This window comes from Myodes glareolus, chromosome X, assembly GCF_982192425.1.
Source record: "Myodes glareolus chromosome X, mMyoGla1.1, whole genome shotgun sequence".
NCBI lineage: Eukaryota > Metazoa > Chordata > Mammalia > Rodentia > Cricetidae > Myodes > Myodes glareolus.
In genome coordinates, this window is record NC_142053.1 from 85,071,109 (window position 1) to 85,130,207 (window position 59,099).

At 48.6% G+C, this 59,099-nt stretch overlaps 1 protein-coding gene and 1 long non-coding RNA gene across 2 annotated transcripts; one reads left to right on the top strand and one right to left on the bottom strand.

The window, feature by feature from the left end:
• Positions 1–207: 207 nt before the first annotated feature.
• Efnb1 (ephrin B1) lies at positions 208–12,983 on the bottom strand. The gene is made up of 5 exons (XM_048417902.3): positions 12,049–12,983; positions 3,600–3,877; positions 2,579–2,671; positions 2,290–2,415; positions 208–2,061 (listed from the first exon to the last, which is right to left on the bottom strand). The coding sequence occupies exons 1-5, from the start codon at positions 12,174–12,176 to the stop codon at positions 1,649–1,651; spliced, it is 1,038 nt and encodes a 345-aa protein (XP_048273859.3). The 5' UTR covers positions 12,177–12,983; the 3' UTR covers positions 208–1,648.
• A 20,445-nt stretch (positions 12,984–33,428) lies between these two features.
• On the top strand, positions 33,429–34,437 carry LOC125389191 (uncharacterized). The gene is made up of 2 exons (XR_007228420.3): positions 33,429–33,671; positions 34,164–34,437. It is a non-coding gene; the product is annotated as an uncharacterized LOC125389191 (long non-coding RNA).
• The last annotated feature ends 24,662 nt before the right edge of the window (positions 34,438–59,099 follow it).

Consider the following 59,099-nt stretch of genomic DNA (forward strand, 5'->3'; position numbering starts at 1 on the left):
GCTTGAAGCAGCTGGCTTCTCAGGACAGCCAGCTGCCCTGCCTGCAGTTCGGCAAAGGCGATCTCTCGCACACAAGTGCAAGCAAATGTACAAACACACCATCACACCTCATTCCCTGACAGTATGACACTAGTTCACACTCATTTCTCCATGTGGTTAATTTTTTTTTTAGTTCTCATTTTTTTTCTAAGAAAAAAGCAACAAGAAAATAATTCAGAGTTTATACAAAACATCTTTACATTATTTCTTCCAAAAAGACTAGTATTTACACAAATGGCAACAGAAACAAAAACAAAAATCCCTTCCGACTGCCACCTGGAAGGGGCTGGCTGTTTTGCTCCCTCTCCCACCTGGCACTGGGGTGGGCAGCTGGCCAGGAGGCAGTGTGGAGGTGGGTGGTGTAAGGCCCAGCTCCTTCCATGGCAGCCCTGGGAGTGCCTGCAAGGTGCGCTTGAGTGGCAGTCTGTTAGCAGCCGGGCTGGCAAGGAGCTGGGGTCAAAGTGCACTGCAGGCTGACCCAGTCCCAAGCAGCCTCTTCCTCTTTCCAGGCCCCAGCTCAAAATTAAGGGGGTCGGTGGGAGCTAAACTGAGTGACTGGGGTGTGTGTGTGCTTACTCGTACTACAGCCCAGAGAAGAAGCAGGCCGCCCGGCCTTACACCCGCCTAGATCTCCTCCACCTTGGACCTCTGCTTCCCCACAGAACCAAAGATGCCAAAGGTGAGGAGAGAACAGGGTGGTGGGGGGAAACTCCCAGCTCTGCAGGGCAAATAGCCACCTGGGCACCTCACCTCCCTCCACCCCCCATGAGGTCATCTGCCTGCAGCAGCTCTCCTGTTCCCCAGGCAACAGCCAATTAAGACATTAATTACCGTGAGAGTGAAGGAGGCAGGAGATGCCCAAGAATCCCACAAGGAAGGGATTTTTTTTTTTTTTTTGGTAGAAGGGTGGTAGTCACTACCCCACTGCTAGGAACAGCATTGTATTATGAGGGTCAGAAAAGGAGGGTGGGACACCTAGCCCAGCGGCTCTCCCCTCTTCCCTCGCAGGCAGAACTAGCTCTGGTGTGCCCTCCCCCACTCCCCTGAAATACTGAGGAGTCTATAAAAGAATTGCCACCCTATGACTCCTGGCTGGCCACATCCTGCCCCAGGCCCTCTTCTGCTGGGTCAGGCCAGGCTCGGAGAACCTGGGCAGGGACTCCTTGCACATTTTTCCATTTTTTTTTTCCCAAAAAACAGATGAAAATGAGTTGACAGCTAAAAAAATGAACACAAAAGCATTAAAAACAGTGATGATAGTGGACGAGCGGTCCTGGGGATGGGTAAAGGGGATGAGGAGGGGGCAGGGCCAGGGGGCTGCCTCCCTGCCTGCAGTCCATCAGTGTCCAACCCTGCCCTCCAAGAAAGGGCGCCCCCACAGAGCCCAGAGGCCTGGCCAGAGGGGGAAGGCACAAGAGCATGGGGATTGGGGGCACAAGCACCCCCCTCCGAAGCCCAGGGGGCAGGAAAACGGGGGGATTATAAAAGCCAAGAAACTACAAAACTAAATACAAAGGTGGGCACAGCTGGCAAGGGGAGGGGCGTGGGGGAGAAAAGAGAGGCCAGTCCAGGCCATGTGTCCTGTGGAGCCTGAGGCCACGCCGGGCCTTCAGACCTTGTAGTAGATGTTCGCCGGGCTCTGAGGGGGCATCTCCTGGACGATGTAGACAGGATGCCCGTAGTCCCCACTCACCTTCTCATAGTGGGGGCAGTAGTTGTTCTCTGTAGTCCGTAAGGGGATGATGATGTCGCTGGGCTCAGTGCCTGCTGTGCCACTACCCCCCTTGGGGCTGGCTAGGGTACTGAGCGAGAGGGCAGCCGCCCGCTGCTGGGTATGCTTGCGATGGCGCTTGCGGAGCTTGAGGAGTAGGACTGTCAGGAAGATGATGATGAGCAGGAAGATGACACAGCCGGCGCCCACAGCTGCGAACAGCGCTACCTTGGAGTTGAAGAAGCTGTCGGAGTCCCCGCTGCCACCGCCACTTGCACCTGGGCCACTCTTCTCTTCCTGGTTCACAGTCTCTGAGGAAAGGGAAGGGAATAAGTCGTCACCCAGCAGAAGATGATGCAGTCAACAGAATGGCTGAAAACAATGCCGGAGCTGAAGAAACTCTCTGCGTCCCTGGGCCCGCATTGATCAGAGATAGACAGCAAGTCTCAGGGAGGGGGCGGGCAGCAGGAACTTCTACAGACAGGAGACCAAGAGGGTGCGCGAGCAATGCCCTCTGCGGAGTACCTGTATATGCTTACCATGCTTGCCGTCAGAGTCACCCTGGGATCCCCGACCAGGGGCCTGCGTGGCTGTCTTGACAGTGTTGTCTGACTCCTTGCTTGGCCGACTGGTAGTCACCTGCTCCGGTGTCACGGCATTTGGATCTGCGGGAGGAGAAGGTATATGAGGACTGCCAGCATGGATGCCCTCAGGTACCTTGGGGGGTTAAGACCCACCTGAATATTAGACCTCTGCTCCTCTAGCCCAACTACTTCCCCAACATGCCCCAACCAGCTGCCAATACCAAAGGCCTAACTGGGCACTCACCTTGCCCAACCTTCATAACGATCTTCATGGTGCGTGTACGGCACACACCTCCCTCCCGGTTCTCCAGCCCTTCCAGGCTCCCATTGGACGTTGCTGCAGGAAAAGGCCAGAGGTATCAGACACTGGAGTTTTCAGTGTATCTTGTTCCCCCCCCCCTTTTTTGACAGGATCATCAAGAGAGAGCCAGAGAGCCAAAAACAGCCACTGGGAGTGGATCACGGCAAACAGTTCTTACCTACCCACCCACCCAAACCCTTCTACTTCCTTCCCAAGAGGAAGTAACTCAGTCTTGCTAGGTCCATGAGCCCCTCTGCTAAGGGCATCACTCCTTGTGGCCAGGCCTATGTTCCGTTCTGGGGGCAACACTAAGATGTGCCTTCTCATTGAGAGATGATGCCCAGACCAAAATAAATGGAATTGGTACCACTAGAGGGATTTTTCCTAACTAGCAAGGAATCCTACCTAGGTAAGTGTGAGGAGAGCCAGGCCAGAGTCTCCATCTTATCCCATCATTTCCCTGTACAATATGAGGCAAGGTGTCAATGCACCTCTTTGTGGGGTCGGAGGAGGAGGGCACTGGCTAAAGACTGAGTAACATGCTAGTCATGTGACATGCTAGTCACGTATTACCACTGAGCTACATCCTCAACCCTATTCACCTCTTGGGACCCTAGCGCCACCCCCCAAAGGCAGAACAGCTGGCTGATCACAAAGGATTCTGCCAACTCGGCCATTCCCAAGAAAGAGAGAGCAACACGGATAGAAGTCTTTCCCATCCTTGCCCTGGAGCTGAGGCAAGCTGCCGTGTGCTGAATGTTGAGGCTAGAATTCCAAGGCCAGGCTTCCAGGAGGGCATGCTAGTGTCTTCAAAGGGGATCAGATCGGGCAGCGCTGTAAATGTATGCATGTGGCATCCCTGTCCCACTCAGAAGCTGCCACTGCTACCCCATAGGCAAGAAGGCTGCAGGAAGGCAGAGCTAAGCCTAGTGAAAGACAGAGCGACAGGTGGGTAGGGACTCACACGTAATGTAGTAATCTTTATACTTTTTGAACTCCAGGCCCATGTAGTTGGGGCTGAACTCCTGGAACTTAATGGTAAAGCGAATTTCCTGCTGCGGCTTGTTGCAAGTGACCAGTACATTGGGATCAAGCACAGTGCTGCAAGTAGCTGCCTGCTCTGGCCGCACCAGGTACAGCTTGTAGTACTCGTAGGGCCGCCCTGCTTCTGCTCGGGGGCAGATGATGTCCAGCTTGTCTCCAATCTTCGGGTAGATCACCAAGCCCTTCCCACTTAGGAACCTGCCCAGAAGAAAGAAAATGGTCAACCTCAAGGTTAGGATCTCTGGCTACCCCAAAACCAGGGGTTATGACAATGAAGGCCAGACCAGTCCTACTGGGTGGAGATATCAAATCAGCCTTCTGCCCTTCCTCTATCCTTAGGCTGGGGGGTGGGGAGAGAGAACCACACTGCCAGCAGGGTGTGGAAGGGGTGGCCCATAGGCAAGGCTGCCAGGCTTTCAAAGCTTTGCAGGGTGGGGCAATGCCTGGCTAGGGGAGCCCTTTGTCCTAATGGGGCATTTCCGCAGGGGGGCTGACGTGGCCAAATGGGACAGGTACCAATGTGTCAGGCCCAGGCTCCCTGGAGGTGGTGCCCTGTTCCCCATACTTCCCAACACACTCACATTCCTTCAAAGGCCACTACTACTATTTACACACACACACACACACACACATACACACACACACGGCAGGGGGGAGGCAGGGGGAGAGAGAGAGCACAAGCCCACACATGTCTTAGCCACCACCCCCGCAGCTCCCAGCCAAAGGCTAGAGGAGCACAACCTGCCTGGAACCTTCCCCCCCATCTTCCTAATCTTGGGCATGATGGGGAGATAGGAACAAGCAATGAAGCCAGGATCTGATGGCCACCATCTCTGGTTAGGAGCAGCTCTATAATATCATTCTGATGATGCACCCCCATCCCAAGAGCCTAAATCCCCAAACTTGACCAGTCTCTCACTCTTAAGATGACTAAGGGAAGTAAAAAAAAAAAAAAGAAGGGTACTTCTACCAAGGACAGCAGGTATAAGACAGGATCGCCTACATACCTGTCATCTAACCTCTTCCTTCCATGCTGCAGCTACTACAGATCCCAAGAGGAGATGACTAAATGCCTTGGACCAGGCTTCACTGTCTAATCTGGAAAGCACAGTAAAGAAATGAAGCTCTGTTGGCCATTTCTCAGCTTGTTCAGGCAGAAGCCGGAAACAAAGAGAAAGAACACATGTTGGAACCAAATTCCAAAGCTAGGCCCTTAGTAGCTCCATAGTCTTGGACGAGCTGCACAGTCTCTTTGAACTTGCTTCACTTATAAACTAGGGCCCCTCACTCCTAGGATTAGAGGCGGCTGAGAATCTAGAATGCAGCAGATACTCAATAACATTGGGTCCATCTTTGAAATAGTCCGCCAAGAAGAAGGAGATCAGATACCAACATTAAGTTCTGTGGTTTCTCAGGCAAGATCTAGGAAGAGAAGCTACACCTTGACTCTCATGGACTTGATTATCTGGTTTGGTTCCAAAAAGTAAACAGCCCACACTCTAGCCATAGACAGCTTTAGGCTATCTGCAGGTTACATGTGAAGATGGTGCTTCACATACCCAGGGTGGGAGGCATCAAGAGGAAGAAGACATCCCAGCTGACCATACCACTGCAATGCTGAGATAGTTTCATACAAAGATCAGGAGGAAGGTGGGCTCTAGGTAAAAGATAAGATGTCAGTACACAGCAACAGTGGACAGCAATGGCTGAGACAAAACCCAGGCCTGCTGATGACGCACACAGCCTGCACAGGGAAGGGTGGGGAGCATCAAAAGAGGTGGAAAAGTTATCTAGGGCTGGATGAAGTTCCTCAAGGGCCATGGCAAGCAGTGTGGGTTTCATCGGTGACAGACACTCTAGCAGAAAGGACAATGGAGGCCTAAAGGGAATGTATACAAAGAAGAGTGTCATTGGGGTGTTGGTGCAGAACCCCAGTTCATAGGTTACTACAATGTGGTTCCAATTGCTGAGAGCCACAACACAGCGGAGACAAGTGTACTGAGCTCTGGGCAGATTCTTCACATTGTCAAACATGTGCCCTTGTCCTGACACCTCACTAGGCAGGGAGGGGAACTGACTAAGTGGATGAAGTAGATGGAAAAAATAAACCAAACCCAGCCCACCATGTCCTGTGATGTTCTACAAAGCTAAGAGGAGCCATCTTGATGTACAGGAGGGTCAGTGCCAGAATGGGACACTTCATCCTTTGGTCTCTACCTCTCCAGTTCTTCGGCGGACAGAGAGTAAGCAAACAGGACATGGAGGCCCAAGAAAACATTTGAGATAGTACACCCCATCCATGTGCTGTACAAAGCCCACAAGTTTCACCAAAGCCTCTACTTCTCAAGGCATTTTTCGCTTTCCTCTGGTTCTCCCCGGGTGGCAAGAACAGACCATTTTTAACATTTCAGAGCTCAAAGGAACCCTAGAGACCCTGCCTAGACTCTTAATATGAAAAAATAAACGATCAGAGAGATGTTCCCATTCAGGAAAGTTGCTGAAATCCCTAGGGTTCTAACAGGACTCAACAGTGTCTGATCCTTATACAGCTGCACCGCAGCACGACATTTAAGTGTAGCTACGCAGATGACACGGAGGCCAGCTCACTTCCTAACCACTGGGCCCCAGCTTTCTCGCCAGAGAAATGTGTCTTCTCTGGTATACTCTTTCCCGGCTACCCACCCAGACTCCAGAGCCCCAGGACTCGGCAGGGCTTTTTAGCTACTTGGGGTTCTACTTTGAACCCAGACACACCGAGGAAACAGATGTCTGCCTGGTGGGGGGAGGGGGAGAAGAAAGGACTATTGCCCCCAACACCCCTCAGAGTGTCTCCAACCTCGGTGAACAGACTTCATAAATATTCATCAGCTCATTTACATAGCAGCCGGCAGAAGAAAACTCACCTTCTCCTAGTGTGGAAGGGAAAGGAGTCTAATGAGGCCTGCATCCCTGACCCCATCCCACACTTTCTTAGCATCTTCCTCTAACTGGACAAATTTCACTTAGGCCCATGAGGAGTCCAAGACTTGAATCATGGAATCACAACGAGGGTTGGGTGAATAGCCGATGAAAGTGAAGCCCAGAGCCAGGCAGTGTTTGTGATACTTTATAGGGACACCCTGCCTATCTTCCCCCTTTCTCACCAAGTTAGGAGTGGGAGAAGAGGAAAAGGGAAAGACCCCTAACGTAAACTCTTTAGGTACCACCTTTCAGAAAGGACTGTCCCCCCATCATCAAGCCAAGCTTTCCTGCCTGGGGCCACCCCCAGACAAAGAAAGCCCTTTTTCTAGAAAATAAGGGGATTGACATGGCCCTGCAGGAAACCTAAAGCAGGTCGCCATGGCAACCTGAGGCCTTCCGTGCCTAGCCTCTGATAGCCCTGGGACCCCAGGGAGCCACCCCAGGGAGTAAAAGGACTTTAGGAAGGCAGTAGGAACTATTTCAGCCCCAGTCCTGCCCTCTCCCTAGCCCAAGTCTCTCCCTCATCCGTTCTGATTGGAAATCTCACTGAAAACTACGCAAATCCCAAGCTATGAAAATCCCACGGGCTCTGGGGACAGTAGCCTCTGAGACCCTGAAATGATGAGACACTAATAGCCCTCGCAGCTGTACCTTTAGCTCAGATGCACTCCTCTCTTCCTTTCTGTATGTCACCTATACTACAGCTCGCAGCTGGGACACTTCCACCTAGAAAGCTATTCTTGCCCCACCAGGCCTGTCTTTCTTCCCTCAACCTCTTCCTCGGGGTCTCCCAGAGAGGTTTCAGCGGGAGCCCAGTTCTCAGTCCTGCAAGTCTAAATGTGGTAGAAGACTCCCGCCACAATTTTAGTTTGGTGACCCCGCCACTACTAGGCCTGCTCTCACCCCCAGGATAGTAATACTGATGAGGGACAGACCCCAAGCCAGAACTCAAGTCTGCTCTCATCCCAGCTAGGGTGGGGAGCCCCCAAATTAAAGGCTCCTCTTTCACTCCCCCTGCTCCACCCAGCCCCTGAGGCAGCAGGAGCAGGCCTGGCGTGTCCCAGCAGTGCCCGCCCAGGCGTGGGTGGGCAGGAACAGCAGCTGGGCCCTGGCACACACACAACTCTGTCGGAGGCAGGCAAGCCAGAGTCCTGGAGGAAGTCACTCTCCCCACCTACATGAACTATGCCAGCCTCTTTGTCCCACCTGATCAAAGCTGGCCCACTGGGGTTTAGTCCACCCCCTGCCATGTTTTCCGCTCCCCCCTCACCTCCCAGAGTTCCTAAGAGGAAGAGATTCCTGGCCCAGAGAGAAACCAAAGGAACTACTCAGAGCTGGGAGGGGCAGCGTGCCGGTTGGTGAGTTGGGCTAGGTCACCTGTGCAGGGTGCCCTCAGAGCTAAGCCTAGGGAAGGTAAATGAAGAGGCTGGAACACTTACTTACCCTATAGAGGCAGGGCCTGAGTCATACACAGAGCAGATGAAGGCCCACCTGGGAGGTGAGAAGGGAGAACCCAGGGGCAGCAGAGGTCTCTTTCCAACCCTGCTTTGAATTCCTATTCCCTGCAGCAGGCCATCCTGGAAAGAATGGCACACAGCACAGCTCTCCCCGATTCAACAAGTCAGTTCCCCTTTCTGGGCATATGCCTCCTTCTCTGGAAAATGGGGCCAAGGCCGACTTCTCGGGCTGTTGGGAGCACCCGATGAGGTCATATGTGAGAGTACATTGTAAGAAGCAAGGTACTACCTGCCTATTACTAAGCATGCCAACCACAGTAGCGTTAAGATGAAAACGCTCACACCTCTGGCTTGCTGGCACCCTGACCCCAAACCACTACCACAGAAACATCCCAGGGAGAAGGGTCTTTCACAGTCTCGAAATGCTACTGGCGAGCAGCCTCCACTTCAGATCCCCTTTTGGGCACAGAGTGAGCTAGCCCTCAAACCTGGTATTCCCATGGCAACCAGCAGCCTTCTGGTTGGCCCGCCGACCCCATACATAGCCCTAACCCCAGAAAAGTGTTGCACTGAGCCAGCAGTGCCCAGGGCCCAGCCATCCCCATGCACCCGAGTTGGTAAGGCAACGGAGGGCCCCAAAAGCCCAAGAGAAGAAAGGGAACCCCCAACTCAGGCCTCACCCCAGCTTCCTCATAGGCCCTTGCCTAGCTTCCCTGGGTGGGGTCAGGGGACAGGAAGCCTTGGGAACTGTTGGGTTCCCAGGACTCTCACCTGTGGCCAATCAGACATAAAAGAGAATACCTGACTATTCCGAGCCACTGTGGAAAGGAGTCCCCTGGACTGGCCTCCCCAGGACTATGAGCTGGAACAGCTGTGAGGGGGCTGGGGCCAACACTTTAGCTTGGAGAAAGCAAGCAGGAGTTGGGGTCTGCAGCTGCCCCACCCATGCTGGATGGAGTCAAGGGTCCTGGATGCCAAACTGAGCCCCCTACCCCACCCCCATTGTGGGAAGGTTTGTAATGTGATCTCAAACACATTCCCAGTCCTTGGATGTGGGGGGACCTGAGTGGGGGGCAGTACAGGGTCAGAATGGGACCAAAAGACTGAACTGCAGCAGCTGGACTTGGCGGAGGACTCAAGTGTGAGGCTTACCGGCTGCCCCAAGTTCCCGAGGGGAAGCAGCTGGGGGAGGTGGCTTCCTTGAGACCTTTTAGGCCATGCCCCCAGGTCGTGAACATACTTGCTCCGGCTTCCACCAACCCCCAGTGGAATCAAACCCATCTTCTCACCCTGTACTCTTGGGGCAAATCTGCCAGGAGGGGCCCTGGTGGCAGAAGCTCCCATCACCTAGGGACTACCACCCTGACAAGTCCCTAGCAGCAGTTCAAGAGACAGATAGGCTGGGAGCCTTCAACGGGCTCTTGCAGCTCCCCGGGGGCCGGGGCTGCGTGTGCCCTGGAACCTAGAAGCAGACCCCATCACGTCTTTATTTTGATTTTTTTTCCTCAAGGAGGAAGCAATTAAGCAGGGTTTATAGGCACTGCGAGATATTTAGAGGGAGGGGTGCCAGCTCCTGACAGGGCTGAGGAGAGGGACCAAAAAGCTAGGAGAGGAAGAGGGGAGGGATGAGAGAAAATGAGCCTGCGAGGGAAAGCACGGGCATGTGCGAGAAACAAAAGGACTTGAGAAAAAGAGGCAGAGAGTGACTAAGAGTGAGAGGGAGTGTGAAAAAGAGGGAGAGCAGGCGAGCCTAGCTGGAGAGGGAGGTGAGCTCCACTCTCACGGGGTGGAGTGGGCAACAAAGCCGGCCTGAGAGGGAGAACTCAGGCAGGACCCAAGAAAGCAGAACGACAGACGGCGTTTATTAGAAAAGCTGTGGCGGCCCAAGGGTTGGGTGCGGTGGCACAGGCAGGCCCCAGAGCCGAGGGCAGTGCCTGGGTCCTGTCCTCCTGCCCTGCACCTGGTGCCAACAAACGCGGATACAGACTGCATTCCAGACCCCTGAGCATAGATGAAACGGGGGTGGGGGGCCACCAGGATCAGTCCAAAACTGTTTCCAGAATCTGCTCACTACAGGACGCAATCCAGGCAGGTTCTACTGAGTCCAAAGTCAATCCCATCCCCACCCCAGGAAGCCCGGCCTCAGCTTGAGCTGGACAGGATGAGAGCAGAGGGGACACAACCTTCTCTAGCTGGCTAACTGCTCTGGAGCTCTAAAGGCAGAGAAGACATAAAGAGGGACGCTCTGTAGATCTTGTTTCTCCCAGCAGCCCCAACTCTGCAGGAGGGCTCCTCTCCAGCTGTGGAGTTGCATGGTATCTCAACCCAAGAGAGCAATTAGGTCACTCCCATGAGCCCCTAGGATGGGCTACCCTAGGGGGATTGCAATTCTCCTCGCTAAAGAGCATTTCCAGCCTCCACCCTTACAGAGAAGAACTGGGCACTTCACAAGCTCTCCCCATGGGCTTAATAGCCTAGAGGGGTCCCCAGAACCATTTGAGCCCCAGCAGTTAAGGCACAGTCACCAAACTGGCTTCTAAGTAAGGTAGAAATCCTTGCCAGTCCCTTTCCTTGTAAGGAGGCAGAATCCTTCACCCTGACCCCCTCTAGCCACCAACGGGTAATGGGACTCTATCTTAACCTAAGGAGAAAACAAGAAACCCTCTTCTCTCACTTTTGAGGTGAGAGATCCGCCATCCCTGGGACTCCAGAGGCCAAGGCAGGCGAGAACCTAGGAAGTTAGCAGGGAGCCCACAAGAGTGGACAGGAGGAAATTCCAGAAACAGAAATATGGGAACATGGAAGGAACAGTCACCCCCCCTCCCCCCAGTTTTCCACTAACTGTGTCGTCCACACACTCCCCGGACTTCCAGAAAACGGGCAGAGCAATTATGACCCTGAGTTCCAATCTGAATCCTAGATGCCAAAAGAGAAAAGGGTCCAGAGGTCACAACAGCCCAGAAACCACTGAGCCACCGCCCTGAAAGGTGTGTGTTGTTTAGAGATGGGAGGGGGCAGAGTTAGGAAGGGGAAGGAGAAGAAAGAAAAGGCCCTTCTTTATATCACTGCCCCCCGACCACCACTGGAGAAATCTAAGCAAGGCTCTCCAATCTTGGGGGGGGGGCGACTAGGACCTGCCTGGACAGGAATCACGCGTTCTCCACCCACCTCCCTCGCTGGCTCCACTACCATTCTCAGCCCTGGCTGGCTCTCGAAGAAGCTCTGCTGCCTGGTTCAATTGGACCCCCGACGGGCGCTGGAAGAAGCCCCCTCCTCAAACAAACCCTCTTCCACTCCGCCCTTCTCCACCCGCCGCCTTTGTGAGCGGGGAAGCAGCGCCCGCCTTTCTACCTCCCCGGCAGAGAGAAATGGAGGGGGGTGCTGCAAGAAGAGACGGCAAAGAGAAAGACAGGGAGGCAAACAGACAGGGAAGAAAGACAAATGAAAATGGGAGAAGCCGGAGAAGCGATACAGATGCTACCACTCGCTCCTGGCGCTAGGTCCCGAGCCGCCCTGACATCTAAGCAAAAGAGGAACCTGTGTTCTGGCCAGATCCTTCGTTCAGGTCAATCTCACCCCTGGAGCGGCTGTGAGTGAAAACCACCACGTTCCCAGGGGCCCCGGAGTGGGCTGCTTACTCGCCCCCACCCAGCTCTCTAGTGCGCTCTCGAGCGCCCAGACATCCTAATCTGCCTGGTGTGACCATCGCGACTCGATCTGGGACTTGAGGAAGCTAGAGCCAAACCAAAGGGTCACAACACAGTCAAGTGCCCCCACCCCACCCTTCTGCACCCTGCCCCGACTGCCCGCAAGAAAACATTAGGAAAGGCCAGACATAAAACAGGGCGCCGGGCCGCCTATGGACCCCCCCCCCACGCACTTGGGGGTGCACGACCTCACCCTGAAGGAGTGCCTCCCACCCTCAGGGACCAGAGCCGATAAGTTACTCACTTAGGGTTAAGAGAGTTCCAGGACACGGGCTCCAGGTTCTTGGCCAGCGGCGTGGTCAGCCGGCACAGCGTTAGCACGACCATCGCCACAAGCCACTTGCTGAGCCAACGCTGCCCAGGCCGGGCCATTTTCCCGGGGGCAGGATGCACTTCAGGATCCCCTGGCGCCTCCTCAGTAAAGCTCGCCTCGCTTGCCCGTGCCGCGTAGCGCTCGGAGCCACTCAGGCGCCCATCCTCCGCAGCCGCCGGCCTTGAAGTACTCCCCTCCCGCCGGCCTCGGGGTCGCTCTCCTGCGCCCGGCTGGCCAGGAGGACTCACTGGGCAGGCGTCCCCAACACGGGCATGGGCTGCGGCCTCCGAGGTCTCTCTCCCCTGGCCTCTCCGCCGCACGAGGCGCGACGGGGGCTCGCCGCCCCCGTGTGATCCCGCCGGATTCCGCTCGGCTCCCCCAGACTGTTTGAGACCGCGAGTCCTTTCCCCGACGGGATCTCCCCGCAGAGCGCTCACTGGTTGCCCCGATGCCTCGACGGTCCTGGGATTGTCGCCTCTGGGAAGAAGAGGTGGGGTATCTCCCAACAACGCAAGCTCGGTCCCCAGGCTCCCGACGGAGTGAGTACCCCTAGCACGGACTCCGTTCCTCCGGGCCACAGTGGGACTCCGCGCCGCGCGTCCCACGACAGCTTCTACTTTAGCACCGGCCCCTCTCAGTGTACTTAAAAGACTAGCACGACCCTGCTGAGCAAACCAGTCCCACCAATTTGCGCCTCTGAAGCCTCGGCCGGGTAGCCCGGCAGCCCGGTCGCCAAGTCCTTAATCCCCGGCGATTGAGCCCGAGCGTCTGCAGTCAGTGCGAATCTCACACACCCCCCACTGCTGTCCAGCGCGCATAGACTCCCTCCGCTGCCGCTGAGCTTTCTACTCCCCTGCTCAGGCGAGCACAAGGCCAACCCTGCTCCTTCGAACCAATAGAAAGCTCCGTGACGGGGTCCTTGCCCCATACCACGCCCACCGAGCAGGAAGGGGCGGGGCTTCGGGGAGCTCTTAAGGACGCTGCGCTCTCGATGGCATTAATCTGAATGTGCGGCTCTTGCGGTTATGCTAGTGCCCCGCTTAGTCTGGTTCCCAGGGCGTTCTTGGGAAGCTGGCGCTTTTCAAAAGCTGCTGGCCTGCTCTCTTTTACGCACACCTGGTCGCCATCCGGCCCACTGACCTAGACCAGACAAGCCCTGTCCCAAATATCTCCAGAAAGCATAGTTCTTTGCATTCTTTTTTCACGCTCGCGTATACCCCCTCCCCATATATGCATACACATACTCGCGTACCAGCCGCAGAATCCCACTCTGTGCCCACTTCTGTAGCCAAATCAGTCTGCCTGTTCCTAGTCCAGTACCCACACTCTGCTGAGACTTCTTTCCGCCCTCGAAATGCACTCCTTCTTTTCAGACCACAACAAAAGTGTCAGCTCTGGGTGCTTGAGACTCGGAAAAAGTACTGTGTCCAAAGGGCAACGAGAGTTTATTTGCATCTAGAGACCAAGCCTTTAAGAATCTCATCTTTGACAGTGAGCCCTGTGAGGCCAGCCCCCACCCCCACCCCACCCCGGGTACACAGATTTAGTCAGTCTTGTCTGAAGGCACACGAAAGGGCCTGGGGTACGCGAATAGGGACAAAAGGTCAGGGCTATACAGAAAGCTCGAGGGTAGAGAGGAAAAGGAGCCGAGCAGAAGCCCTTTTGAAAGAGCAGAAGCGGGCATCTGGGCCCTGAGATTCCGGACTCCAGCCTTTCCCGGCCTCGGCCTCACCATCTGGGGCTTTGTCTCCCAGCCCTGGCCCATTCTCTCCGCCCCTCCTTGTCTCTTTGCTTATAATTTGGCTCAATCCCCCAGCTCAGACCCTCCCGGTCTGACCTGCTCGCCTTCCTCAGGTCCCAGCGGATGTACCCACGTGCCAATGTCTCCTCCTGCTGGCCTTCTGTAGACTTGCAGGCTCCCGGGACAAGTCGAGGCCTCCTACCCAGAGCTTGTCATACAAGCCTGGCACTTGAATTTGAGCACACACACAGGGACAGGCGTGGCTTTAGCAAGAGGCGCCACTCGGTGTAAGAAAGATTGGAAAGATCTAGGGGAAAGATCTGGATTTGGGACTTGGTTTGGGGGTTGCCAAGGATAAAATGACTTCCTATTCATTCTCCTCTATCCCCTCCTTACCTGCCTCTTCCCCTCCACTTTTCTTTCTCTTTTTAATGAATCCGGGCTCCAACTTAGGGCCTCAGACTTGCTAGGCAAGGGCTCTATCAGGAATTGAATTCTAGTTTCTTCTTGCTGCTTTTTTATGGGGATAATTGATTGAGCGCCTTTCTTTAAAAGTGCTCTGCCGTTTATATGAGTTCCATCCATGTCCACCATTTCCCTTGATGGGAGCTGGAGCTACCCAGTCTCCCAGCACCATCTCTGTAGTTGCAGTGGGGCCATCTATGTCGGGCAAGGTAGAAAGGAAGAAGCTGGGTCCCTCCTACCTTTGGAGATGGAGACCTTGCACCACCCGGTGGCTCTGGGTCTGTAGTCTAGGGTCTCTGTGTTCCCAACTGGACCCTGCACTGGCATGCAAGTGGGGCAAAGAGATGAGAAAGGTAGAAAGACACGCCAGCAGTCCACCTGAGAGCCACACCATCAAGAGGAATCAAGTGTGAGTCTAAAAAGCAGCCAGTGCTTGTGGCAGGAACCACTGACGTCAGGCAGCTTGCTTTCCCTACCCTTTGAGATCAGTTCTGCTGTCCCTGTTTTTACTTCCAAGGGAAACTAAGGATCAGGGTTGAAGAAGTGACTCTTCCCTGGCGGAAGAGGCTTCGGTTTCTGGTGTCTCTGTCCCCAGTCTCTTGTACTTTGGCACTCCCATGGACAAGGACATCTCCTGGCCAGTTCCTGCACAGCCCAGATGGACACACTGCAGCCTTCCGCATTTGCTTGCTCTTTTGGTTCATTGACAGTCACAGGCTGGACAGGGGCCTGGAGAGCAGCTGCCTTCAGACCGTGGCTCTGCACTCACAGGCCTCAGAAGGTCACCAGGCCTGGGGAAGGTCATTGATTTTGTCCCCAGGCTAAAGTTCTTCTCAGACAGAATCATTAGTACTTAGCCCAGGTTGGCCCCAGAGTCTTCCTCTTCATGGCCACCATGTCCTGTCCCCTCCAGACGCCAGCCCCAAAATAAGTGGGAGCTGTGGGGATGTGATTTTGCTCCCGGACTTGGGAAACCTGGGAAGACAGTAGCTTTTGAGTGTGCCGACCTCTAATTCGGGAGAAGGGGACAGTGAAGGAAATGAGGAGAGGACTCTTAGGTCCCGACCTGCTCCACACACTGCCCACCTCTGGTCATAGCACAGCCTTTCTGCCTCAGCCTGCCCACGCCAGCTAGTTACAGGGACTTCAGGGACGTGGCCAGACCCACTCTCTGCCTCGGCCAGAGCTGGCCACTGAAAGTTCCCACCCCTGCCAGACCCTGGCAGGTCCTCAGTTTGTGGTGATCCAGGTCCCTGAGTGAGGGAAGCAATTATTCCCTCCGAGGGCCTGAGAGGATCTGTGGGGAGTGCTATTCTCTTATCCAAGCCCTTCCAGTCACCAGACTGTCAGAGTCCACAGTTCCCCGGTCACTGTGTCAGCATACACACGTGTATGCCAGGATTCAAGACCTCTTGGTTTCCTAAGTGCTGGCCAGGCTAGTGAGCTGAGCAAGCCTTGTCCACAGGAGTGCCAAGCATTGTGGAGCTCCGGGCCCAGGTGTGTAAGGAAACATATGGTAGCAGCAGGAAGCCTCAGGCACTGGGCAGCATGTGCGCATGTGCCCTCCCCCAACCATGGAGCTGTGCCTTCTGGTCCCAGCTGCCCACGCCCATAGGAGGGAAGGGGGGGCTAACTTTCAGTTCTATCCCTTTGGGCAAATCACCTCACATCTGGGGGCCTGTTACTGTTCTTGGCATGGAGGAATTTTACTAAATGAGATAATGTGCAGACAAGGTTTGGTTAGCGTCTCCCCTGGCCTTCTGGGGGCTTACTCAATGGAAACTTCCTTCTTCCACAGAGCCTCCCATGGAGACGCTCTTATCCCTAGTGACACACCTTTGCTCCAGTCCACACACGCTTTGTGTGCCACGTGCATATTTTCCAGTTCCCCTCTGGTCTTCCACACACATCCACGTTCCCATCCAAACTAGCCCAGTTTCCTGGGCCGCAGCTGGTGGGGCGAGGTCCTGCCCTTCCGGCACCTAGAGTCTAGTCGTCTAGTCCTCCGTCTCGCTGCTGTCGGTGCAAAGGTGCCTTCCTCTGGCTGCAGATCTTGTCCTTGACCTCTCTCCCAGCCCAGAGCAGGGAAGCTAGTCACCCCAGGCCACCCGGCCAGAAAGGACAGAAGGCAGGCCACCTGGACAAACGAGTCTCTAATCACAGCTCTCCGTCACTACCCCAGGGCTCTGGGCTGAGGAGTGGCGCTGAGAGGAGCCACCAGGACCAGCCAGAGGCAACACCTGGAAAAGCAACTGAAGGGGCAAGGGGCAAGTTTCCTGACTCTGGATGCCCGTGCCAATTGGCGAACCCAGTGAGGCTGGCCACCCTCTGATCTCAGCAGGCATCTCTGGCACCCCTGTGCTTCTTGTCTGTCCCCTTAAAATATGCTGCATCTGCCTGTACCCTCCTCCCGTACACGCCCGTGTCCCCAGGCAAAGAAGAGCCCCAAGCCAGCAACGGCAGGTGACTGCTTTCACCTGGTGCCACAACACCTCCGTTTAGTCTTGCAACATCCCTGACATTGCGCCTTGCCCTGTTTGAAACAGAAAGCCTGAGGCCCCGAGTTCCATGTAGCTGCATCCTGCCCTCTGCTCCGCCATCTTGAGCCCTCAAGCGGCTCAGCCCCAGTCCTGCTTATGACCGCCTCCATTTGCCTCCTAGCTGAGGGCAGCTCATCTCCAGATTGGGCCCAAGCTAACTTCCCTCCTCCAGGGGATTTCTGGCTTGTCCCAAGTGACTCTCCAAGCCACCCCCTCTTCTTCCTCTACCATCTGTTCCAGGACTCTAGAACTAGACCACCCAGAGCCAGTTCTGGGCAACTTGCTCGGGAAGTACGTTTCACAACTGGGGCCGGGGACTGTCAGGGTGATTCCAGGGGCCAAAGGTTCGACCATTCTTTACCCTTAACCCTTCCCTCCCTGTCTCCACTCCTGCTGTGTGCCTGGTTTATGGGTGTTTGCACCGAGGTCACCTTGATCTGTCAGGTGACAACCTGGCTCTGGTCAGACCTCTAGCAGGATGACACCAGGAAGGAGCAGAGCCCCTACCAGGTCTGGTCCCTCGCCCTCCTGTGTCTCTCTGTCCCATCCACTCATATCCCTTAATCCTAGTTACCTGACCCAAGTCTTCAGGTCCCAGTTAGGCAAATGGTCTGCCTTAGACCCAAAAGAGCTTGGGAAGGGCATAGAAAGGGCATAGAAAGGACATAGGAGAGCCAGTGCCTAGCAGCTGGGTGAAGCTCTGGCCTGCAGCTAGGGGTCAGGGTTTCTCTGAGGTGTCACCCCTGGCATCTCAGCCCTCTTGCTTTTCGCCCACCTGGTCTCAGCTTCTTTTACAAGGTCCTCTGTCCTGCCTGCTCTCTGGTGCAAGAAGAGGTGGCCCAGGTCGGGGAGAGCCTGGAGCACTGTGGCCCGGGCCACCTTTCGCTCCCTCACTCTGGTTACCTGGGGAATGTTTAAGGAGGGGCAAGGCCATTTATCACTGTCTAGGGCTCAGGAATTCAGGGGAAGGGAACAGCAGCTGTCCCTACTTGTCATTGACCCAAGCCTGGCTCCCTATCTTAGAGGGGGAGGGCAGTGGTGCCTGGAGAAACAGCACCTTTGCCCAGACTGAAGAAAACAGCGGACCCAGCAGGCTCCGTGTTTACGGAGCCAAGCTGCTGAGGAAGAACAAGCCAGGTTGAGCAAGCCACGGAACAGTCTGAGGGGCAGCAGCTGCCTGGAAGAGCTAAGCCCGCATAAGCCTGTGCACTCGCTTCTGGCCTTCTACCTTAGCAAACAGGCTAAAGGGTCAGATTCGAGCGTTTCTTCACTGATAACCCCAGGCCTGTGGGAGACAGGTCACGAGTTCCAAGGGACTTCCTTGGACAGATAAAGGCCTGAATCCACCTTGCCAGATAACTCCTGGCAGATATGCGGCACTTAGGCCTGTGGCCCTCCTACTGTTCTTGAATCAATTCAGACGACAACATGGCTGACCCTGAAACCTCCCTTCCCTGTGCACAGCTTAGCCCAGGTGGGGTTTATAGCCCATTCCCACGTCCACCTACTTCCCACAAGAGCCCAATTTCTTTTGAGACCTTTAGACTCCCCGCCATGTCTCCACACCCAGGCCTCTACCTCCCTGAAGCTGCCTGCTGAGGTAGGTGAGGCTGAGGTGCTGATCTCAATGAACACACCACCTAGGGGCTTCCCCACAGAACTCTAACACTCACGCATCCCAGGCCTGGCTGGTCATTCACAGCCCTTCTTCTTCAGGACACAGAGAAAAGCGTATAACAGCCTCTGCCTTGTTGACGAGTCTTCCAGGGATTTGTCCTAGGCTAGCGGTGTCAAGGTAGGAAGATTGAAGGAGGGTGACTGAAGGTATCAGAATTACAAAGTCAGGAGAGGGAAGGAGGGAAGAGGTGGGTATCAAAGGTAAGAAAAGTAGGATTTTGACAGGTCATGAAATCAAGGAGATGGAGTCCTTGAGGAATTACGTCTCTTGCCCCAGCAGTTTCCCTATTCTTCAAACTCTGTCTCCCTCCAGTGGCCAGTTTGAGAATTGCACTCTCAAAGCTCTCCCAGTCGTGAGCCTGATGCCCAACAATTCAAACAACAGCTCAGTAGTCTGCCAATTTGCGGTGCTGGCTGGGTGAAGCCAGGAATGCACCCTCCCTTCCCCCCTAACCTCCGTCCTAAGATGGAAAATTAAGTTACCAAGTCTTAATCATTCACTTCTGGGTATCTTTCTTAGAAGACTCTAGTCCTGACTCATAGCACTGTCTGAAATTGCCATTTCTGGACTCAGGCAATTAAGGTGCATCTTACCTATCCCATTAAACACTAACCTGAAACAGAATCCTCTGACTGTTTCTCCTTTATCCAGCGTGCCAAGTCTAAATACAAGGGCAGACACACAGGGGCACTTATTGCCAATAGTGATGATGGTGGCTCCGACCGTGAAAGCTATAATTTACTGAGCACCTGTTACGCTCCAGGGACTCAAACAGAATGTACTTTATATACAGACAAGGAAGTCAGGGCTCTCGGAAGCCAAACAGCTTAAACAGCATCTCTCATCCAAGGGTTCTCGTGTCAGAACCCAAGGTTTGACACAGGTCTTTCTGGCTCTTAGGTACAGGCATTGCCATCTTCTATGCGACAGATACTTCCTTTGTCCTTGAAAGGGAGAGGAGATGGCTACAAGTCAGCCCCTAACAACATAGCTGATGTGGTCTGCGGAGTCTTGTGTGATACCCAGCACATGGAATGCCTTTCTGTATTAACTTCCTTCTATTTCCCATTCCCAAGGCGACTCTGATCTACTTTGTTCAACTGGCTGATGGACCAGTCTCAGCTGAGATGCTCGGTCTCCATGATCTGCCAAACAAGGAGGCTGTCTGTGGTCCATCCAAAGACCCCTTCAGTCAGCAGACCCAGGGAAGTGTCTAGATTCCAGGGTCAAGGAAAGTGTTTCCATGAGAAGTTTGTTCCGTCTCCTAGGGATCAGCATGGGTCAGTCCAGTTCACAAACACTGCTGGCCCTTCTATGGGGGCCTAACCATATTCTGAGACCTGAAACCTAACGAGAGAGATGAGAACCAAATTTGGTAATACAGGCTAGTAATCACAGCAGTCCAGCTATAAAAACAGTGGAATCACAGGTTCAAGGTCATCCCCAGGCACATAATGACTTTGAGGCTAGTGTAAGCTATGTGAGGTGATGTCAGACACACACACACACACACACACACACACACAGAGAGAGAGAGAGAGAGAGAGACAGAGAGAGACAGAGAGAGACAGAGAGAGAGACAGAGAGACAAAGAGAGACAGAGAGTTGTATGTCTTTCCTCCCTTGATGCTATGCTGTTAGCTAACATTCGCAAGCCAGCAAGAACCATACGAAAGAGGCTCCCACCAATCGAACCTTTATTCATTTTAAATCTCTATTTTATGCATATGGGTGCTTTAACTAAGTATTTCTGTGGAACACGGGTGGGCCTGGTACCCACCGAGGTCAGAAGAGGACATTAGATTCCCTAGAACTGGAATTGGGCATGATGCAAGCCACCACATGAGTGTTAGGAACAAAATCCAGGCCTTCTGCAAGAACAGCAAGTGTTCTCAACACTCGCTCAGCCATGTCTCCAGGGCCCTGAAGTTTACTCTCGTCCAGCCTTGCTTGAGACATTTTATTTGTAAGCAGCTTGATAACCCTGGAGGAAGCTGGGATAGGTCACTCTTGCCCAACAAAGCCCCTCCATGAGGACCCCTTCAGGAGCTCAGGTGTCCAGAAGAGTGCCTGTTTTGGCTTGAGTCAACTGTGAGGGGTGGAGGTGGGCTCCACCCTCCCTCTTTTTTCCTGCTTCCCCACGGACTTGGCCACAGTCAGGCATTAAGGCCCAGGACTTGGTAAACTGCGATCCCTCCCCTTTCTGCTTCATTTGGTGAGGAACACACTGATTACTGTAGAGAATCTTGGCTGTATCCTCCAGGGCCTCCCAGGGCCCGCTGGTGACACCTTCGGAAGGGACAGGCCATCCTTAGCAACTCAACTTCCACCAGTGACTGACAGGCTCTCTTCCAGCCTGGCTGATTGCTCAGACTGACGGCGCTTGCCTGCCACTCCGAAAATCGACACTCAAGGTACTCACTCATTAAAGAAGATGGGCCTGCCGCCGCCGACAGCACATAACGGAACCTCCGGGAGAGACACGGCTAGCGCCTACACAACGTGCATTAAGGTCAGCAAGCCTTCCTCGCACACTCATCCACGCCCTGATGAAATCAGGCCGCTGGAGTCAGTGGGGCCCAGGTGGGCGCTGTGGGAGCACATGTCACCCTACTCGGCTCATCAAGGCTCGGACAGGGAGAGACCCAGGCCTCGTCGTGAGGGAGTAGGAGCCTGCCTCACTGTCATCGCGGAAGCTGAATAACCTGGGAAAAGCATTTATCTGCCGAATGCCATAGAAAGGTTAGGCCTTCTTGGCTGTTTTTGTGCGCTTCAAATATTTGCTCAGCATTTATATCTCATTCCTGCTCTTCGCTTTTATTGAAACTGGGGTTTGGAGTCTACGTTACTTTGACCATGTCACCGATTTTCAGGTTCGCCCTTCTTTCTTGACAGCTTGAAAGAGATCGAACGTGTATGCCATAAAAGCTGCTCCTTTAAAGGGTCCATCCAGAGCCAGGGGCGAGGCCGCCATGTTAAGGCCCAGGGCTTCTCTCCCAGCACCACGAAAATCAGCCAGTCGACCAACCAATCAATCAGCAGTACTTAGTTCTGTGCATCTTAAGGCACTTGGATTGCTGGGTAAATATCACCATAAACTAATTTCAAAAGGTTTCACTACCACCTTGGTAAGCCTATATCCGTTGTCAGGCACTACCCGTCTCATCCTCCTTCCTCGCTCCAACTCCAGACTAATTTTTCTCTCCTCCTCAGTAGATTTTCCTATCCTGAATATGTCGTATAAATGCACACACTATATGATCTTTGGTGGCTTTCCATGTCATCCATGTTGGATGATATTACTACGTGATCTTCTACTATATGGACCAAGGATGCAAGTTTACCCCTTTCTCACTTCATGAACATTGGGATTGTTTCTCCTTCTGTCTGTTAGCCTATTAAGAACCACATTGTAGGGCTGGAGAGATTGCCCAGTGATTAGAGATAACGGCTGCTCTTGCAAAGGATCTGGGATTCACTCCAGCACCCACTGCTGGAGCGGTGTTGCCATGGTGGCTTATAACTGTAACTCCAGTCCCAGGTAATGTGATGCCTCTCCTGGACACACACACACACACACACACACACACACACATACCCTTCCAGCTGAGGTTTAGGCGCTCAACCAAGGATGAACATTCAAGAATAGGTGGGAAAGGATTCGGCAAGTGAGTGGCGAGTGAACTTTAAGGGAATTGTTTTGATCTTACAAATAAAGTCAATGGAAGTCATGAAACAAAGAACACATCAAAATCTGCAAAGCTAACATCTCAGTTTGAGTTCTGAACCAGAAAGAGCCAGTGTTCCCACTGAAGACCGCCGGGAAGATGCTGTTACCTAGGCAACGACCAGGCAGCCCTTTGTTCTCCTCAGCAGACCTTCAAGTGATTGGATAAATCTCATCCACTTTAGGAAGGGCAATCTGCTTTACTCATTACACCCACTTAAATGTTAATGTTGGAGCTCAAGGGTTAAGAGCTCCTGCTGCTCTTGCAAAGGATCAGTATTGGGTTACCAGACCAACGTGTTGGCTATGGTCATCTGTATGTAACATCAGATCCAGGGGGTCCAATGCCCTCTTCTGGCCTCCGCAAGCACATGGCATGCATATGGCGAACAGACACACGTGTGAACACTCATACATAGAAAAAAATGGATTCTAATATAATCCAAAATCCCTCCCATAGAAATTTACATAATAATCATTTGGGTTTGGTGGTGTGGTTACCGTTAGTCTGTTTTCTTTTGTCAGCAAACGTCGGAGCTTTATTATACACTGATGGAGGGGCTCACGCCTTTGGCCACCTACTCCCCAAACTTTAATTCACTGCTCTGAGCTTCCCAGCAACCCCTCATGAGCTCCATGTGGACTTTTGAAGACAATGAAGAAAGCTTATGTTTTCTTTCCTTATACACAGATACCATCATTCGCTGAATTGATGTTTGCATAGATGCTGAAAATTACACTAGAGTTTATCACTAGCTTGACTTTGTTTTTGCCCTTCTTAAACCTCTTCACTAATTGTCTCCACTGTCTTGTTGATTTCTTGCTCTTCATTTCGTGATGAACACACCATCTATGTCTTTTTTAAAAAAAAAAATTCTGTACTGTTTCTGTCCAAGAAGACCATAGAGACTTTCCAGGAGATGCAGCTCCGGAAGATGAAGACGAGCTCCAGATGATATAGACGAACTCTAGATCATGGAGACAAGAAGCCTATTTCGAGGGGCAAAGTCAGTGGCAAAGAAGATGCTTAATGTTTGGAGGACTGATTGAGGTCTCCCAGCTCATGTGGCAGAGGAGAAAACAAGCGAGGAAGATGTGGACATTCCAGCAAAGGTTAAGGAAAAGAAAGCAGTCCCTGGGGACACAAGCCTTAGGTGGCTGAGATCAAGAAATACTGGAGCAGAGCCCAGAGGAAATACTGTGGATTTTTAAGACAAGATATTTCTATGGAGTCACGTTGTCCTTGAACTCTTGATCCTCCAGCTCAGTCTCTTGGGTGATAGGATTGTAGGCACCATATCCACCTCCCAGAATAATGTGGGATCAAGCATACTACTTGGTCCATTCAAATTAATATACAAAATTAACCATTAAAAGACCATCTCTTATTAAGTTGGCACTAATACACATCTTCTTAAACCTGTTTTAACTTTCAAAGACAGTATAAAGAGGCATAATGCCACCCAGAATGATACAACTATCCTATGCACAGCCCCAAATGCACTAAGCCCTTCCCCAGAAGCTAAGGTAAGGCCTTGGTATGCTGCTATCTTCTCCAGGCGTCTTGTAACTTAAATATACTATAAAGGTAGCAATACTCAGATAGTGTGATGATAAAATCAAATAGCTCCCCGCCTTTCTTTTATGGGGACACTTGTTATTGGAATATTTTCTAAGATAACCCGTACAGATCCCTTCATCCCAAGATCCTTAACTTAGTCACGTCTACCAAAAATGCTTTTGGAAATAAGATAAAAGCACAGGTCCAGGATTTAGGGCATATCTTGTGATATACATCATTCCCTCTCCGGGGTAGGCATTGGGATAAAGAGGATGAGGTGAAGGACAGGGACAGAGCCAGTGCAGTCCTGATGCGGTTGTCTCGTCACGCCACCAGCTCACAGACATTCCAAGCTTGGACGTACCAAGCTCCATCCTGCTTTCTTTCCGTACATTACACCCTTGAAGTGGTTCCACCCTCCGAGTTCTCACTGTTATTACTGCCATTGGCCATCAAGGAGGCAAGACTATGGGGAGGTCAAGTAACTTGCCCGCCTTCCCACAGTTAGGAAGTGCTGGTATCCGGTTACTAGCTGTCGGACTTCAAACCCAAACCTCCTCACTGGCAGCCTCAGCTTCCCCTGCAGTCAAGCAGAGGGACTGGGCATCAGGGAGCCACGGTGGTTTCATTTGCCTCTTAACATAGCTGATGAGAGAATATGGACTCTGAGGTCAAATTGATTTGGGTTTCAATTCCACTTCTGACCCTTGTGAACCGCGATGTGACCATTTTGAGTAGCGACTAAGGCTAATGTACACAGCTCTCTAACGTGTACCACATTGTCTTAAAAAAAAAGAAGACACACATGCGGTGTGTGTGTGTGTGTGTGTGTGTGTGTGTGTGTGTGTGTGTGTAGGGAGAGAGTTGGATAACATAGCCTGAGTCAAGTATGGGAAAGTCCAGCTGGGGACACCTTGGGTCATACAAGACCCTAGTTCTCATGTTAAGATCATGAAAAGTAAAGAAACAAAACCTCATGCGTCTCCATGAGGCATGTGGACACATGCAAATGGCAGATGGGCATCTCCAGTGAGCCTTCAGCCAACACGAGAGATGGCATGGGCATCGGAGCAGTTGAGGGCACTCGTGGCAAAGTTAGAAGCTCAGTTTCACTCAAAATTGTGTGCCGTCTAGGACTTACTAGGTCTCGGGTAGTAAGTGGAGGAGGATAGGAATGAACACAGCAACACCACCCTGCTGTCACCCTTGTGTCTCAGCCCTGCGGCACAGCAGTGAGCGCACCCGAGATGCCCCGGTGCTCAGATGCTGTAGATGGTCCTTACACTCCAGGGAGAGGAGAAAACATGGAGCGAGGTGGGGACCAAGACACTTGCAGATTCATCAATGGTCTAGTGAGGAGATGGTAGGAGTATGGGACAGAAAAGGCTGGAACTGGCGAGTAGGGACCCTTCATAGACAGGCGTAGTGGTACCCTTGGGGAGTTCTTGTGTGAAGTGGGATCAGGAGCCTTGCGCTATCGCTCCAGCTCCCTGCACCGCAGGGCTGCCTATGAGCTCTCACTGTAGCCCAAGCTGGCATGAAACTCACAGCAATCCTCCTGCTTCAGACTCCCTAGTGTTGGAATTACAAGCATGGAGCGCTGTTCTTGACCTTGACTGGTGACCTACTGGAAGTGCTCCTTCTTTGGGTCTCCCTGGCCTCGCTTGTCCCTCTGCCATGCTATGATGAAGGAAGAAAGGGCCCTCAGACTCAGACATTCAATCTTTCCTCATCTTTCCGTTTCTTTTTGCTTGCTTGCATCTTGTTTGGTTTCTTGTCAACAGGATACAACTAGGTCATCTGGAGAGAACCGAAATGGAGGAGACAACACCATCATATTGGTATTTTCTTTGATTAATGGTTGATAGAGCTTGGCTTCACTTAGAATGAGTTCAAGGTTCATCTGTGTCTTGGTATAGACCAACATTTCATCTTTTCTCTTGGTCAAATATACTATCCTGCTGCTGGATACACTATATTCCACTAGCTCATTTTTCAGTAGGCCGACATTTGGATTGTTTTCTTCTAGTTCTTATGAATAATCCTGCTGTGAATATTTGTGTCTAAGCCTTTGTGTCAACACATATTTTCATTTCCCTTAAGGACTGGATTTTCAGTGTCATATGGTAAATGTGTTTAATATTTTGAAGGATAGCTTCTATTTCTTTTCTTCTTCCTTCCTTCCTTCCTTCCTTCCTTTCTTCCTTTCTTTCTTTCTTTCTCTCTCTCTCTTTTTTTTTTGAGACAGGGTTTCTCTATGTATCCCGGACTGTCCTGGAACTCACTCTGCAAACCAGGATGACCCCTAACTCAGAGATTCACTTGTCTCTCTTTCTCCTGAGTGCTGGGATTAAAGGTGTGTGCCACCATTTAACTCGGCTTAACCTCTATTTCTTTCTTCATGGCTCTAGTGATGCTGTCATACAATCCACTGCACTGGTTTCCTGAAACATTTCTGTTTTCCCCCGTTTCTTGGTAAGAAACATCCCTCTCAAAAATTATAATCAGCTCAATATTGCATGTTCTAGGTCTTGGGCACAGAAACCAGAATAAAGATGTGTCATACAATACAGAGGGGAACTAGACAAGGCTGGGTAAATTCCATGTGACCTGAGCTACCACAGAGAGACAAATGCTGAGAAAGCACAAAGAAAAAGAAGAGCCAAATTTCCTGGGGCGTGCTAAGGGGAGCTTCTGAAGGGAGGCAACACAGGCCGAGCCTGACAGGATGAGTGTGGACCTATGAAAGACATGGAGGAGAGGGGATGTCACCAGGTAGAGGCAAAAAGATGGACAATCTGTGTGTGGCGACACATGCCTTTAATCCAAACCTTCAGGAGGCAGAGGCAGGTGGATCTCTGTGAGTTTAAGACCAGTCTGGTTTACGTAGTGACTTTCGGGACAGCCACGGCCTCTGTCCCAAATAAAACAGGAACGACAATAATAACAACTTGCGAAAGCATGGAGAACTGAAGAAAATGGTTTCCAAGATGCTGCAAATAGATCGGCGGCATGGCCAGGGTCCTAAGTCCTTTCGGCAAGAGCCGGTTATGACATTGGCAATGTCAGCCGAGATGAAGTTGTGAGGGGGTCAAAGGGATACATGAAGGATTCACAGGGTAACCTGCTTAGCTTTCGTAAGAATATGGTCAGGAGTAACACGGTTGGCTTTGCAGAATTGGTGACATCTTGTAAAAGAAAACTAATGGGTTTGTGGTTAAAAATCAAAGAGCAAGCCTTGTTTATGATGGCAATCAACAGTCGTGTTTGCCCTCTCATCTCCCGCGACATACCTTCCCTTCTCTCCGCTGTTTCTCTTGGTAATGAGTTCCTTTGTTTATCCCTACGAATAAGCTTAAGCCGTTGCCTCCTAATGCGTTGGCTGAAGATAGCATCTCCGCTGCTGCTATCTTCTGAGTGCACACCTTACCCTCCGTTCCTTTACTGCTTTTATGTGTAGCTTTAGATAGTATGCTCCGGCCTATATTTCTTGTTCTGCCAACCCTAGAGCGTATCTCTTGACTCCCCCATCCTATGAGATAAGGATGCTCGGCAGGCTGGCTGACCCTCAGCCCTTCTCTTTTTCTCTGCATCTCATCTTCAGTTACATGCACATTTACTACATGGTGACACTGTGTTTCTGCAAGCTTCTCTGTAGTCTGAGTTTAGAAGTTGGGAAGGAGGAGGCAGATACAGAGCTCAGACGGTAAGCCCATTTGTTGCTCTTTCAGGGGATCAGAGGACCAGAGTTCAACTCCCAACACCCACATTGTGGCTGACATCCATCTGCAACTCCAGTTCCAGGGGATCCAACACAGTCTTCTGACTCCCGTGGGCACCAGGCTCACACGCAGTACACATACATACATTCAGGCAAGATACTCATACATGCAAAATAAAATAAACAAATCTTTCAAAACTGAAAATAAACAGTAGCTACATGATTGAGGCTATATATTGTGGTTCAATTCACAGCCCAGCTGCATATTATGCAACCATTTCAACCATTTCCGTTTCTTACACAGTGGTTTTGTTTTCCTAGAATTTTCTTTCTTTTCATTTAAAAATGTACTGTGTTAACAGCTCTTTTTCTTGACTGTCTGTCTTCTCTCTCTCCCCCTCTCTCTCTCTCCCTCTCTTTCCCTCTCTCTCTCTCTCTTTTTGAGATGGCCCCAATATATAGTCCAGACTGGCCTGGAATTTTTCAATGTGACTCAGACTGGCCTCTAGTTAAGGCCGTCCCACCTCAGCTTTCAAGGGTTGCTTTAATGAGTGCAAGCACTGCCACACTAGTCATGGCTGGAGAGTATTATTTCATAGAGAGACGGAACACTCGGATTATCCATTCATCCGTAAAGGACGTACTGGTCATTTCTGCTTTGTCGCTAGTATGAATAATGGTGTTATAAACATTTGTAAACAAACGTTTGAACATGGGCTCTGTTTCCTTAAGTCATAGAAGAAGTGGAATTTCTAGGTCAAATAGTAATTCTAGGTTTAACTTACTAAGTAGCTGTCAATTACTTTCACGTTGGATGCCTCATTTTACATTACAGCGACTACATAGTTCTCAGTATTTTCACATCTTCACCAACCCATGTATGTGTGTGTCCTTGGTACGCACCGATGTGTGTATGTATTGTTTTTATGCTTATATAAGCATATGTGTATGTAAATGGAACGTGGTAACTTTTAGGGTCATTCCTCTATAAAGCCACCCACTTTGTTTATTTAGTTTTGGAGTCTTTCACTGGCCTGGAATTCATCAGGTAGGCTTGGCTAGGTAGCCAGCAAACTCTGAGGATCTGTTTGTCCCCATATCTCTTGTGCTAGGATTACAAGGGTATCCCATCACCCTCAGCATTCATTCACATGTATTCCAGGGATCAAACTCAAGTCTTGATGCTTGCAAGGCAAATACTTTAACTGACTGTCTTCCCAGTACATTTTTTGTCGCTTTTGGTTTTGAAAATTGTGACCAATCTAGAGGCGGTGAAATGATAGCTCTTGCAAGGCCCAAGTCCCATAGTCAATCCTCTCACAAGTCTTGCTCAAAACCTATCCCTGGTCTCGTGTGTGTGTGTGTGTGTGTGTGTGTGTGTGTGTGTGTGTGTTCAGAGCGTTCATCACAGTTTATACTTAGGGATTATTCTGAAGAATTGCTTGCCTGATGTCTGTCTCTCTTAGCAGGCCAAAGTTCCATAAAGCAGAATGTCAAATGCCCAGTCTTTAACATGGTGCTTGGCACATAGCAGACTCCATAAATGTTTATTAAATACAAGGAAAAAATAATGATTAAGAAAACAAAGGCCTGACTCTAATTTCTTTTTCTTTTCACTGGCCCATTCTGCTTTCATGCTGAACATTATACCTGGCAATCAGGTAGAGCTCAACAAAAGTTAGTTTCTCCTCTCTCTCTCTCTCTCTCTCTCTCTCTCTCTGAATACCCCTCATCCTCTCACCCTCCATCTCTACTTCCTCCCCCCAATTTCCATTGTTAGCTGGTTTTCCAGGAAACTTCTGCCTGTAAGTGTTGGCCGATGCCAAACCACAGTAGGTCTGCCTTAAGTGTCCAAGACCCATCGCTCCCCTTGCAACCAGGGCCAGGGTAGAGAACTCCCGTCCATGAGGCAAGCATGGAAAACAACAGGGATATCAAGAACTTTCTTTGACATTCCTCACTAGCCCCAAATGAAACCTAGCTAAAGTTGCTGGAGAACCCAGCCCCACTGTGCATCCACAGGAAACCCACATGGAGGACTCTCCGGAAGACAGCTAGTCAGAATCTCCAAGCTCCAGTTCTAAATCAGGAAAGAACACAGGCGTGTCTAGTTCTATTCTATTCTGTGTCACCAACCTCTGACGCTCAAGTCACTCCACATATTCCTAGCAACAATTCTCAGAACATAGGGAAGTCACTACTCCTAAAGAGAGCTATAGTAAGTCCCCTCTCATGTCAGCTGGGCAGTCTTTCTCTCCGTACTATGCTATCGAAGTTCAGACCCCATTGCCAAGGAATGACACTGGTTCTGCAGAGTGACCTGTGCCTCAGTGGACCCATCTCACTCAGAGGACATAAAGGTTTGAAGGACTCAGTATATGAATATCTATATTTATATTTAAGTTTATATCTATGTCTATATCTATCGCTATAACTGTATCTGTCTATATCTAATATGGAAATTAAATACACTAAAATGTTAGCAATGATTACACAGGGTGTAGGGGGGTTATTTGTGATATTTTCCTCCTCTGTAATGATCAACACTTGCTAACTGTTGTACATTAAATCTATGAGATAAGAAAGCAATGGCCTGGGACTGAACCTTAGTGGCATTGTACTTACTGGAAGAAACTAGTCACAGAAAGAGATCTATTATAAGATCCATTTATAGGAAATTTCCAGAGTAGACTCTATAGCTGGCAAACAGATCAGAATTACCTAAAGATAGCAGTTATGTGGGGCTAGAGGAACTGTCGAAAGGGTGTGAACTTTCCTGGAGAGGAGATGAAAACATTCTTGACCACTGTGCTGGTTGGTTTTTGTCAACTTGACACAAGCCTAAACATACCTAGGAGGAGGGAACCCTAACTGGGAAAATGCCTGTGGAGGTTTGTATGACAGTGGCCCCCATAGCTCATTTGTTTGAGCCTTGGTCCTCGGTGAGGTGACTGGAACTGTTTGGAGGGGGGGATTAAATGGTGTGACATTCTTGGGAGAGGTGTGTAACTAAGGTGGACTTTGAGGTTTCCAAGGCCCACACCATTCCCAGTTAGCTCTCTCTGTCTCTCTGCCTTATGATTATGAAGCGGATATAAGCTCCCAGCTACTGTTCCAGCACCATCCCTGACTGCCAGCCGCCAGGCTCCCCACCATGATGCTCATGACTCTAACCCTCTACAGCCATGAGCCCCGAATTCAACCTTTTCAGTTGCCTTGGTTGTGATGTTTTGTCATGGCAATAGAAAAGTGAGTGCCTAGAACAGTGTCCCACCAGATCCGCCTGGAGACAAGTTTTGGGGCCGTTTTCCTGATTAACGATTGGGAGGGATGGGGGTGGGCCCATCCCTCTGGAGGCAGTGCTACTCTGTGCTGCTTGTCCTGGATGCTCGAAAAAAGCAGGCTGAGCAAGCCAACAAGCAGCCCTTATCCATGGTTTCTGCTTTAGTTCCTGCCTTCTGGTTCCTGGCCTGTTTTTGTTCCTGCCCTGACTTCCCTCCACGGACTGTAACCCGGGATGTGTAAGCCAAACCAACCCTTTCCACACCGTGTTCCTTTTGATTGTCTTTCTCAAAGCCTTAGGAAGCAAACTCTGATCATTATGATGATAAACCATGAAACTGTGTACCTTCAGTTTACAAGCTGTATGATATGGGAATAATATTTTAATTCACTTGCTACTTAAAAAAGGATGATGAAACTAACTTTTTTAAAGATTTTTTTATTAATTATGTATCCAGTATTCTGTCTGCATGTCTGCTGCTGGCCAGAAGAGGGCACCAGATATCATTACAGATGGTTGTGAGCCACCGTGTGGTTACTGGGAATTGAACTCAAGACCTCTGGAAGAGCACTCAGTGCTCTTAACTTCTGAGCCATCTCTCCAACCCCGAAACTAACTTTTAAAATATGTGTTGCGTTTAGAACCTGAGAGAGTATACTGGCAGTTTTGTTTGTCGTTTTCATTTTATAACTTGTTTTTCAAGAAGAAAAGGTGAGCGTGGAGAATAAAGGCAAGAAAGAGCCAAGCAGGTGTGGGAGGAGCGAGGCCAGCAAGAGGCTGCCTTGCCCAGGTGGTCCTGCCATCTGATAGCCAGATTTCACAGGTCAAAATAGGGAGTCTGCACCCACCACGACTATTTGGCCAGCCTGCCCTGCTGCTCCCAGGCCTGAGAGAGCCCTACTCTGCCTCGCCAGGCCTCACTCCCAAGATGTCTCCATGCCCTTCCATGTGTGTGTTCTGCTCCCAGCCCTGTCTTCTGTGACCTCTGAATGTGAGTCTGTCTCTTTGCCTGGCAAGTAGGCATATTCAGAACAGTTTGGTAATACTCTGGAGAAGGGAATCGGTATTACGAGGTAGGAGAAAGCACTTCCAACTGTTCGATACTCTGGAGGGGGTAGAGGTAGAGATTATATGCATATATACACAGTTCTATGTATATTGTTTATATACAAATGCTGGTGTTTATTATTTTTAAAAACCAGATGACTTTCCGCTGTGCTCGATTCCCAAGCACCCAGGCTATCTGAAGCTTTTCAGAAGATAAGAGAAACACACGGAAGAGTTCACTGCTCTGGAAGCAGAACTGCTGAGCAGAGGAGGCCAGTGAGAAAATATTCCAGATATGCAAACAAGCACAAGGCCACACATATAGTATCTGAACGATATCAGCTAACAGATGGGAAGCCCTTTTCTTTGCTTGCTTCCTCATTCTCTTTCTGTCTCAGGTTTTCGGAACTGTGACTGCCACAGGTTAGAACAAAGCTGTGGTTCTGGGAAGGTGTAAAATATAAATTATATGTAGATTATCCTTGAATTATGTAGTCAGAGAGATGAATATATAGTCAAGCAAATGCCACCGGACCTGGCTAGCTTCCATGTCAAGTGTGTGTGTGTTTACATTATGTTCTTGCTTGTATGTATGCAGACACACATATGCACGTGTGCGTGGGTACCAGAAGACAATGTCCAGTGTCATTTCTCCACAAGGTCGTCTACCTAGATTCAGTCAGAGTCAACCTCAATTCTCCAGAGATGAATATACTATTCCAGTATAAATCTCTGCAACATATTTATAATTTTTTATATTTTTCTGCATGAGGAACTTCAGCGACATTGTGGGTGGCCTTGCCCAGAGGTGGGAAGTGGTTACACTCTAGGAGATGCTTCAAAGGTACACATAGACTTTGGAGAAGACCACCATCATAGTACAACCTACTATGGAAAAGACTGTGTCATCTAGACCAAAACTGGGTCAGGTAAGAGGTATCAGGTTCTTTTGTGGAAAAAGCAACTTCTCCCAAGATGCCCCAAGGCCTTTCTCTAGGATACAAGAGACATATTTAGGGTGCTGAGTGTCAGATTGATCCCATTTTCTGCTCTCACTTCTACTGTGAGGATTCAGAATTCTCAGCCATGATGAGGAGATAATGACACTGCCCCATAGGGTAGCTGTCAAGTCTCTAACAGGAAGGTCCTCAGTCAGGCATGGTAGACACTGTCTAGTCAGGCATGACAGCTATGCCTGTGATCTCAGCACTTGGGAGACTGAGGCAGGAGAATGGCCACAACTTGAAGGTGAGGCTGGGCTATTTAGTGGCAAGTTTCAGCCCAGTTTGGACTACAGTGTGAGACCCTGCCACCAGAGTATGATGAAGAACAACAGGAGAGGAGAGGCAAAGAGAGAGAGAAAGAATGGGGGAAAAGGAGGAGGGAGAGCAGGAAAGAAGGGAGGAGGGAGAAAGAGGAAAAAGAGGAAAGGGAGAGGAGAGAGAGAGAGAGAGAGAGAGAGAGAGAGAGAGAGAGAGAGAGAGATATCCAGGGCTGCAGGGAGCCACCAATATGTGACTGCTTCCCTTCCTTCCATACTTTAGAGGCAGAACATCCAAGGGCCCTGGCCTTGCCATTTCACAGCCTGTTTGAAGAGGACAGAGCCGTGATTGGAAGGGCACACAACAAATCCAAATTAACTCTCAGTGAAGCCATTCTGTTCCCAGGACTGAAGACATTAGATTCATTGCCTCCCTAAATGTCTTCATGCCCCTTGAAGGAAGATGGTATCTAAGATGTTATCTTGGAGGAAGAGTCTAACCTTGGTGTGGACCAGAAATCATCAGTAAGGTGAGGTGCCTGGCCCAAGGTTACAGGGCCAGCAAGTGGTAGAGACAGCTTCTGCAAGGTCTTGATGTCGCATGACTGACACAATAGAGTTGAGGCTCACAGGGTATGAAATAAGACTTGGGGCTCATAGCAGTATGGAAAGGGCCGATCAGGACAGTCTTCAGCAGTAACCAGGCTGATTGCCTTTGAAGATGAGGGGACAAAAATCTCAACTAGAGAAGACAATGGAAAGCGAAGCAGAAAAACAACCCAAAGATACGTGTGATGATCAGTAGAGCCCCAGGGAAGCACTGGCCAGGAATCAATGCTACCACATTTACCCTTAATGCTTAGTGTCACTACGCATAGTTTCTCTTCCTTGGACCTCAGTTTCCCCATCTGCAAAGGGGAGGGGGTTAGAGAAGGTCCCCTGCAGAGCCCTTAGGGGAATTCAGCAAGAAAATTCAGGTACAGCTCCTGAAATACTGTTTGTCAATTTGTATTCCTTCACAGAGGTCAGGCAGGCGAGTCAAGGATGGAGGTCACGGTCACAGGTGCCCTGGGAATTCTTTTCCTGAAGAGAACAGAGAGCTCAATGGTTTGTGAACCTGGGAGTGTCCCTTGCCACAGTTGTGCTCTACAAAGATCAGATTGGTGGAGTCACAATAGAGACTCTCCTGTACAGGTCAAGGAATTCCGACATTTCTTTGATGTGTGGCTACAATGGAAACATTTTGTACTTGTGAACGGGATAGAGAGAAAGCAATGGTCAACTTGAGTACCCAAAGCATCGGCTCTGGAATGTGGTGTCTTAGCCAGACAGCCAGGGGCGGAGTCTTCTGTGTTTTCCTGAGACCTAACCTGCTACAGCTTCCCGGCAAGCAGAAACCCAGGCGCACTCATCTTTAAGTGATGAGGTCTCGTTATAGTTTTTCTCCGGGTCTGACACAATGAGAGAGACTTGCTGAAGAAATGGGAGGCTGAGACATCCAAGGGAATGGGGTTGAATGGGAATAACCCATCACGACGTGGCAGGAGAGAGGGGAGGGCAAACAGGCGGCGAATTGTGTATATCACTCTCACAGGAACTACTCCTGAAATAGTGACAGCAATCCACTGACGAGGTCTTCGTACTCATAACCTATTTACCTCCCCCGGGACTTCACCAGGCAATCCTGTTGTGCTGGAGTCTAGCGTCCAGTACCCGAACACAGGGCAGACTCCTCACTATAGCAGATAAGTTGTTAAAAAAATGTTATAATGCAACTCTAAGCCCCATTCTCTTCAAGGGTCCAACAGAGACCTATGGGTCTTGCTTCCTCACAAATCTGGCTCTTGGAGTGTTCAGGTGGGCTACTTCAGCCTGCACCACCACCTGCTGCAGTCCAAACAGACAGAATGCACATGTCTAGCTCTTCTACCATCTCCTCCCATTGTCCTTCTGCTTCTACTTGTTCCTTATTGCCTTTGGCCTTTCCTGGACAACAATGCAGGAAACTTGCAAACAAACAAACAAAACAAAAAGCAGTTAGTCTCTGGCTTTTTAAAGCATAGGGTGGGCTTGTAGCGCACAGTTTAGCAGCACAGGGTTGTAGACAGGGGCATGATGGATCTTCTACCCAAGATGTTCCGTAATTGCCCCAGAGTGGGGCAACTACAGGGATGGCCCAGAGGAAGAGGGTGAGCATCAACTTCCAGGGGGTTAGTGAGACAGATGAGGAGGAGGCAGGCTCCTGGAAGGACCAAACAATCCGTCAGCATTCTCTATGTGGCCTCTGATGCCCCGAGCTGGCTGCCAGGGTAGAGGGAGTCCCAGGCAGGCCCTGATGCTTCAGGAGAGAAGGGGAGGTGAAGAGCCTGGGAACTCGGGGGCAGTTCCACATCGACGCCCCTCCCTCTGTGGCTTGAGACCTTCTTTGCAGGTTGTCATGGGCCAAGAAATCCAGCTAGGTGTGGTACAGCTGCTTAGCCAGCCAGCCTCATACCCGAGTGTGGGCTTCCAGAGATGCTACATTTACTAGGCACCCACACTTCTGATAGGACTTGTGACCACATGGAGCACCAAACCTGAGAACATGCATTTCTGGCAAGCTCCCAGATGATGCCAGGCTGCTGGCTGTCCCGTGCTCATTCGGTGCCCTCAGATCCATGAGTCCTGGAGGTTAATGCTAATGGCACAAGTTCCTATGAAAGTGAACCCAGAGCTGGTGACTGAACTCCCTCTCAGGTGCATGTGCAGCCTCTGAGGGCCAGAGGTGGGAGATGGAAACCTCAACGTTGTCACCCAGTTCTAGCCACGTGACTTATTTACCTAACTCACAGAGCCTGAGTGCTCTCCTCTGCACACGGAGAGGACCTAGCCACATGCACAGGTCATAGCGGTCAGCTGCTCGCCCAGCGCCCACTCGTGTTCTGTCCCTTGCTGTCGGTTTGTCCTGATGCTACCTCACCTCTTCCTTTGTTACTTGGCTTAGGCTGTGAGCTGAACTGTAGTGGGAAGGACTTTAGAAGAGGAGGAATGGGTGCCTGTTCTGAGTGCCCTAGTGTCACCCCAAACGGTATCACCCTTTCACCCACCCACCCTTCAGGGACCCTCCTTGGGTGGCCTTCATTGACAGTCATTTTACCAAGGCCGTTCATTCCCTTCTCGGAAAGCTGCATGGGACTTCAGGTGACATGGCTATAGGATTCTGGCAGGTAGCCCAGGAGGGTAAGTGCTGGCGAGGGACCAGACTGCCCACCGGAGAGGGCATTTCCACCAGGGGGACAGAGCTGGTGCCTTTCCCAGCTCTCATGCCCAGGTGGGAACATGGGTGCAGAGCCAGAGAGCCACGGCGTTGAGGATTCTCGGGGAATCTAGACATCCAGTCGCTGACATGAAATCTACCTGTTAGTAAATGGTTCAATGAACTAGATGAGAAATCTAAGTTCAGGGTAACAGCTAGTCAGTCACGCTAACATGCTTGCACGGGTCAAGAACGCCCCCAGGTCGCATACTCAGTCACTGGGCCGCTGTTGTAAAATGGCGTGGCCATCCTCCAGAGCAGTGGTTCCCCACCTTCCTAATGCTGCGACAGCTTCATACAGTCCCCCATGCTGTGGTGACCCCCCACACCGCATAATTATCTTCCTTGCTACTTCGAAAGTGCAATTTTGCTACTGTTATGATTTGTAGAGCAGATATCTGACATACAGGATAGCTGATATGTGACCCCTGAGAAAGGGTCATTCGTTGAAAACACTGCTCTACAGTCAGGGCTAGGCACCCATCTCTCTTGGGCCCAGGTCCCGCCTGGTGTCACCAACCACTCAGCGTCACCCATAATTCACAACACTGCACATACTGGCATTGACCCCTGAGCTTGGGTGCCCGCTAAGCAGCTGTGCACTCGCGCTGTGGGAGGTGGCCTGGGTGGGTGGCACAGGCACTACACAGACACTCGTGGGGGGTGACACAGGCGCTACACAGACACTGGTGGGAAGCCGCTGGCACACAAAAGGGAGGACTTGCTTCCTGGGCTGCCCTTGCAGCTGCCCCGGTGATAGGAGCAGCTGAGCAGCTACCTGGAGTAAGCAGGTCTGTGAGAGCTGGGCTGCTGGGTGGAGGGGAAGCTGCAGCCTGGAGCCAGCGAGGCTTGGTATAGTCCACAAGAGGGCAGTGGTGCTCCACAGGGAATGAGGCCACAGGAGCCAGGAAGCTGCTGGAAGTAAAGCCCACCCTCCAGCTACTGCCTCCTAGGCATTTCAGGGTTCTCTGGTCTCTAGGCCTTACCCTTCCCAACTTGATCCAACCTTGTTCCTTCCCCTGCCCACTCAGTTCTCCCCAAGCCCTTAAATAAAGAGGCCTCCTTTCATGGGGCCAGTAACTGCTCCAACAAATATTTACTGAGTGTTTAATATGTGACAGCCCCTGTTGTCACGACCAGGTATAGACCAGGGACCGACGTCAGTAAGAACCCTGCACTTGTTGAACAAGCATTCTACACGAGGGACAAATATAGTAAGCCATCAAAACAGTGAGTGCTTGAAAGTGACCAGTTCTTTGGCAAACAGTAAAGCGTGAAAGAGACAGGCAGCAGAGAGTGTATTGTGCTTCAACGGATTCATCCTTCTGTCCATCCATCCTTCTGTCCATCCATCCATCCATCCATCCATCACCCATCCATCCACACACTTATGCACCCACCCGCCGATTCAACTGTTAATTTACCCACCCATGCATCCACCAAACAGTCTGTCTGCTATCTATCCACTTGTCTGTCCATCTAATCATCCACCAATTCACACATCCACCTACCCATCTGTCCCTGCAGCCTCTAGCAACTAATCCATCCACCAACCCGCTCACTCATTTATCCATCCTTTCACCCACACTCCCACTCAAATTTCTTACTTTCTTTTCATAAGCTTTCCCCAGGGAGGGTGACTGGAGGAAGGTAGGTAATAAGCAAGCAGATGTACAAGCCGTATTCAGCTATGCCAAGGGCTGTGAAGGTGACTAACCAGTGTGACATTGTTCTGGGTAGATGCCCCCTTTTGTAGGGTGGTCATCAAGCAAGTCTCTGAGGACGTTAGCTACTCCAGTAAGACCTCCAGGAAGGAAAAAGTCATCTATGCAGAGACGCAGGTGGAAGGGTTCTGGGCAGTGGAAGTGGTGAACAATTGTAATGGTCCTGGTGGAACGGGTGAGCATTTGCAAGGTCCAGCAGTCAGTAAGGCTGCTGCTGTCCAGAGGTTAAGGGGAAAGAGGGACGAGCAGGTTGGAGAGGTCAGTAGGTCCCCTGATGAGAAGGGCCCTCATGAGGTACTGGCTCAGTCCTGCTTGTTCTCCATCCACAGCGTCTCTGTCCCCAGCCCCCGTTCTCAGTGTCTGAGTTTCCTTCACTTATTCTGTTTCCTTTCCTTCTGTATTTGGGAGCGGTTCCCCCTTCTGCTTTCTCTTCTGCTCATTCTCACCTGCACTGCTTCTGCTTCAAGCTGTTAGATGTTTAGAGCTGTCTCAGGCATTTCTGCCCTCTGACCACCATTTCCTCATCTTTCTGCCAACTGACCACCAAGCTGCCATTTGGGATCCACAATGTAGCCCTCCCTGCCCACCACATTCCTCCGTTTCCCTTTCTTCTCTTCATTTGCCATGTATTAGGTGAAATCTGCCACAGATGGAGGTATGGACCTGTCTTTAAGGCAGAAGGCCCTATGTCTGGGGCTCTGAACAACCTAACCATTCTGAGGCTCAGTTCCCCCAGGAATTAAAAAAGGCTTTTCCTGTGCATCTATTACTTATCAATGCATGCTGTTTATCACACAATGTTATCAACCTGCCTACAGGTTACTGTATTTTAAGGCCTCCTGGAGCCACACCCATCTGATGATGCTGACTTCAAACATTTCTCCACCTTGAAGTTATCACAGAGGCTTCCAGAAAGACATGAACCCTGGTTTGTCCAAATGGCTATTAATTATTTCATATTTCATCAGGGCTCCATCTTGCTTATACCCAATTCCCCCACACACTCAAATTAAGTTTCTTGAGATAGCCCTCATATAATGTGTGCATTTCCAGGGAAGACACGAACAAATTTCTACTCAGTCCAGATAAAGCACCAACCACTGATCAAAGAAATAATTCCATGTGTAGCTTTGTCGGCAGTTAGTTTATTGGGGTTTCTTATAGGAATATGGATGACTTGTACTTACAGGAGCGTGGACGACTCAAAGGCAGCTGCGTTGCCAGGAGTCTCATCCAGGAAATCAACAATACTCCAAAAAGCTGCACCCCTGGGCCTTCTTTTACTGTGTAACAGGCAGTTTTGCTGGTCAGAATATCTCCTTTCCCTAGCAGATATTTTTTTCTTATATAAACTTTGGAGGGGGAGGGGCTTGTGTAATCTGAAACTTTCAGGAACTTGCTGAGATTTGTGATGCTTGTTTACTTCCTGAGCCTTGTAAGTTTCACTTACAGCCTAAGACTTTAGGAGCCACTTAGTTCCCTCTGAGAAGGAATTTTCAATGCTGGAGAAAACCCCATACAACTCATAACTATCCTTCTTATAGCCTGGAAACATCTGGAATCAGGTGCCGGTAGTGTTCAGTCCCGAGTCTTCTACCCTATCCAGTAGAATGAGATAGGAAGCCCAATCAATTGCATTTGGAGCCCCTTTGAGATGTGTTTACATTCTGCTTCTGCCAGTTCTTACCAGTCAGAACTTGTCGAGACCACATTGTTCTCGGCAGCTTAGTTCTCTCATCTATAAACGGGCAGAGGAGTACATGACTTTTAGGGTGTTGGCAAGACTCCATAAAACACATGGACACCTAACAGGTTGCCCAATATGATCCTGGCATAAAGCATGCATTTAATCCCTGTTGACCATGCTGCCTCATTCACTCTAGGGTCTTGCTCTACAGAGTCTCTGGCGTAATTCACACAGCCTGCTTCACCCTCTGTAGGGTCCACACTCTTCAAGCCTTTGACCACCTTCCTTGGTCAACTCCCCCCGATCTCTTAGTACCCTAATGTCATGTCCTGTCTTGGGCTATGGGCATCAAGAATAGGCACAGGGAAGTGTTGTCTCATATGGGCGTGACCAGCACAAGGTCTTGTGGAGTCTGCTCAGGGTGCTAGTGGCAGGTCGCATGCGCTTAGACTCAAGGGAGGCAAAGGGCTGTGGCAGAACAGGAGCTAGGAGTGGTCACCTGGAAGCAGAGAACAGGGCTGAAACAAACCTAGGGAATGGTGGGTGTGGATGGCACCCACGCTTCTGTGGCACGTGAGGGAATACACGGAACTAGGAACTGCTGCATGCCAGGCTCCATGCCCTGCTCTTTCTCTGAGAGTGCCCTGCCAACCTTAAAGTTCACTTGTGAAGGGTCAGCCTTCACTTGGTCTAAAAGACCTGGGACCCAGTCCTCCAGTCTGATCTCTTTCCATGATAGCCATGGAAAAAAAAAAAAAGCCGTGCAAAAGGTGGGGAGGAGTCTATGACCTTCTGCTTGAAGACTCTAGAATTGGGGTGCAAGAGCAGGTGAACGAAAAGTGGTCCATGAGAGCTATTGAACATTGGGGAACTATATATCTTACCAAGGGTGCCAGAAGCAAACTGGCTGCAGGACACAGAGACAGCACGGAATGGGGACGGGGCTGCTGCGTGCACACTGCTCTGTCCTATCAAGGCTGCTGTTCTTCGCAGGCCACCCCAGAAGCTCGCTGGAGATGGCCTTTGCTACCTTGCCTCTTGGATTCTAGCTATTGTCAAGAAGGGCCCTAAGCTGGTCTGGGGCTGCTGCAATACCTCCAAAAACCATGCAGAGAATAATGGACCGGGATCGCCACACAGTCCGGTGGTCACAGATGAACTTTCCCAGGTTCCAGGTCATTTTACTTTCGTGTCCCCTTCATTCATCAATAATATTAGCACGCACTTTATAACTGCATTGTTACAAGTCAGTGTTATCCAGCCAGCATCAGTCGTTCTGCCTTGATTATTTCTACATTATTTTTTTTTCTGATGTTCATAGAAATTAATACTAAAATATTCTTGGGCTGGACTGTGTTCAGTGGTAACGTTACCTGGCAAAGCTGACCCAGAGGCTATGCACGAGTAAGATGTGCTGCTTAGTCTGTCTCCATACTCCGGGGACAGGAAGCACACAGGCTCTTTCCACATTCTCTGCATCCCTCACTAGAGTATAGAGACTCCTTCTCATTTTCCCCTTCCAAGTCTTAACCAGACCCCACTCTGTTTAGGTTTCAAGATCAGACAAGAGCAGGCATGTTCGGAGTAGTCTCCTCATTTCTCAACTGTAGTCCAGAGGCTGTGCAAGCAGATTCCTGTCAGGGCCTCTCGCTGTCTCCAGTGATCTTAGGCAAGCGTCTTGCTGTCAGCTGAGAGCAATTTATGGCACCTGAGTGGGAAGGGATGAAGCAAGGCATGAGGAAGCTTCAGGGAGAACCCTATGGCTCCCAGCCTTCTCCCTTCTTATGGGTAGGGGAAAAGCTGCTCTCAACCTGAGGCTGGTCTCCTTCCAATTACCTTCAAGGCCAGGGGACATCTGAATCGGTGGCGGTTTCAGGCTGTCCATGGACTGGGACACACTGTCCAGGTCGTCAAAAAACAGAAACACAAACAAGTACAGGAAACGGCTGTGTCCTGGCCTGTGACAGCTTTATGAGGAGGGGAACAGGGAAGATGGCAGAGTGTGAGGTGGAAGTCGGGGGGTGAGGGACTGACAAAGGTCACAAGTTTCAGGGCTCAGGGAAAAAGGGTGGCATCTCAGAAACTGAAAAAGAAAAACCAAACAGCACTCTCCAGTATGGTTAACGTAACCTCCCCACCTGTTTTCTCATTAGATAATTGCAATCCCTTTTGAACCTCATCTTAGAATCAGGCTCCAGAGACAGCGGGAAAGCAAAGTCTGCCCTTTATACTTAGTTATATTAGTTATTAATTATTAGTGGCAAAGCTGTATTTGGACAAATGCTGTCTGGGTGACTTCAAAGTATTGGGTAGGTGGGAAATTAGTCAACGATGAAGCAACAGGACTGAGGGTGGGTGAGACAGAAGTGCCTTTTCTCTTGTCTTCATCCATCTTGGGAGTCAGATCCATGTCTGTACTACCTGTAAAAACACACCTGCCTTGTTTCCAAAAGGTGAGCGGCGTCAGAGCAGCTAACATTTAATGCCTACAATATGCCAAGCACTGCCTCCACACTTCCAAACCTTTTTTATGATGCTCGGCACTGTGCTGAGATCCTAATCTGCATGGGCTCATCTACCTTTTGCAGCAATTCTGTTACTAGTGACCCTGTTTTGTAGTGAGAAAAGCTGAAACCCAGAGAATTGAAGGCCTCCTTAGGTCAGTTGCAGTGGAAGCAAATGAGGAAGCCCAGATTTGACGTTTGGTCTGGTAAGGCCCAAAGCCCAAAGAAAGGTTAGGATTGTGCAGGATGGTGAGCATTAGGGACACTAGGAAACCCCAGCAGAAAATAGAACACAGTCATAAAATTATCAGCAATGACCCACGCACGGTAGAGACACCGGGGAGCGGGCATGTTTAGAAGATGACAGGAATTCAGCAGAAAGAACTGGAATAGAGGAGGCATTACACGGTAACACTAAGACAGAGCGAGAAGAGCGAGTCAAACTGATAAGGACAGAAGCAGTCATGTGAAGATGAGAGAGAAGCCACATAAAAAAGAAATGAATGAAAATCTATGAATTGTCTCATGAAAATAAATTCAGAATTATTATATGAAAGCGGTGCCATGAGTTACAAGGATAAACAGATTGCTAACTAAATTAAAACGGGAAGTGATACTTGAATAGACTGTGAATATTAGCAAAGAGATTGGAACTATGAAGAAAACAAATTCTTGAACTAAAGAATAACTGATCTAAAAAAGTTATACGGAGCTTACACATCAAACTTAATAAGCAGAAGAGATAAAATAGAGATAGTGAAAATAGCTCATTTGAAATTAGCCAGAATGGAGGGACTTCTATAGGACTTAAGGGATACCATAAAGTGAACCAATGTATACATCATAGAAATCAAGAAATAAAAGGAAGAGAAAAAAGGGGGCAAAAGGATTATATAAGAAATGAATGCTCAAAACTTGCCAAATGTGGATGGGAATGTTGGCATTCAGATTCATGAAATAGAAAAAAAAACCCTATATTTAGATACACTAATGCTGTATCTTTCTCATGTAAATAGATTTAAATTTTATAATTTGGCAATTTTATGTATGTATATAATGTATTCTGTTCACAATCTACATGCTCTTACCTTCTCCCATTCCTGCCATCACCAGCAAAATGCCCCTACCACTTCCATGTCCTTTTTAGTTGGTTTTTAAAGTTCAAAGACAAAGAATGTGAAAGCAGTAAAGAGGAGCAGTCACCTTACAGGCTGGGAAGGAATGGGGCGTACAAAGTCCTGAAAGGAAAACAGAGTCAGCTCTCTGTTTTCTGGAGAGCTTCTCTGGAGTCAGCTCCAGAGCCAGCAGACCTGTCCTTTCCAAGTACGTGAATGATAAGGACATTCCTTCATCAACCCAAACCAAAGGAGATTGTCTCCACTTGCCAGATTTGCAAGAAATGCTAAAGGGAGTTCTTGAAGTTGAAACGAGAAGCTGCTAGACAGCAAAATGAAAGCATATAGAACTGTCAAATTCCATAAAGATTAATATAGAGACGAGCGCAGCACACTCCGAGGCTGTAATAGCACTGTGGAAAGTCATCCGTTAACTACAGAATGGAAGCTTAAAAACAAAATATTAAGAAGTTCGCAACTATAGCCACGTATTAATGAGCACGCAATGCAAAGGATATTCATTCTGACATCAGTAATATAATAATACAGTAGAGGAGGGAAGGAGGAGGGAAGAAGAACTATATGACAGAAAACTACAACAGCGGTACTAAATCTTTACCTGTCAGTCACTGTCTTAAATGTAAATGCATCGAACTCCCTAATCAACAAACTTGAACTAAGTTAATGGATTAAATAAGTCAATATCTAAGTATATGCTACTTACAAGGAACTCATCCTATGTTTAAGTATGCATACAATCTGACAGTGAGTTATGGAATAAGTTATTTCATGAACATAGTAAGCCAGAAAGCAGGGGTAGGTATGTTTATATTCTATAAGGTAAGCCTTAAGTAACAAATGGCCACAAGAGACAAAGGGCATGATATGATAATAAAAGAGTTAATTCTCCAAACACATATAATAGTTGTTTGTACTTAACATCAAAGCACTGAAATATAGGAAGCAAACTTTCACAGACTTTGGGAAGAAAACAGCAGCACATCAAAGTGCATTTCAGCAGCAGCAGCAGCAGCAGCAGCAACACCAAAAACCAGTAAGAGATCTCTGCTTTACAATGCTGGAAAATAAATGGACTTAACAGATATACACAGAGCACATCACTCAGCAACAGAATACACATTCCCCTTAGTAAACATGGATCATTCACTAGATGACAGATTGCACGGTAGGTCACAAGATAACTGCTAACAAGTTGAAGAAGACTAGTGATACCAAATAGCTGCTGCTGCTTCTTCTTCTTCTTCTTCTTCTTCTTCTTCTTCTTCTTCTTCTTCTTCTTCTTCTTCTTCTTCTTCTTCTTCTTCTTCTTCTTCTTCTTCTTCTTCTTCTTCTTCTCCTTCTCCTTCTCCTTCTCCTTCTCCTTCTCCTTCTCCTTCTCCTTCTCCTTCTCCTTCTTCTTCTTCTCTCCTTCTTCTTCTTCTTCTTCTCCTCTTCCTCCTCCTCCTTCTCCTTCTTCTTCTTCTCTCCTTCTTCTTCTTCTTCTTCTCCTCTTCCTCCTCCTCCTTCTCCTTCTCTTCCTCCTCCTCCTCCTTCACCACAATAGATTGAAACATATCAACGGCAGAAGAAAAGTCAGGAAATCCAATTACGTGCTAACTAACCTAATAATAATTTTGAAGCTAAAGTTATTATTTGTGTGTATGTGCTCTCACCATGGGAGAGGGTGGCACGCGTGTTGACGGTGTTCATGTGGAAGGCAGGGGACAGCTTTGTGGGGTCAATTCTCTTCTCCTACCTTTATGTGTGTTTGGGGATTCAAGCTCAAATTATTAAGGCTTTCATCACCAGGCAGCAAGTACCTCTACTGCTGAGCCATCTGGCTGGCCTAATCTCATGCTCTTCAATAACCAACAGGCCAAAGAAAAAAATCAAAGGAGAAATTAGGAAAATATGAAACGAAAAAGAGAATACAATGTGCCAAACTTCCAGGATACAATAAAAGCAGTAGTGCAGTAGTAAAACAATAATCTCTCCCTCCTTCCCTTCCTCCCCCTCCTTTCCACCCCCCTCTCTCAGTTTAGGTGATGCTCGGGATTGAACTCAGGACCTCTCACACACTAGGTAAACATGCTACAAATAAATTGTTTCCCCAGTCTTATAACAACAATGAAATTGCGACATGTGTGCACTAAGCTGAAATCTAAGTTGTAGGCTGCAGCAGGGTTTTAAAGTTGTGGTTCTTCTGTTTCCATTTCCCAAGCAGCTGGAGTTACATGCCTGTGCCGCAGTGACTGACTCAGTAGAGATCTGGGGATAGAACCTGTGGCAGGTTATTTACATATCATGCGTTAAGCCCAGGTTTCATTCCCAGCAAAACACACACACACACACACACACACACACACACACACACACACCTGCATGCTTGTGCACGTGCACACACACAAGCTTGTTAGGAAAACAATAGTAAAAAAAAAGATCAACGAAACTGAAGGCGTACAACATTAATAGACATACTAACATGTAAAGGGGAAATCTCGAGGTTCAGGTCCCCTCCACCCTACACAAAGAACTGCAGGCTACTAAGGAATGCCGAGAGTGGGAGAAATAGCTATCTAAGGGCTAGGCCTTCCCCAGTTGGTTATTCAATAGCAACTGCTCAGTCCTGAAAAAAAAAATTATATGGATTGAGTTGTATTTATATGTTCACGCATATATGTATACACACATATCACAAAGAAAAAAGGCCATGAATTGGAGAGGGTAGGGGGGGCTCAGAAGGAGGTAGAGAGGAAAGGGAAGGTAAGAAATGATATAATTATATTTTAATTTTGAAAATTAAATAAATAAATTTTTCATGACAAAATTCAATTTCTTTAACTGGTAAAAATTCTCAAAAGGTTAGGAATAAAATGTACTTCATTATAATAAAGGTCACATACAACAAGCCCACAGCTGTCATCACGTTCAGTGAAAACTGAAAACTTTCTCTAAATTATGGAATGGGGCAAAGGTACATACCCTCATGACTTCCAGTCAACATACGACTGGCAGCTATAGCCAGAACAATTAGGCAAGCAAACAAAAGAAATGACATTCAAATTGTAAAGGAAGAAATAAAATTGCCTCTGTTCACACTTGACATGATCTTATATATAGAAAACATCAAAAACCCTCTCAAACAAAAAATAGTAGAACTGATAAACAAATTAACTTCCAGAAGAAAATGTCAACATACAGGATTCAGTTCTATTTCTGTAGACTAACAATGAACTATCAAAAGGTAAATAAGGAAAACCTAATTTAAAGTACCATCAAATATAACAAAGCATTTGGAAATGAACAAGGAGCCAAAATACATCCCCCCACAAAAAGCTGCACTGAACTGATGAAGGTGATTAGAGAAGACACAAATGGAAAGATACTCCTTGCCCAAGGACTGGAAGACTTAATGTTGTTAAATTATTCATACTAACCGAAGCAGTCTAACGGGCCTGGAGAGATGGCTCAGCAGTTAAAAGCACTTGCTGTGCAAACATGAGGACCAGAATTTATATCCCAGCACCCACATAGCAATCCAGCATCCAGCACAAATACCTGTAACCCCATTGCTCACTGCTGTAGATTGAACGGGCCATGTTCCCTCCAGAATTCAGGCTCTAACTTCATCCTCAGCACAAGAATGCTAAGAGGTGGTAACCTTGAGTTTAAGGGCTCTATCCTCATGACGGGACATATCTTTATTAAAAGGGATGGGACTTGAATATGTAAAGTGTGCTCTTTTGCCTCTCCATCCTTTGTGCTACTTGAGAACACAAGTCTGGAGGATGAATCAAGTAGGTGCTTTCTAGGAAGTAGAGATGAGTTCTCAGCAGCCACGAACCCTGCTTATGCCTTGCCCTTGAGCTTCCAAACCTTCAGAAGTGTGAGAAATAAATTTCTATTACTTGTGAATTATTCACTCTGTGGTATTTTGTTACAATAGCGCAGATACTTGCTAAGTCCTTTTCTCTCTTTTTTAAAAAATATTATTTATATTATTGCTATTTGAATTTAATGAGAAACTTTATAATCCGTGATTAGAATAATGTGCTGAGAAAGCTTTAAAATTATTTTTCCTTTTATTGAAAATAGAATTTTTTTTCCTCACACAATAATCCTGATTATTGTTTCCCCTTTCTGTGTGCCTTCCAGTTCCTCCCCACCTCTCCTCCCAGCTGGATGCACTTTTTTCTGTTTCTCATTAGAAAATAAACAAGCTCCGAAGGGATAATAATAAATTAAAATAAGTAAGACAAAGCAAAAACCAACACATCAGAATTGGATGAAACAAACAGAAAGAAATCAGCCCAAGAGAAGGCACAAGAAGCAAAGACCTACTCGTTCATACACTCAGGAATCGATAGAAACACTAACTGGAAACCATAATATATATGCAAAGGACCTAGTGCAGACCCGTGCAGGACCTGTGTGTGCTGCCCCCGGCGAGTTTATATGAGCTTTGGTCAATTTGATTTAGAGGGCCTGATTTTCTTGGTGTCATCCATCCCCTTTGGCTCTTAACTCTTTTTGCCTCTTCTTCTGTGGAATTTCCTGAGCTCTGAGGGGAGGGATTGAATGAGAGAGACATCATCCCATTTAGGGCTGAGTGGTCCAAGGTCTCTCACTTTCTGCACAACGTCTGGCTGTGGGTCTCTCTGTGTTTGTTCCCATCTGCTGCAGGAGGAAGCCTCTCTGATGATGGCTGAATCAGGCACTGGTCTATGAATATAGCAGCATATCATCAGGAGTCACATTATTGCTATGTTTTTTGCTTTTGTTTTGCTTTGTTTTTTAAAGAACAGCAGTATTTGGTTTTACCCTAGGTCCCTAGGCTATCTAGTCTCAGGTTCTTGGTCACCCAAGTAGTGTCGGGTATGGGTTCCATTTTGAGGAGTGGGCCTTATGTCAAATCAGATATTGGTTGGTTGCTCCCATAGATTTGTGCCACCCCGGGCTTGGTCCCAGCCCCATTCCAGTCTCCTCACTTGATCCCTTCCAGGCTGCCTAAGACAACTGTGTGGTGGCATGGTAGCAGGCTGTGTTTTTGGCCTTTTTCCAACCTGAATCCTTAAAAGGATGGGGTCCCACGAAACCCACAGTCGACAATTAATTTCTTCCTAATGGGGCTTCAAGCATTCTCTTTTATGAAGCATTTGATAGCTTCCCATTAGAGGGAATTTGCTGGAAAGCCTGGCTGGTTGCATGACGGCCCTGAAATGATGAACTGCGAAGATGTGTCTGGACTTGAATGAAAGGCAAATAGCGACACTTGTTCCAGTGCATTAGCCTCCTTTCCTTGCCACAATGAAGTGTAGAGTCAAGTCATAGGGCGACACCCCTCTGCCAGGCTATTTCTATAGGCAAGGCTGGCACAGAGCTCTCTCCACACATAGACTCGGTATAAGCTGAACAAAACCCCAGGGGCATACAGCAGAGATCTGGGCTGTTCCAAATGTCCATAAAAAGGACTCCATGGTTCCCTCATATGCTTGAAAGTAGGCATATGCAGTAACACACACACACACACACACACACACACACACACACACACACACACACACACACACAGAGAGAGAGAGAGAGAGAGAGAGAGAGAGAGAGAGAGCACTCATGGCATTTTGACCTGACTGCTTTGATGCATCCATTTAAACACAAGGAACATTGTGTTCTGACGGCTTTGATGAGATGGCTTTCACACAAAGAGATTTTTATAAGGCCTAAAATTAAACCATTAAAGTTTCAGCTTCAAAACGAGCATTATTATCCAGCACTATTTGAAAAGGACATTTCCATCTCGCCACTTAACCTCACTCTGTTGATGACCTTCGCCCTGATAGGGCTTGATAGAGGAATTGAGGAATCAGTAGGCCTGTTTGGGGCTGCCAGAAGAGCACAGCACCTAACAATAAAAATAAGGCCATCTGGCGAATGTTCAGTGTTGATGGCAGTATGGTCCCCAAAGTGTTCTTGATGTGACAATGTGCTGGAGTATGCTCGTGCAAGGATATGCATGCCACACCAACATGTGTTCACACAGCATCCCAGAGAAACCCCTAGCACTGAGGCACGCATGGACACACAGGCCCATTGACCTTCACCATCTGGTTGACTGGTGGAGTGACCTTGGCTCGTGGGAGCTGCAAAGACTTGCCCCTGCTGGAGTCCCGCTGGGAGGAGGGCGCTGGAGTCCTGCGGTAAGGGCCGTGGTGCAGCTCTTACGGCATCACATGTGGCAGGAAGACCTGCCTGCCTAGACGGTGCTGCGGCTGACTGTGCTCAGAGCCCACATGCAGGAAGGGGAGCTAGTGCCGCAACTTGGGGGCCCAGCCCCACTAGCCACTCTGTGGCCCTCATCCAGAGTTGAATCAAAGTGTCCTCAGTGTCACGAATAGAAACAAAGGGACATATATGTGGCAAGGTAATAGACCCTGTGGCCCTGCTCTGCATACATGGTGCAGGGACTTTCTTTCCTTGGATCCTTGTCCTATAGGGAAAGAGGTAAACTGTGGGGTAGGAGGCTTGGCTCTGAACTCAACTCCGCGGAGTGCTGACTGCTGGAGCAAGACCAGGACTCGGGACAACAGTCCCCAGACCGTGACGAGTAATGATCCCGACCTGCCTTCTAAACAGGAATACAGGGCCTGGGGATGGGAGTGGGTATTCTCTTCTTTTTAAGAATAGGCTGACCAGATATGTGGGGAGGGTACTTGTTTTTGCCTGAGCTCAAGCCCTTCCTCCAGCCTCTCTTCCTCACAGGTACCCAGCAGTACCCACAGGCCCAACTGCCCTGCAGCTGGGGAAATGAGTCTTCTCTGCATCTTGAAACACACAGAGGCATTAGACTAGTCCAGCTGGCACCTTTTCTCATTCTTAGGGGAGTATAACACTGCCCCCAACTACTTACTGAAGGTACTTTTCGACTCTTGATTGACCATTGGCCTGTTCAGTTTCATCTCTTCAGCTGTCTGCTATAACCCGTGAACCATGCAGGAGTCAGGTACTCACAGAACTGCCATATTGTCTGAAACCCGAGGGACAGTTCTGAGGCCCTGGATGGAGCAGTCATGAGTCTGTCCCCAGTGTTGCATCCAGAGTGGGAGAAGCCTAGTTCTGTGAGGCCACAGGATAGTAAAGACGCAGAAGTCAGAGGACGCTCTCAGGCCTCCTTCCTGCCCCTACTGGTGATTACCAGTGGCCCATATCTGAAAGCATTTGCTGTACCTCTGATTGATAAGCTCCCACCAAAAAAAGGAGAGAGAGAGGAGACAGAGAGAAACAGAGTGAGAGAGCGAGAGCGAGCGAGCGAGAGAGAGAGAGAGAGAGAGAGAGAGAGAGAAGATGCCCCCCCCCATCCTCAGGCAGATTGGCCCTCTCTATTTGTCTTTTACAGCTCTCGCTGTCAGGAAATCCATCCTGATGTCTTAACCAAAGCGTCCTGTGATCAATTGCACATCTGGGAAGCATTCCTCACTGCCACCGTCGTCTCCAATACAAATTAAGTCAGGCTCCTCTTGTGGGGCCTTGAGGAGAGATAGGGTGGGGGTAAGTAAACACAGAATGGAAAATGAGATCTCTGTGAGAACCCCTAGATGGGGTAGCTTTAAGGTAACAGCTGGGGGATCTGGCATGGTTTATACTATGACACCTCCTCATGAGGTGTTAGTCATGGAGGTCCCAGAGGCACCCCCTAAACAATACAAATTATTGTCATTCCTCTTAGTTGCCCAATAGTACTAGATTATACGACTCTATTATTGAAGACATCACACACTTTGGTATTTTACAGAGGGCAGAAGACCTTGTTGTATGTTTAACCGATGATCTCTCTTTAGTAAGAAGAAGTCTTGGCAGTTAGAAGATAATGGCAACCCTGTGAAAGGTAAGTAAGCTATCTAGAAATACTTTCCATGCACAAGGTTATGAGTCAAACAGCTGAACTGCCCGGTACATTCATAACTCTTCTCAAAAAGTGGTGAGGGTGCTGGGTAGATTTGATTTGAGCAATAGGGTCAGAACCACCTGCCAAACTCAAAGTGGAACCACTCCCGGGAGTTGGAACTTGAAGACATCTGGGCCCAAGTCTCTGGGAGACGATTATCTCTGATTCTGTGTTCCCGTTCTGTTGGGCCACACTCCTTATTGTAATCCCAGGAAACTGAGACTCCGAGGACAAAAGCCCCAGCCCCAGCCACCCACTAAGACAGGAGGAAACCATTCCAGAGCCCCTCCAGCTTCAAGACTGTTTTCTGTTCTGCCAGGAAATAAAAAGAAAAAAAGGGGGGGAGGCGTTCTGTCTTTTGATGGAAAGGTGAGGGTAGAGAGGTGGAAATTTCTATTTGCTGTGAGTGCGCCATTGTCACATGGCCGCCTGCAATTGTCCAGCAGGATAGAAGGTCAGGTGCTGTTGATTTTATCTTTATAGACGTATCTCCTGAGGCCAGAGGCAGCAGAGCAAGGTAGTGATAGAACCAGAATCTGATCCTCTGATTCTAAATCCTGAAACTGCTGAAGCAGCACAGGTGTTAGGTCTTGGAGGAAATGGGTGGCTTGGCATGTGCCCCGGGAGCTTCCGAATAACAGAATAAATAGGACAAGCAAGCAGGAAGAAGGGGCTCTGTTAGGAGGGATTGGCTTGTGTGACAGAGGCTGTGAGTGCTCCAGTTCTGTAGCTGCCGTCTGGAAGTCTAAGCTAGGTGAGTTCCAATCCTAGGGCGAAGCACTGAGACCTAGGAGAGCCAGCTGACTCAATACCCAAGAAAAGCTCACATTTCTGTTCACGTTCAAAGGCTGGAGACGACTGATGGCCAGCTTCACAGTCCAGCTGGAAGCATTCTCCTTGCCTCGGCAGCCTGCTGGTTGCTCAGGCTTCCTCCTGGTTGGATGAGGCTAGTCGGTTACTCAGTTTACTAATACATATTAATCTCATCCAAAACTACTTCCCCCCCACACGCTTGAAAAACACTGTATATGGAACCTCACAGCTCAGCTGCATCACTGCTGAGAGCTTCTTAGAGAGAGAAAGGAGGAACCCATTTATGGGAGAGAGAATAGGGATCAATTTTTCAGTCCATAGGTCCAGTGCTAGGAAGCAACTAAGGGACTGAGGTTTTAAAGCCAGGAGTTCAACGTGTTGGTCAGCATGGAATAGAGAGGCCACCAGAAGCTCCTAGAGCAGCTGGGTTAGCCACTGGTAAAGAATAGGTAGGTGGGCTGGAGAGATGGCTCAGTGGTTAAGAGCATTGCCTGCTCTATCAAAGGTTCTGAGTTCAATTCCCAGCAACCATATGGTGGCTTACAATCATCTGTAATGAGATCTGGTGTCCTCTTCTGGCCTTCAGGCATACACACAGACAGAACATTGTATACATAATAAATAAATAAATAAAAAGAATAGGTAGGTAAGATTCCCCCATGATCCTCATCGGTCCCAGATGGCATGGTCCTTCTGACCTTTGCAGCTTGGTGAGGATTAGGGAGGATGAAAGAATCACAGGCTTTTCTTGAAGGTCAGCATTTCTCTGAGATGCAGCTTGCAAGACTGAGGGGAAAAAATACAATGTTGTCTTCCAATGCCGAGACTGTGAAGACTCGCTCAGGACACGTGGTGTGTCCGAGTCAGGCGCTTTGGATCCTGGCCCTAGCTCTTGCACTCATTGGATATCTGTGGATAAATTGCTAGACGTCCAGAGCTTTAGCTGACAAATGGAACTGCTAAGCTCTGACCCGTTTCCTCCCAGGTTATGGTGAAACTGACAGAAGATGCATATGAGAAAAGCCTTTGATCTCACCATCCCTCCGGATGCTTAGCAAATATACAGCTGTCCAAGTTAGGGGGCTGGTGGGCATGAGGCGGAGCCCAGGTAATTGCAACCATCAGCAATGTCAGAAGAACACTGGATCAGTGGTCCTTAAGCCTGACACCATATCAGAATCACCCTGGGAGCTCTGAAACCTCCATGTGTCCAATGACCTCAGTCTCTGGGGGTGGCACCCAGACATCTATATTAAAAAGGATTCATCCATCATTGGAGAAGGTAAAACAGGAGCATCTCGCATTCAAGGCCAGCTTGAACTGTATATTGAGGACTTGTCTTAGAAACACAATGAAGAGGGGGAAGGGGGGGAAGAAAAAAAAGAAACACAATGAAGAGAGGAAGGAAGAAAGGAAGGGACAGGGGGAGGGAGGGAAGGGAGGGAGGGAGGGAAGGGAGGGAGGGAGGGAAGGGAGGGAGGGAGGGAGGAAGAAAGGAAGTTCCAAGCGATTCCAATTTTCAGGCAGGGATAAGAATTACTCCCCTAAATTCCCGGACATAGAGATTGCTGCTGCTGCTGCTGCTGCTGCTGCTGCTGCTGAGAGAGCACCAGCAACTAAGATGGGAAAGCCTCTCAGAGAAGGCAGTGTTGAAGGGAAGGCTGCATGGGGCTTAGAGTCAACTCATCACCAGTCGTATTTCCCACTTGCTAGTACTATGAGCTTGCCTACATCACCGCCCCTTTCTAGAACCACCAGGTCTGTTTTTAGCCTATGCTAATTGTAAAAACTCCTGGGATTCATTGTGACACTTTCATACATGTACTCTGATCATATCACCCCCTCATTACTGTCCCCACCCCCTTCCCACTGATCTTCTCCCAAATAGTATTCCTTGTATTTCCAGTACTCTTTTTATGACTTAGATTCTCATATAAAAGAAAACATGAGACATCTGTCTTCGCAAGTCTGCAGTGTTTTGTTTATATTAGGATCTCTAATCCCATCTGTTTTACCTGTAAAGTGACATAATTCTGTTCTTTAGAGCTGAATAAAGTTCTCTCCCCTCCCTCCTTCTCATCCTCTCTCTCTCTCTCTCTCTCTCTCTCTCACACACACACACACACACACACACACACACACACACACACACATCTTGGCTTGTTCAATATCTTGGATACTGTGAATAACTCGCAATAAATGCAGATAACCAGGTATATAATAGGGTAACTAACTCTGGCAGCTGGTTTAGGTTCCTTCCCTCCTACACACACACACACACACACACACACACACACACACACACACACACCTCCAACGATCAGAGCCATCAAGTCCGAATTTTTTCAAAAATTCATTTTAATTCTTACTTTGTATGCATGTGCATTATTGGAGGCATATAGAGGTCGAAGGCCAGCTTTGTGGAGTCGGTGCTCTCCTTCCACTTTTACTGCATGCAGGGGATCCAACCTAAGATCCCAGGCTTGTCTGGATAATGCCTTTATCTGCTGGGCATCTCACTGTAAAACCCTTCAAGTTGTAAAAAGGTTCGGTAGTGCGTGAACTGGGAAGAAAGCTGACAGCACTCTCGGCCCTCCAGACTTCCGGCATTTACTCTGAAAAGCACCTTAGTCTGGCACATCAAAGTCTAAATGAAGCATCTGATCAACCTGAAAGGCTTGTTTCTGTGAGGAGACAACTCTTTTTCGCTACTGACAATCCCTCCAACCCTTAGGGAGGGGACAGCGCTACTGACAATCCCTCCAACCCTTAGGGAGGGGACAGCATGTAGCCTGTACGCCTAACTTACTCCCTTAACTCCAGGAGGGAGGGAATCACAGACAGAAATACAAGAAATCACCATGCTAGCGGGCCCTTGAGTTTGTTCCTGGGTTTTCCAGGAAACAAGGAATGAGCTGATACGCCCATGGTGAACAAAAAAAGACGGAGGGGGCCATTTCTGGGTTTCTCCAGCACTACAGAATCCTCGCATCAATCCGGGGAGATACACTGTTGGGCGCTACTCTCTCCAGATGAGGCAAGTGAGGCTCAAACAGGTGGCAAGCTTCAGCTGAGGCCACACAGCTAGAGCAGGGATAGCACATGTAAATCCCAGCCAGGCTCGATGTGTTCATAAATCACAAGTATTTCTTCACCAAATGTTTCAGGAATACAGTGACCACAGGCAGAAAAAGAAATAGAATTACTACCTCACTCCAAATTCTACAAAAAAAAAAAAAGAACTTAAAGTTATGTAAACAGATGACATGACCACGCTGTTGTATAGACCGCTCCGTGGGAAGGTTTTTTATTGTGGATTTGAGGAAGCGTACAGCCAGAGGTATCTGGAAGATTCCAGAGCAGGAAGAGAAAGAACTAGACGGAACATGGCCAACAGACTGGACATGGACAGAGCTATCTGTGAGAGAGGGGAGAGCTGTGGGGGATAAAGAATAGGGAAAACATAGTAAGAGAAGCAGGGGCATAGGGAGGGAGAGAGCGGTGGGTGGGGATTATAAGGGAACCTTGTGAGCTGGAGGGAGTTTAGAACAGGAAAGGAGGTAAGAAGGGCTAGGGTGGATGTCTAACAGCTACTTGCGACACTGAGGAAGCTCAGAGGCCAACTGCACGTTGGTATGCTAATAAGCACCAAGGGCGGCCATTTGTTGTTGCGGTAAGGGAAAGGACTCCTTTTGGTAGAGGAAAACGGGCTTCACAAGTTCCACCAGAAATCCTCTACAGTCCAGGTTGAGCCCTTTTCTGCATATTTGGACTGCCTTTATGAGTTTGAGAATTGGAGTTTCCTTTGGACCTAATAAAAATGAAATATCAGAGCTAAAACCATTAGCAGAAAACAACAGTAAATCTTCATGACTTCAGATTTGGTAAATAATTTTTTTCTTTTCATCTGAGATGGAGACTTCTGTCTCAGAAGGGAAGAAGGTTGGCCAGCTTAAAGGATGACTTCTTCATAGCCCAGGCTGACCTAGAAAAATCTATTTTTCTGCCTCAGTCTCTGAAGTGCTGGGATTACAGGTACCTATCAGCACACTTGCTCTGATTTTAAAACCTCTTACATTTAAAACTAGAAAGCATGAACAACCAAAGGAAAAATAAATAAATTGGAGTTCATTATAATTTTAAATTTTGGTGCTTTAAAGGACAGTATCACATAGGTTAACAACCTACAAATTGGAAAAATATTTATGCTTTATATATCTAATAAAGACAGTGGTCAGAACAAAGGAGGAAATTTTACAATTCAACAAACAACACAATTCAAAACTAGACAAATGCTGTGAATAGACATTTCTTAAAAGCAAATACACAAGTAACTAACAAATACATGAACAGATGTTCAACATAATTAATCATTAAGAAGACACTCAAAGGCATAAGGAGGTACAACTTCATACCTGCTCTGATGATTATAAAAATGGAGAATGTGGAGAAATAGGAGATTTGAGAACGCAAAATGGTACAGCCACTGCAGAAAACACCTTGGTGGTTACTTAAACTGTTAAACACAGATTATTTGTCTTTTAACACAGAGTTTTACTTCTAGGTTAAAAAATTAAAGCAGACACTCAAATATCAGGTCACAAGTGTTTGTAGTGGCATTATTCACAAAAAAGAGACAGAATGCAGAAATAAATCAATATATAAATAAATACATGTTATCACTTGGGTGGAGCACAAGAACATTGATCTCAGTGAAAGAGTACTAACAATCTCATATTTTCTGTGGAACATTAGCTAAAGTTGTGCTATATTTGTTTTTGCTGTGGAATATTTGTTTAATGCTACAAAGATGTATTGCATTCTTTTATGTTGCATTTGTTTAACTCTGTGAAGCTGTGTTACTTTGCCTGCCTAAAACACTTGATTGGTCTAATAAAAAGCTGACTAGCCAATAGATAGGCAGGAGAGGGATAGGCAGGGCTGCCTGACAGAAAGAATAAATAGAAGGGGAAAAGAAGAAGAGGAGGAGTGAATAAAGGAAAAGGAGATGAGGATGCCAGGGGCCACCCACGCAGCCACGCAGCCACTCAGCCACGCAGTCATGCATGGAATAAGAAGGGAAGAAAGACATGTAGAGAAGGACAAAAGCCCAGAGAAAAGGTAGAGTGGATAATTTAAGAAAAGCTGACTGGAAACAAACCAAGTTAAGGCCGGGTATTCCTAAGTAAGAGTAAGTCTCAGTGTATTTATTTGGGAGCTGGGTGACAGGCCCCCAAAGAACAAAGAGTAAAAGAAACCAACTTTTAGAAAGTAATCAAACAATATTGTTTGATTCATTTATATGAAATATCTAGAACAGCCAAATCCTAGAGATAGAACGTGCTTAAATGATTGCCATTGGAAAGGGTATGTATGGTGATTGCTTAAAGGACATGGGTATATTTTTTGTTTTTGTTTTTGTTTGTTCATTTTTTTTACTTTTTCACAAAAAAGAAAGAAAAGGTTTTGAAACTAAAGAGAGAGATTAGTTGCATTGTGAATGTATTGAATGCCAGTGAATGTTAAACGTTAATATGATTAAGTACATGTGATCAAGTGACTGGTTCCTCAAGAATCCTAAGAGGGAGTAAGGGCACAAGGAAGATGGAGACCTGGATAAAGGTGAAGATTGCTATGGTTATTCAGAAAGGAGTAATCCCATTTTCTGAAGCTTAAAGGATGACTTCAAAGCCTTGACATGTTTGAGCTGAGTGTCACCAGATAGGTGAAGTTTGAGGAGGTCTTAAGATCCAGTAACCTCTTTCTTTCCATTAGGATTTAGTTGGTGGAGCACTTGCCCAGTGTGCTCTAGAGTCTGGGTTTGATCCCCTGCACCACATAAAGCCAGGTATAGTATTCTATATATTTGTAATCATGGCATCAGGAAGATGAAAGCAGAATAATCTGATATTAAAGGTCATTTTATACACAGTTCAAAGCAAACCTAAGATATGTAGGACCTTATCAAAAACACTATAATAGGCACAAATTAGCATACAAAGTATATGTAAATGTATACTTAGCTGTGGACAGGATGATAGCATTATACAAAAACACAACACACTGTTTAGCTTACTTGTGAGTCTTCCCCAATGTCTGGGGAAACTGAATCTCTGAAAGGATAATTTTCCCAGACTCCCATAGCTATAAAGTGACCAAGCTGAGCCTTGAGCACTGGATCCTCTGACTTCAATACAAACCCCACCTCCACCTGTGCCTAATACATGGCAAGTGAACAGATAAAAAGGAAACGGAGGAATGTGGTGGGCAGGGAGGGCTACATTGTGGGGTCCCAAATGGCAACTTGGTGGTCAGTTGGCAGAAAGATGAGGAAATGGTGGTCAGAGGGCAGAAATGCCTGAGACAGCTCTAAACATCTAACAGCTTGAAGCGGAAGCCGTACAGGTGGGAATGGGCAGAAGAGAAAGCAGAGTAGATAAATGAACAACTGAATCGGTGGGTGTGTGGGTGGATGGGTGGATGGATGGATGGATGGATGGATAGATGGACGATGATTGAATGGGTGATGTCTTAGGTTTTCTATTGCTGTGCTGAAACACCATTACCAAAGAGCAAGTTGGGGAGGAAAGGATTTATTTGGCTTCTGCTTCTGCACATTACAGAAGTCAGGACAGTAGCTCAAACTGATCAGGAACCAGGAGGCAGAAGTTGATGCAGAGGCCATAGAGGAGTGCTGCTTACTGGTTTGTTCATCATGACTTGCTTGGCCTGTTTTCTTATACACCTCAGGACCACCACCAGGGATGGTACAATGCACAATGTGCTGGGCTATCCTCATTAACTCTCTAATTAAAAAAAGTCTTCCAGCTGGGAATTATGAGGAAATTTTCTCAATTGAGGTTACCTCCTTTCAGATA

Bases quoted from the DNA above. Each gene is read 5' to 3' on its own strand.
- Efnb1 (XM_048417902.3), bottom strand. From the start codon at position 12,176: ATGGCCCGGCCTGGGCAGCGTTGGCTCAGCAAGTGGCTTGTGGCGATG. The intron at 2,672-3,599 runs GTGAGTCCCTAC...CTTTTCCTGCAG, and splicing joins TAAAGATTACTACATTACGT to CAACGTCCAATGGGAGCCTG. The intron at 2,416-2,578 runs GTGAGTGCCCAG...CTCCTCCCGCAG, and splicing joins CGTTATGAAGGTTGGGCAAG to ATCCAAATGCCGTGACACCG.